Source organism: Cetorhinus maximus, unplaced genomic scaffold (genome assembly GCF_964194155.1).
Source record: "Cetorhinus maximus unplaced genomic scaffold, sCetMax3.hap1.1 HAP1_SCAFFOLD_267, whole genome shotgun sequence".
In the NCBI taxonomy this organism is placed as follows: Eukaryota; Metazoa; Chordata; class Chondrichthyes; order Lamniformes; family Cetorhinidae; genus Cetorhinus; species Cetorhinus maximus.
In genome coordinates this window covers 36,429-108,517 of record NW_027596227.1, presented here as the reverse complement: position 1 = coordinate 108,517, position 72,089 = coordinate 36,429, and the positions used below count along the sequence as shown (strand labels likewise).

The 72,089-nt window shown below is 42.7% G+C and overlaps 1 long non-coding RNA gene and 1 pseudogene across 1 annotated transcript in view; one reads left to right on the top strand and one right to left on the bottom strand.

Annotated features, from left to right (window-relative positions):
* The window catches only part of LOC144673103 (uncharacterized), an 8,135-nt gene extending 3,531 nt beyond the window's left edge, over positions 1-4,604 (top strand). Inside the window, exon 3 of the long non-coding RNA XR_013574258.1 lies at positions 4,158-4,604. This is a non-coding gene — a long non-coding RNA (uncharacterized LOC144673103). The remainder of the gene's footprint in view (positions 1-4,157) is intronic.
* Positions 4,605-40,011: 35,407 nt separating this feature from the next.
* On the bottom strand, positions 40,012-46,143 carry LOC144673102 (putative G-protein coupled receptor 139; annotated as a pseudogene).
* Between the last annotated feature and the right edge of the window lie 25,946 nt (positions 46,144-72,089).

Below are 72,089 nucleotides of genomic sequence, written 5' to 3'. Positions count from 1 at the left end.
TTCTGTCTGTCTCTCTTTTCATTCAGAATTATTACTGCATTATTAAGTCCTTAGATTAAAAACATTCACAGTGGCCCAGCAAGCGGCCTATATATATTAAATCTCCGAACATTAGCTTCCAGAAAACTTATTTCTTTAGAAATCAGCTTCTCTGGACTTCCACAGTGACATTGCCTCCTATCGGATTTGCTGATTCATCCAGAGGATGGTTTACTTTTGTGTTTAACCTCTGCTGCAGACCTGGCTCTCCAGCTAACCAATCATAGGTAATTTTATTTTCTAACATTTCATTTGGATCTAACATGTCAGCTTGGTTACATATGCAGGGTGGTTAGATAATCGATACCTTAGGTGTACTATGCGAGGAAATTTCTTCAATCAAAGGATCATGAATATTTGAAATTATCTACCGTAGAGAGTTGCAGTTGCTCGGCCGTTGAATATGTTCAAAATATAAATTCATCGGTGTTTTGGGCACAAAGGACATTAAGAATGAGGGGAATTTATGAGAAGTGAAGCTGAGGTAAAAAAAAAACATAAATATTTAAATTACGAGCAAAATAAGCTGCAAGGAACAAGTAGCCTTACCCAGCTCCTATTACTGAAGTTCATATGACCACATGTCTGTAAACAGTTTCGCCCTGTTGAGCTTCTCTGCCATTTTAGCTAATTTTTCACAGCATTCATCTCTCTAAATGAAGCTCCCTGGACTGTGTCGTGCCACGCTAAAGCTTAAAGCGTCAGGGCAGCGTTTATGCGGTCAGGATATTATTGATGGAGAATTGGAAACTGGGGAGCAGCAGGGAGGTGTAACAGTTGGGGAATTTTCAACTTCTCAGCCTAGAACTCGTGGAGAGCCGCAGGGATTACTGCTGGCGACTCCGCTAAGCACAACCTGTATTGACCTGAATTGATGGAGAGTAATACATTCACATTTGGGTAAGAGACAAAACAGGGTAAGAATTGTAAACTGTAAGGAGGGCACAAATAGGCTGCAAATAGGTAGACGCATGTTAAATGAGCGGAAACAAGATATTCAAAGTTAGGAATTGATACAGATTGTGAGTAAATATAGGAAACGGGAGATTTTTCAAGTTTTGAATATTGATCTTCACAGAGACTTTGATCTTACTCATACAGGAACAAGGGAAGCAGCAAGATTGCATGGAGCTAAAGAAGGCCACTGGGGAGGCCAACTCCACTTTGGTGTACACTCCAAGGGCATTCTTGCACAAGAATAAGGCAACACATCCACAAATTTACAGGGCTTTGATCAGACCAGGTCTGGAGCAGTGTGCGTAATTTTGGTCTCCTTATCTAAGTAGAAGCGGAATTGCCCAGGGAGTGGGAGAGAAAATCTTCACTAAATTGGCTCCTGGGATGAACGCGTTACCCGATGATGAAAAGTAGTCTCAATTGGGCATCTGCAGTGTATAAGAATGCCCGGTGAACTCAATGAAACATGTACCGTTTTGACTCGAATTAGCAAGATTGAGAAATGACAGTTTCTTCCCATGGCTGGGAAACTAGAGCACAGTCACAGAAAAAGGGATCGATCATTCTAGGCTGAGATGAGTTACAATTTCTGCATTCAGGCGGTTGTGGGTCATTGGAATTCTCGAACGATTAGGTTTCAGAACTCACATCTGCCTACATTATAATGCACTTGTCACAGATTTGTCCATTGAATTCAGCTGACAAAATCTCTTTGAAATGCTATGCTTCTAACAAAAATGCTAGAAATTAAGCCAACATTTACGCCATTTGCAATTTTACATTCGCAGTTTTCTAATCGCCATTTAAGTTATTGATGTCTCGAGTGAATAGTTGAGATCCTTCTGGGCTCCAGTAGTCACAGCCTGCCAATGGTATTAACTGCCGATATCCCTGGTTTATCTGGTTGTTCCCCACTGAGCCCTGACCAAGTGAATAATTTGCATCCAATTACATCAGTGTGATATTTAGCTAATATTCTCTTAAGGCAGGTATTTGTCAGATATACCCTGGATGTTGATACAAATAAAACCCATAGACGTTCCGCAGTCAATTATTTGAGTAAACTCTTCAAAAATTCAATCAATTCGTCAGGCACGGCCTACCCATTAAAAGCCAGTGTTGGCACTCTCTGCTGGGCTGACGCATCCCAAAGGGGTTCACACACGATATTCATCATAGTGACCTTTCTTAATTTCCTCACAACAAAGCATAGTCTAACTGTCCTTTCATTCCGTGGTTTCCTTATGACAAATTTCTTAAATGGCGGAGTGGCATGCAACAATTTCCAAAACAAGAAGCGTTAGCCAACTGTAGCAAACTGCAAGTTTTCTTTTTTGTCAGAGACGTGGAACGTGCCTGACGATATCCTTTAAAATCCTGCAATGAAATGTTGTCATTGTTTAGCTCGATTAATTTCTGCATTAATTTCAACCTGCTAACGTGAACTATGTTGAGCCTTTGTTCCTGATTCACTAATTATTTATTTTGGGCTCCTGGCATGTTGAGCTCTCCCTTCCCTGCAAATACTGACGGAATGTATGTATTCAGCATGACTGCCATCTCCTTATTTCCGTTGACTATGGAGACATAATTCAGATCTATCTTGCCTCACATTGCGTCTGGCTATTCTTTTCCTAGAAACGTGGAAAATCGGAAGGCGTTTAGTTTATTTGGCCCTTCGAAACTGCTCCGTAATTCAATAGCATCATAGCTCATCCTCTGGCTTAACGCTCTGCCCTCGCGCTCTCCACATGCCCCTTCTCGCCGTTAGCTACAGATATATATTTTCCTCTTAAATATATTTATTGACCTGGCTCACATAGCCCCCTGTGGTCGAGAATTCTATATTTCCGCCACCCTGTGAGTGAAGGATTTTCACCTCATCTCAGTCGTAATTACCCTATCACGTGTCCAGAGGCTGTAAACCCTTTTTCTCCACCCCTCAGCCGGAACAAACACAATCACAGCATCAAGTCAGTCCCTGCCTGTCAGAATGCTATACATTCCACTGTAATTCCACCTCACCTACCTAAACACGAATAAATACAAGGCTGAGCTGCCCAATTCCTCCTCATCCGACAATCCTGATATCAGATGAATCATTCTGCTGAACCTCCGTTGCACTCCCTCTCTGTAAATAGAATATTCCTTAGGGGCGTAGATGATAAATGCCAAAAGACTCCAGGTGTGGACTCACCAAGGGCCTGCAATGCTGCAGTAAAACGCCCTTGCTACTCTGCTCAAGCCCTCTCGCAATGAAACCAAAATGTCTTTTGACGTCTTAATTGCTTCCTGCACCTGCTTGCTCGTTTACATTTATTGGTGTACAAGGGCTTCTATATCCTTTTGAACATCAACAATTCCCAATCTTTCATCATTTTTAAAAGTACCATTCTGCTTTCCGGCCACAGTCAATAACTTCACTCGTGCGCGTTATTTTGCATCTTCCATGTATTTCTCACACACTTGACCTGGCTACATCGCCTTGTAACCTCTTATCGCCCTCCTTACCCCGCATATTCTCACGAAGTTTTTTGTCGTCAGCAAACTTCGGAAGTATTAGTTGTGTTTCCCTCAGACAAACTATTGATATATATTGTGAATGGAGAGTACCCAAACACTGATCGCTGTGGTATGACATTAGTAACCGCCAGCCCCTTCAAAACTTACCTGTGTCTTCCTATTATCCCTTTTCTGTCCGCTCACCAATTCTTAATCCATACCACCGTATTACACCCATTGACGTGTTCTTTAATATTGCACACTAATCTCTTCATTGGGAATTTAACAAAAGCCATCTAAAATTCCTAATTCATCACTTCCACTGGTTCTCCCTTATCTATTCTACTAGTTACATATCATTGTAAAAATTTAGATGGTGATTTTGGTATTCATTGCAAGTTCGTGAAATATTAACACTTTGTTATTCTTCCTTTCTTTTCTGTCACCGTATCCTGCTCTTTGGGTCTTTCCCAAGCATCAGGGCCTGAGCTTTCTGCATTTATTTACTTTTTAAAAAAATGTCCTTTCATGTTTTTCTTCACACGTGCTTTTCCATTAATTTCTATTAGCAAGTAGTTGCCTCGCACGTTAGTTTATAAGTTGGGCTCTTTATATATCTTTGGCCAGCCCTAAATGTCCTTTGTCCTTATCATTCACAGCTTTGCCCCCTAGTTGTTTGTCGGAGAGAAAATTATCTCAGACACCCTCAAGAATCTTCACACTTTTCAAACATATGCTGGGCAGCGTATCGCAATCTTCTTGGAAGGTGCATTGACAAAGGTGTACGTAAGGCAAAGATGACGTTATTAGATAGAAAGCAGCTGATGATCAGGGAACGGGAATGGGTCTCAGGAAGGAATGCTAAGAAAAGTAATGAACAGCAAGAGATAGAATGACAACATGTCTTAGTTTATAATGTGAACAACGGACTGCAGAGTAATAAATATCCTGCTAAAAGAACAAGAACTATCTGATCACAATGAAACACGATTGGCCAAATGCACTCCTTTCAACAGAATTTAAACTAAAGAGAAAGGTATCCACCAAGTTGAATGAACAGAAAGTAAAATACAGCAAAAAGGAACAGGAAGTCTTTGGAAATATAAGATGAACTATAAAAATTAATTTTCGCCTAATATAACCAGAAATGGTAAATGCATACCACAGACAACGTAATATCAGCAGCGAATCAGCATTAATTCAGATTCATTAAAGGATGGGCAGGGCAAAGTCAGGTAATGACAGTGAAATGGGAGAAATAACTGATATATATTGTGCCTATATTTTAGCAATCCATCTATCATTACACCATTGTAAACATTCTAAATTTCAATCTCCCTTGTGGATGCTTCAAAGCCTCTCAGCCCAGGTTCCCCTCTCTCTCTGTCTCTGTTATATTCATCTGTATGTTTCGTCTTCATTTGCTACTTGATCGCTGACACTCTCCCTCTGTCTGTGCCAACGCTCTAAATTATGCCTGCTCCTGTATTATTTCTGTACCAATGCAAAAACCTCTTGTTATCTTATTTTTTGATCGGCAGCGCTGCCAAGCCAGCATTTGCTGACCATCCCTAATTGCCCTTGAACTGGGTGGTTTGCTGGGCCTTTTCATTGGGTAATTAATTCCGCCAACTGATTATTTGTGCCCAATACTGAGACTAGTTTCTCAATTCCTGATTATCAGTTCCCTGGTCTTCTCCATTGTGACGTTGTGACTTTACCACAATGCCACCGCCTTCGCAGCCCCCACCCGTTATGACTTTAACTCATTTGATACAGCACACGTTTTGTAAAGACTTGCCATGAATGTGCCAAAGTGCCTTTGAGTCTTGCAAGTTATTTTTGTTAACCTGAGGGAAGTTTATGTTTGGATTTAAATTCTGATGCAGTTCTGCCTACCCCATCACCAAGCACAATTGCAGAAAACATTTTATCCCATTTCAGTTGAAGCGAATACATTCAACCCTTTATCAACAGATGGCGAGTAGAGAATGAGGTCACACCGTTTGAGCATAACTTCATTGCCGAGTGCTGAGGTTTGGAGCAATATCTGCACACAAACGTTTGTCATCTTTGAAATTCTACACCACAAAGGGCTGTGGATGTTCAGTTGCTGTATATGTTTAGGACTGAAATTAATAGCTTTGGGACATTAAGTCACGTAAAGACACTGCAGACCGGTAATGTTAATAATTGACCAAGGGGAAGCAATGGCATAGCGATAGTATAGCTCAGTTAGTAATCCATAAAACATATGTTAATTCTCTGTAGACCCGTCTTCGAAACCCGCGGCGGCAGTTGGCGAGAATAGAATTCAATGAGGGGAAATTAATGTACATTGCTCAATTGCTCTTTTGAAAAATCCAACTGCTTCACCTGTCATCATTAACTGGCGAGGCCTATATGTGACTCCAGACCCACAGCAAAGTATTTGACTCTGAAATGGTCGAGCATGCCGTAAACTGCTCAGTTGTAAAGGAATCAAACCGGACAAATAATCCAGCATCGACGAAGGCAGCAGAAACAAAAAAGGCAATGTCAGCCCTTTTGGCCCTGCAAGGTCCTCCTCACTAATTAATCAGCTCCAATGGCAAAAGTGGGAGAGTTTCCTCACAGATCAGTCAAGCGACAGCCGGACACAGTCATCCTCACGCAATCATACCTTACAGATAATGTCCCACGTCCCAGGCTCCAAAATCACCATCCCTGCCCCACGAGAATTGGCGGTGACACAGAGGTATGCCGGGAGGCAGGGGTGCAGAGTTGCCATGGAGTCCTAAAAATCTACTCCAGATTTCTCAACATCGACTTCGGAGCCCAGGAATACCCCATCGGTCAAAAGTGGATACATCCTGATGATGACCATCTAGAAACTCAAGGCTTGGCTTCCATGGGGAGCTTGGTTCAACAGAAGCAGCAATTGTACTCGAACACAATCTGTAACCTCATGGACTCGCTCTATACATCACTCTACCAGTACCATCAAGGCAGGTGAGAAACTCTGGTTCAATGGAGACTGCAGGGGGTGCATGGCAAGAGCAGTGCCAGGCATACCTAAAAACGAGTTGTGAACCTGGTGAAGCTATAACACAGGACTACTTGTGTGCCAAGTAGTAAGAGCAGCAAGCGATAGACAGAACTAAGCGAAATCACAACAAATGGATCAGGCCTAAGTTCTGCTGTCCTGCCACATGCAGTCGTGAATTGTGGTGGACAATTAAGCAGCTCATTGGAGGAGGTGGCTCCACAAATATCCCTATCTTCAACCATTGGGGAGAAAAATACAACGGTGCAAAAGATAAGGCCAGTAATGCTCAGCAATCTTCAGGCAGAAGTGCCGAGTGGATGATCCATCTCGGCCCCCTCTGGAGATACCCAGTATCATAGATGCCAGTTTTCAGCCAATTCGACTCCCTCCACATGATGTCTAGAAGCGATTGAAGGCATTGGACTTTGCAAAGGTTATGGGCCATGACAACATTATAGCAATGGCAGTGAAGACTTGTGCTCGACAACATCCCACATCCCTAACCAAATTGTTCCATTAGAGCTACAACACTGGCATCTCTCCGGATATTTGGAAAATCTCTCAGGAATGTCCTGTACAGAAATAGCAGTACAAATCCAGCTGGCAAATTGCCGCCCCATCAGTCTACTGTCCATCATCCATAAAGTAATTGAAGGGGTCATCAATGGTGTTATCCAGCGTTACTTCCATAGCAATAAACTGCGCACTGATGCCCAATTTTGGTTTATCCACTGCTACTCAGCTCCTGAACTCGTTAAAGCCTTGGTTCAAACATGGAAAAAAAACCTGTCCTCCCGAGGTGTGTTGAGAGTCAATGCCCTTTACATCAAAGCAGCATTTGACAGAATGTGGAATCAATGAGCCCCAGCAAAATTGGAGTCAATGCGAATCAGGGGCAGAGCTCTCCACCGGCTGGGGTCATACCGAGCTCAAAGGATGATGTCTATCGTTGCTGGATGTCAGTCATCTCAACGCCAGGACATCTCTGCAGTAGTTCCTGAGGGTAGTGTGTTTGGCCCAACCATCCTCAGCTGCTTCATCACTGAGATTCCTTCCATCATAAGATCAGAAGTGGGGATGTTCTGTTATAATTGCACAATGTTCAGCACCATTGGCGGCTCCTCAGATGCTGACGCCGCCCATGTTCAGTGCAGCAAGGCCTGGACAATAACCAGGCTTGTGCTGACAAGTGGAAAGCAACTTTCACGCCACACAATTATCAGGCAATCACCATGTCTAATAAGAGAATTTCCAACCATCGTCCCTTGATTTTCAATGGCATTTTCATTATTGAATCCCCCACTATTAAATTCCTGGGGTTACCATTGACCAGAAACTGAAAGAAACAATCCGTATAAATACTCTGTCTACAAGATCTTGTCAGAGTCTCTGAATCGTGCCATGAGTAACTCGCTCTTTAATCCCCAAAGCCTGTCCAGCATCTACAAGGCACAAGTCAAGAATTTGATAGAAAACTCCTTACTAGACTGGATGAGTGCAGTTCCAACAACACTGAAGAAGCTGGACACCGTCCAGGACAAAGCAGTTCTCTTAATTGGCACCACATCCACAAACATTCACTCCCTGCACTACCGCCGCACTGTAGCAGCAGTGTGCACCATCTACAAGATGCAATGCAGGAATTCACCAAGGCTTAGACAGCACCTTCCAAACCCACGACCACTACCACCTATAAGGACAAGAGCACCAGATTGATGGGAACACCACCATCATGAATGTCCCTTCCAAGCCACTCACCATCCTGACTTGCAGATATATCACAATTCCTTCCATGTCGCTGACCAAAATCCTGGTACTCCCTTCCTAACTGCGTTGTGTGTTTACAAATACCACATGGCTGCAGCCGTTCTAAGGGGAAGCTCAACACCACTTTCTAAAGGGCAACTAGGGATAGGCAATAAATGCTGCATCAACCATCGAAGCCCACACCCTGCGAATGAGTAATAAAGAAATTCAGCATTGTTATATTAATTGGCACTGCAACATTGAAGGGCCGAATGGCATGCAGTTGCTTCTATTCCTGATATTTGAATGCATGCAATGTGCTTCCCTCACTCATCTCGGTTTCTGTTTTTCTTATTTCTGATAGTCTGTCCCTGTAACTGAGGCTGGATTTGCCATCTTCATATTTTAAGTGAAACATTTAGACAGACAATTAGCAATTGCTTCTGATCTGCTGCTCATAAATCGACAGCGAGAACTAATGCCTCGTTGAAGGCTGCATCATAGGCAGTTTAAATAACATGTTTGATTTAGAAACCATAGCAAAGTGGCAGGGGCTTGAAAGCAAACAAGTTGACAACGCTATGGAATAAATTATATTCAAATGATAAATATCATGTTGGATTTCAACTGCAACAATTACCCTGTCAAGCAGAGATTGGGAAAGATACCCAAGTGGCTATTTTATGTACGTTAAAGGACACAACCTTTACTCAGTTAATAGGAGACACAGCAAAATTTTGCTGAAGTAATTGGATTTCGATTATAAGCCACAGGAGAAATGGATAAAGATTTTTGGCGTAAATGGGATCATCATTTGTCAGAAAGTAATCGCTTCTTGTGGCAAGGTTTTGGAAAAAAGAAATAGAAGCAAGAAAATTCCAAAAAAAAGATTGTGGGGAGTAAACCTTATATTCTGGCAATGGGAATTTATTTTGGGTAAATAAAGTGGAATAGAATATTGACGAATTGAACTGAAATATTTTCCAAAGTTTTCTGTAGGAGAATTAATCAGGAGAAATAAATTCAGCTACAATAAACACAAAATAGCCAATAATAAAAGACATTGTTGAATAAATCGAACAGAACAAAACTAAATTTAAGCCTGATGCCTTCAGTAAGTGCTATGACAATAGATGAGAGAGTGAAGAAAAGCAGACCTCTCTCTCTCTCTCTCTCTATCTCTGTCCCTCTCTCTATCTCTTTCTGTTTCTCCGGCCGACCCTCTCGCACATGATTAGTTTTGCAACATTTAACATCACGCAATTCCAGCAAACAGACTGAACACATTTAACAAGAAGACCTCAGCAATTACATCACCGGCAAGTTTTTATTTCTGTCATTTTAGTCGAGGAAAGTTTCATTTTGCTTTGAACCTCTGGCGCAGAACAGACTCACCATTTCACGCACTTCCATTCCTGAGCACGTTTTGTTATATTTCATCTAAAAGTGATATACATGTACTCGCTTATTTATACATCTTTTTTAGGGTAGAGATACGGAACAAGGGTCAGCCTTTTATGAGTAAGATGTGAAGATTTTTTTTTCACTCAAAGCGTTGTGAATGTTTGGATTTTCTGCCACAGAAAGCAACAGATTTCTCGGTCGTTAAGTATAATCAGGGCATGATTTAATCAAAATTTATAACGTTATTGGGATGAAAGGCTATATGGAGTCTGTTAACTTTGAAGAAAAAATGTAATATTAGATGCAACTGAATTGAACGGGGCTGCAATCTGAGATGACAAATTGAACAGCTGCTGCACCTTAGGCACCGATGATTATATGCGTTCAATGTGTTTCAACCGGGTATTCTCCTATGCTTTTCTACTTTATTCTTCACAGTCTGTCTGTGTAACTGAAGCGATTTCGTCAGTTTCCAAATGTGTCTTCAATAAATAAATAATTGACAAGCAATTTGTTCCTGCTGCAAACAGTATTTCCATGTAGGGGACAGACTGTTCGACAAATGGAGGATCACATACATTTTAAATAATGCAATGGTCATTCTAAAGCCCAATTAATGTTTGAGAAAATTTACAGTGAGGTATTTATCGTGTACTACAGGACCCAGTGCTTGCCCCACAGATGGGAAATCTACCAAAGCACTGGTCATGATCCTGGATTTGAAAAAATCACTGAGGCAAATGTAGGGAATCCTTTCAGGTTGAAATAGAGTCACTGCCTATCAGAGAAAAATTAGAAATTTCTGACAAAGATTGAGAAAGTTGTACGGAGAAAAAAAAAACTCTAACACAAAACTAGATAGTAAGGAGCTTGTATTGTGGCAATGAAAATGTAAATTCTGCAGATGAATGGGAATCGAGAGTTGTTGATATATTGAGTGAAGAACACTGGCAAATATGTATTTATAGGAGATTAATGGGCGTCTGGATTAATATGTTCAATTAAAATAAACAAACACAATCTGACAATAACATTTCCTGGATGAATAAAGGGAGGAGAGACAGAAATATGAATTAAGGTGCAAAGCATGCAGTCAGTGCAATAACAATCAAGGAGAAGACGACGAAAAGCAAATCAAGGGTTTAGAGAAGGAAGAAAACAAAAGGAAGACTAAGGAAAACTTGGAGATTAAATCATGAACAAATAAAGACAGGAGTATTAAAATATTCTAAAGGCCCAATTTACGAAGGGTAATTCAGAATAGGAACAGGAATAATAAGGAGGCATGCAGTAAATATAAGCTTGAAAGAAAAGCAAGAGTTATTTTCAATCTCTCTACCTGCCTGTCTGTCTATCTTTCTTTCTCTCTCTCTTTCTCTCTCTCCATGCATCATAAGCTCTCTCTCGCTCATATTCCTGAGGCAATTTTCTTTCACTCCAACATAAATGAATCTATCAACCCATTTATCTACACTTTTTTTTTGCGATGGGCGTGGGGTGGCGACGACTGGTGATGTGGGGGGAAGCAGGGGGTGGGGATGTGTTGCCAGAATGAGGGGACAAACTCTGAGAATCAGAGTGGCTATTTTGGGATAAGATGTGGAGCATTTTCTTATCAAAATAGTTGTGAATCCAACCTCAAAGCTTTAGTAGCTGCGTATATGCAGGGCTAATAAATATTGGCTGTAGTTAATAAATGATTTGCAAATTCAGCAAGAAAGTTGATGAAAGGCATAGATCAGTTATCATCATGTTAAGTAGCAGTGTGATCTCAAATGCCGAATGGCCTTGTGTTAGTTTTATTTTTGATGTCAGAAGCGTGTGTTGCACTTTGTTGTTATGCACATGATATTCATGCATTTCTGGTAGCCAGTCAGTGTAACTGAAATGTTCTCTCATAGTTGGAAATAGACTTTAAATGTTTGAATACGTTATAAGAAATTGCTGCTGTTCGCGGAGCACATTTACATACCAAGAGGAAATGCCCCGGGGGAGGTCGTATCATAGCCGGTTGAACAGCATGAAGAATGACATTTTACATAGCAGAAAAATTAGAAAGGGATTAGAAAAAAATATATTAATTAAAGCAATGAAATGAGTAATATTAATGGACAGCAAGCACATAAATTTCTAACACAGCAATCAGTCAGGGACGGCGGGGTGGGGAAATGGGAAAATGAAATGGGGCCTTTAATGAGCACAGGGCACAATCCTTAGCCAGTGGACAGCATTTCCACCAAAGCAGTGGCTATGGATCTAGACATTGAAACCAAAAAGTGCAGATATGAGAGCATTGATAGTTGAAACTCGAGGCATGATTCTCAACCCAAACATAACTATTTGTTTTGCAATGATATTCAAAGGTATTAGAAAGAGCGAAGATAGGGAGAGAGAGAGAGAGAGAGGCTTTGGGACAAATACGTCCCAATAAAAGAGAAACAAAATAGTCGACAAAAAAACATCCAGATGAATAAAGGAATCAGCAACAATATAACTGAAGGTAAAAATCATTCAGTAAGTAGAATGACGATAAGAGAGAGTGTGGCAAACAGCAGGTCAAGAGGTGAGGGACCATTTTTAAAACATGAGCTGCAGCAGTACATCATGAAGAAGATATCAAATAAATCCCCAAAAAAACTCGTAAAAAAAAACAAATCAAAATAGGTCAGTGACAATAAGGTGCATTGGAAAGAATCAATTGTGACGTCTGGCAGATATATTCTATGTATCTCTCTCTCTCTCCCCACCCTTTCTTTCTCCCGGTCTCTCCTCAGTCAATCTTATTTCTGTACCATCCCGCCCTTAGATAAGCGTGTTTACAGCAACCGAGAAAGCACACAAAGCATATTAAATATAAGGAACTCTGCTTTCCAACCGCATTTTCGAAATCACTTTTTCTGGATGCGTCGGACTGCAACAGTGACATTGATGCCTGTATAATTTTGCGATTGAACAAAAGGAATGTTGGCTGATTGCATTAAACCTCTGCCTCAGATATGCCACCCCATTTAACCAACCATCTTCCCTGAACTCATTATATACAATTTGATCTGGCACGAATGCATCTGCTGACTGGATAATTGACAACTTGTAGTCACGGAATACCTGTTAGCGATTTAGGTGTAATATATGAAGAATTTTCTTCAGTTAAAGGATTGTGAAACTTTGAATTTCTCTGCCGCGGAGAGTGTGAGATCCTCGGCCTTTGAGTAAACTGAACACATAAATTACCAGTTGTTTTGGGCACAAGTTGGGGGAAAGATGTTGGAAATTGTTTAGAAATGGAGCTAAGGTAAAAGATCAGGCACGTTTAAAGCGAGTAGGTAAATACACTACAAGGAACAAGTCACCTTCCCCAGCTCTGACAACTGACTTTCATATGACCGCATGTCTACGAAGCCTCTAGCTATGCTAGCCTCCTCTGTGCTTTTAGTTCATTTTCACACAGACTGTCGCGCTCTCTGTCTGAAATGAAGCTGCCTGGCCTGTGTCGTGCCGCGAAAAAGCGTATCGCGCAGAGGGATGTGGTTAGGGTCTTATTAAAGGAGCAGGGAAATGGAACAGGTGGGGCAATTTCAACTTGTCAGGCTGGGACTCGTGGAGCACCGCACTGCTGGCGACTCCACTATTTACAACCTGTATTAACGATGATCTGTATTCACATTTGGTGCAGACACAAACCACGGTGAGAATTGTAAATTTTAAGGAGTGCACAAATAAGCTGCAAAGAGATAAGCACATATTAATTGAGGAGGAATTAAGAGGCCAGTCGCAGTCTGATATAATTAATTTATAAACGATGTTACTAAATATAGAAAACAGCAGATTTTTCCAGTTTTGAATCTTCAGAAAAATTTCAGTTTACAAACACAGGAACACGGAACGCAGAATGTTTGCATGGTTCTAAAGAAAGCCACTGGGAAGGCAAACAGCATGGGCGTGTAGAGCGAAAAAATAAGACCACCTATCGACTATTATTTGGCGCTTTTACGAGAACAATTCTGGAGACGTTTGTGTGATTTTGATCTCCTTTGTAAGTAGAAGTACAGTTAGATTGGAAGTGCTACAGCAAAGCTTCCCTCGATTGGTTCCAGGGAAGAAACGATTATCTAACAACGAAAAGGTGACTCAATTTGCCCTCTCTGCAGTATAGGGGGTGATCTTAGTGAAACATGCACGGTTTATACAGTGATTATGAAGAGTAGACAGTGAGAGTTTTGCCAGCCTCGATGGGAAACTAGAGCTTTTGGGCACAGTCACAGCATAAGGGATTCATCATTATGGGCTGAGCTGAGTTGAAATTTCTGCATTCAGGCGTTTGTGGATAATGGGAATTCCCGAGGCCAGTAGGTTTTTTCTGCTCCATCGCTCTGCACATTCAAGGGACAGATATAGACGGTCTTTGTTCTTTCAGAGAATCAAGGGGATATGGGGACTGGGTGTGAAATTGAAGTTTAATGTCGTAGATCTGCCATGAATGCACTGAAAGCGGTTGAAGCTCGATGGATTACATGATCCAGCCTAGCTCCTATGGCTTCAGTTCTTGTGGTTAGAGGTCATTGTTGCCGACATTGTAATCCATTTGTCAGAGTTTTTTTTTCCATTCACTTCAATTATGAAATCCTATGCTTTGATTAAAAATGCTTGTAATGATGCCTATATCTATGCCTTTGTCAATGTTATATTCGTGGTCTTCTAATAATCATCTAAGTTATTAATAACTACAGTGAACAATTGAGATCCTTCCGAGCACTGGTAGTCACAGCCTGCCATACGTAATCAAGGCCCATTGCCTCTATACCTCTGGTATGATCCCATTGAAACCTAGCCAAAGCAATATTTGAATTCAATTCTATCAGTATGATATTTAGCTAGCAAACTTTTATGCAGGACTTTATCAGATGTCACATGAATGTCGATACACATGAAGTCCATAGACATTCCACTGTCAAATACTTGAGTTACATTCAATGAATTCAACGAATTCGTCAGTCATAACTGACCATTTAAAAATCAATGGTGGCTTTATCTGATTAGCAGAAACACCTCAATGTGTTCACAAACGCTATATATTAGAGATATCTGTCGTCATTTCCCTTCAACGAAGGGAAACTAGCCCAACTGGCCGATAACTCGGTGGTTTCCTCCTGACATATTTCTTAAATGGCGAAGAGAACAGGCAATAGTTTCCAAAATTAAGGACTGGTGGCCAAGTGTAGAAAACTGTGCAAGTTTCTGTTCAGAGACATCTACAACGGGCCTGACCACTTCCTTAAATATCCTGCAATGCAATAATCTGGTCTTGAAAAATGTTCAGTGTTTAGAGCTATTAATTTCTCCATTACTGTTATCCTGTTTACATTCACTTTGTTTAGTCTTTGCTCTAAGTCAATAATAATTTCCTTGTGATACCTGCCCCTCCTTATTTTCATGAAAAATGGCTCCATTATCAGATAAAACATGCCTCGCATTTCATCGGACTATTGATTTCCTAGAAACATGGAATATCGGAACAGGAGTAGGGCATTTGGCTCTCCAAACCTGTTCCGTCATTTATTGTCATCATGGCTGATCCGCCAAATTAACGCTGCGCTCTCGCGCTCTTCGGACATCACTTCAATGATTTAGCTCCCAGGAATATATCTATTTCCTCCCTAAGTGTATTCAGTTACCTGGCCTGTAAAGAAACCTGCAGTAGAGAATTCCATCTGTCCACCAGCCTCTGAGTGAAGATTATGTTGCCTCGGCTCAGTCCAAAGTGTCCAATCCCGGCTCCTGAGACGGTGGCCTCATTATTTTCGACGCCGCAGCCGGAGGAATCATCATCCCTGCATACAGTCTGTGCATCCCTTTCAGAATGTCATACGTTCCAATGTGATCCCATCTCCTTCATCTAAACTCCAGGAAATTTAGATCTAAGCGGAGAAATTGTACTTCATACAACAAACCTGCTATGAAGGAGTCATTCTGGTGAACCTTCCCTGCACTCCCTCTGTGGCCGTAGATCTTTACTTAGTGACGTCGGCCAAAACTGCACTCGATACTCCCAGCTGTGGTCTCAGCAAGGGCCTATAAAGCCGCACCAAGACATTCTTGCTCCTGTGCTCATGCCCTCTGCCAATGAAGACCAATGTACCATTCGCCTTCTTAACTGGTTCCTGAACCTGCAGTTTTGTTTTCAGCGATAGGTGGACAAGGAAACCCATGTCCTTTTAAAAAAATAAACATTACCAAATCTATCAACATTTTAAAAAATCTCTCCATTCTTTTTTCACTACCAATGTCGATAAATTCACACTTCCTGACGTTATCCTGCTTCTGCCATCAATTTCCCACTCCGTTCACCGGTCTAAAACGTCTTGAAGCCTCTTCACACCCTCCTCACCTTTACTAGACCCAATCACATGTGCTTTAATTTTGCACACTAACCGCTTAGTTGGAGCTTCATCAAAACCTTTCTGAAAATTCAAATGCACCTCTTCCACTGGTTCTCCCTTATCCTTTCTGCTAGTTACATAACATTGTATGGTCGTTTTGATATTAATTGCACGTGTCTTTAAATATTGCTCTGTTTATAATCCTTCATTTCTGTTCTGTCACCATTTGATGCTCTTTGTATATTTCCCATGCACCAGGGACTGTGCTTTCTGCATTTATTTACGTAATTATTTTATTTTCCTTTCATATTTTTTTTTGACACACTGATTGTTCTTTTATGTCATTTTGGACAGTAGGTGTGTTATAGGTTTTGATATAATTTGGGCTCTGTAACCAGTTAAATTACCTTTGAAAATCCTTCCCATATATTTGTCCTTCTCATTCACAGATTTTCCCCTCCGTTGTTTGTCAGAGAGGAATTTGCCTCAGACACATTCAAAGTTCTTGCCAATTTTCTAACATATGCTGGTCTGCTTATCACAAGCTTCATGTAAGTTGCATTGACAAAGATGTAAGTAAGGCAAAGATCAAATGTATAGCTAAAAGCAGCTGATATTCAGGGAACGGCAATGGATCTCAGGAAGGAATGCGAAGGAAAGGAATGAGAGGCAAAAAGATAGATTAACAACTAGAAACATATACATAGAAAATAGTTGCGGGAATAGGCCATTCGGCCCTTCGAGCCTGAGCAGCCATTAATTATGATCATGCTGATCATCCAACTGAAGAGGCTGCTTCCACTCTCTCGCCATTAACCTTTGATCGCTTTAGATCCAAAAGAAAGCTCCAACTTCCTCTTGAAAATATACAATGTCTTGGCCTCAACTACTTTCTGTGGTAGCGACGCCCACATATCTACCATTATCTGGGTGAAGAAATGTCTTCTGATTTCAGTCCTAATTTCTTAAACTCGTACCCTCAGACTGTGACCCCTGGTTGTGGAGTTCCCCACAATCGGGAACATCCTTTCTGCATTTTCCCTGTCTCGTCCTGTTAGAATTTTCCAGGTTTCAAAGAGATTCCCCCTCATTATTCTGAACTTTCGCGAAAATAAACCTCACCGACTCAATTTCTCCTCATATGTGTGTCCCGCCATCCCGGGAATCATTTAGGTAAACATTCGCTGCACTCCCACTACAGGAAGAGGATCCTTCCCCAGATAAGGAGACTAAAACTGCACACAATATTCCAGGTGTGGTCTCATCAGGGCCATGTAAAACTGTAGCATGACATCCCTGCTACTGTACATGGTACCTCTCTCTCTATGATGGACATCATACCATTAGCATTCTTTAGCACCTGATGTACCTGCATGCGCACCTTCAACGGCTGGTGTACGTGGACACCAAGGTCTCGTTCCAACTTTCACCTCTCTCAATTTATAGCAATTCAGATAATAATCTTCCTTCTTGATTTTGCTACCAAAGTGGTTAACCTCACATTTATCCACATTATACTGCATCTGCCATGTATTTGCTGATTCACGCAGCATCTCACTGAAGCATCTTTGCATCCTCCCCAGAGCTCACCCTCCCACTCAGTTTTGTGTCAACTGCAAATTTTGAGATATTTTATTTAGTTCCATCATGAAAATCATGAGTATAAATTGTGACAACTGGGGACCCATCACCGATCCCTGGAGTACCCTACTAGTCACAGCGTGCCATTCGGAAATGAATCCCACTTATTCCTACTCTTTGTTTACTGTTTGCCAACGAGTTTTCTATACAGCTCAATAGATTACCCTCAATCCCATTTGCTTTAATTTTACACGCCAATCTCTGATGTGGCATTTTGTCGAAAGCCTGCTGAATATGAAAATAAACCAGGTCAACTGGCTCTCCCTCATCAACTCTACCAGATACATCCTTGAGAAATTCCAGTAGACTTGTCAAGCATGATTTCCTTTTCGTAAACCCATGCTGAGACTCTCTGATTCTGCCACTTTTCTGCACACTGTTCAACTATCAGATCTTTCATAATTAACTCTGCAAATTTCCCCCCTACGTTCGTCAGGCTGCCTGATCTATAATTCCCTGTTTTCACTCTACCTCCGCTTTTAAATAGTTGGGTTGCATTAGCTAACCGCCATTCTCTTGGTACTGTCCCAGACTCTATAGAATCTTCGAAGATGACCACCAATGCATCCGCTATTTTATTAGGGCTGCTTCCTTAATTACTCTGGGGTGTAGATTGTAAGTCCCTCGGGATTTATTGGACTTCAATCCCATCAATCTCCCAACACAATTTCTCTACTAATACTGATTTCTTTCACTTCCTCGCTCTCACTAAACCCTGTGTTCCCCAACATTTCTGGTATGTCATTTGTGTCCTCATTTGTGAAGACAGAACCAAAATATGTATTTCGTTGTTCAGTTATTTATTTGTTCCCCTTCGTAAATTCCCCTCTTAATCAGTATAAGAGACGTACATTTGTGTTCACCAAACTTCTCCAGTTCACACACCTATAAAACAAAATACAGCCACGTTATGTTTTCCCTGCAAGCTTACACTCGGACACAATTTTCCCCTTCTTATTCAAACCCTTGGTCTTCATTTTCTGAATTATAAACTTTTACTTTGCTCAGGTCTGTTGCTTTTTCCCGTTCAATTTGTATGCCCCTTCCTTGCATCTAATGCTAACCCTAATTGCCCTAGTAAGTCATGATTTGCCCACCTTTCCTGTTTTACAACGTGCATTATTTTCAAATTTGCACACTAACCTTCAGAACGATACATTGCTAAAAAAAAATAAGAATAAGTCGATCACAATAATGCACAATGAGCAAATGGATCAACTTTCAACAGAATTGAAAGAAAAGAGGAACGTACAATGAACAGAAAGAATAATAAAACAAAGAGGAACCAGAAGCCTTTAGAGTCAATGTCGGATCTAAAACATTGGAAGGCAAAGAAGAACAATAAAATTTACTTTTCGCCTAACATAACAAAGTAATGGGAAAACATGCCACAGAGAAGCTGTTATCAAAATGGAATCAGCAATAAGTCAGGTTCATTAAAGGACAGACAAGATAAACTCAGATAATGACATTAAATGGGACAAATAACTGACGTTTATGTTGCCTCATTTCCAGCAGTCAATTATCATCACAGAATTACAGCCGCAACATAAATCTCATTCTCTCTTTTCAACGCTCCAAAACCTCTCAGTCCTGGTGTCCCTATCCCGCTATCTCATTTATGTTCTTCTGTATGTGTCCTCTTCATTTGCTGCTTAATTTCTGCCCCTCTTCCTCTACCTGCGTCAATGCTCTAAATTACGACTGCTCTTGTATAGTTTCTGTGCCAACAAAATAACTTATTGTTTTATCTTAGTTGTTTCTCGGCGCCTTTGGCAAGGTCAGCATTTGATGTCCATCCTTAATTGCCATTGAACTGAGTGGCTTGATTGACTATTTGAGAGGGTAATTAAGGGTCAACCACTTTGTTGTGGATCTGGAGTCACAAGTAGGCCATGCTACGAACGGATGGCAGGTTTGCTTTCCTAAAGGACATGATTGAACCCCATAGAATTTTTGCGACAAACGTTTCATTGTGGCCATTAATGAGAATGGCTTCCCAATTCCTGATTATCACTTGATTTACAAATTCCAACAGCTACCGTGGTAAAATTTGATCCCTTGCCACCTGGATTACTAGGCTAGTGACAATACCGCTATGCCAGCGTCTCCGCGTCCCACGTCCCTGTAAGACCTTAACTCCACTTCTACAGATCCAGTTTTAAAAAGATCGGCCATGGGTGCGCGAAAATGGCTTTGACTCTTGCAAGGTATTCCTGTAAATCTGAGGGATGTTTATGTTTGAATTTAAATTCTGCTGTAGATCTGCCTCTCCCTTCACGCAGAAAAAAAATCCAGCACAATTTCAATCCCATTTTATTTGAATATATTCAACCGTTGATCTACACTTGCTCGCTCGGGAGTCGAGAATGAGGTCACACCGTCTGAGAATAAAACTCCATTACCAAGTGTTAATGTTTGGAGCAATATCTTCAGACAAAGGTTTGTCATCTTTGAAATTCCCCACCACAAAGGGCTGTGGATTTCAGCAATTTTTTGCATATTTAGGACTGAAATTTCTAGGTTTTGGACTATGAATCCTGTAAAGATCCTGCAGGAAGAGAATGTTAAATATATATCAGCATTATTATATTGATTGGCACTGCAACATCGATGGGCCGAATGGCATAACGCTGCTTGTATTTCTGATATTTCTCTTTTAATCTACCTGGTTCATTTTTCCCTTATTTCTGACAGTCTGTCTGTGTAACTGAAGCTGTTTCATCGACTTCAAAATTTGCCTAACATATTTGAATAAACTGTTAGCAATTGCTGCTGATCAACTGCTCATAAATAGATAGAGCGATCTAGTGCTTCGGGGAAGGCAGCATCATAGGCAGGTAAACTAACATGAAACAGGGTTTTCTAGAAACCATCACATAGTGGCAGGGGATTAGAAAGCAACAGGTTAGCAAAGCTATGGAAAGAATAACATTCAAAGGATCATTGTGATGTTGGTTTTCATCTTCAAAAATTAACCTGGCAAGGGGCGGTTGGGAAATGGGGGGAATCTTTGAGTCGATTTTGTGTAAGTTGGAGGGCACAATCCTTACCCAGTTATTATGAAATCTAACAAAATTGTACTGACGGAAATAGACTTTGAACATAAACCACGGGAGAAATGAACAATTGTTTTACTTGTAAATGGGAAGACCATCTTTCAGAAATTAATAACACGTTCTGACAAGTATTCGGGAAAAGTTAGGAGCAAGAAAATCCAAAAGAAAATAATATTCTTTTTGGGGACGTGTTGGGTTGGGGCGGGGGTACTCGTATTCTGGCAACGGGAACGTAATTTGTGTTATTTAACTGTAATGGAATATAAACGAGCAACATTGAAAGTACTTTAAAAGTGATCAGTAGTATTCAGGTAAAAAATGTTGAATTAAATAATTATAAAAATTGTCATTAATGAAACACACTGGATAAATTAATGGAGCAGAACATAACTAATTTTAAAGTATTAAGCCTGCCTTGTACAATGACAATAAAGGAGAGGATGCCAAAAAGCAGATCTCTCTCCCTCTCTCTCTCGCTCTTTCTCTCACTCGCTCTCTTTCTCGCTGTCCCTCTTTCTCCGGGCCGACCTTCTAAGGCAAGATTAATCTTGAATCATTTAACTTCACACAAGCCCAGAAAACACATTGAAAATGGTTCACGCGATGACCTCAGCTTTTACATCTCTGGAAATATATATTTTTTTCTCTCTTTATAATTCGAGGGAAGTTTCCTTTTGCTTTGAACCTCAGCCGTAGATCTGCCTCACCATCTCACCCACTTCCATTCCAGGCACCGTTTTGTTATATTTAATCTTACAGGAACACATATCTGCTTGCTGATGTATACATTTTTGTAGGGTTATCTAAAGCCTGGCGTTATGGGGCAAGGGACAGCCATTTATGATGAAGATGTGAACATTTTTTTTCACTCAAAGCGTTGTGATGTTGTGTACTTTTCTGCAACAGATAGCAGCGGGTTGATCGGTCGTCGAGTCACAACATGGATTGATTTAATAAAACCTTTTGATGTGATTGGGATGAAAGGCTATATGGAGACAATTAGCGTTTGATGAAAAAGTAAAATATTAGATGCAACTGAATTGAATGGGGCTACAAGCTGAGATGACAAAATGAGCTAATCCTGCTTCTATATCATATATCCTGATGATCACATGTGTTCAATGTGTTTCGCTGTGGTCAACTTCTGTGCTTGTTTTCTCCATACTTTTCACAGCATGCTCTGTAACAGAAGCGGTTTCGTCAGTATACAAATTTACCTTCAACATTCAAATATTTGGCATGCAATTTGTTCATGCTGAACACAGCATTTATATGTGGGATTCAGGTTCTTCAACGAAGGGAGAATCAGAGATAGGTTAAACAACGCCAAGTTCATTCTAAAGCCCAGCTAATCTTGGAGGGAATTTACACTGAGTCATTATCTCTGTGTTACAGGGCGAGATGCTTACCCCTTAAGCAAATCTACCAAATCAGTGGTTGTGAACCTAGACTTTGAAAAATCACCGACACAGATATGAGAACCATATTAGGTTGAAACAGAGGCACTGCCAATCAGAAAACAATGAGAAATTTCTGAGAAAGATTGATAAATACACAAGCGGGAACAAAACTCCAAAATATGACTAGCTAGTAATGAGTCGATATTGTAGCAGTGAGAATGGAAATTGTGCAAGTAAACTCGAATAGCGTATTGATGTCATAGAGAGATAATAGCACTAGGAAATAGATGTTTACCAGTGATTAAGAGGCGTCTGGACTAATATGTGACACTAAAACAAGCAATAGACAAAAATAGATAAGAATATAAGTTCCTGGATGAATAAAAGGAGATAGCAAGAAATGAAAAATGAGTGAAAAGCAATGACAAGGAAGAAAAAGACGACAAGAAGCAAATCATGGGTTTCGGGAAGAAAACAAAAATAAAAAGGAAGACAAAGGAAGACTTAGAATTAAATAATGAATGAATAAATTACAGAATCAATAAAATACCCGAAAGACAAAAATTGAAAAGGGCAAATCGGAATAGGAACAGAGATAACAAGAATACATTCACTAAATATACGCTCGTAAGAAATGAAATAGCTATCTTCTCCCCGCTCTCTCTCTATCTCATTCATTCCATCCCCCTCTCTCTCTCCCTGCATCAAAACCTCACTCTCTCGCTCTCATTCTTTAAATCATTTTATGTCACTACAGCATAAGTGACTCTATCCGCCCATTTTTCCACACATTTCTTTGAGGTGGATGGTGGGGGTGTGGTTGTGAGGCTATGTGGTGGGGTGGGTGGGGGATGTATCGCCAGAATGACGGGACACACTCTGAGAATACGTGTGGCTATTCTGGGCTAAGGTGTGGAGCATTTTCTTCTCAAAAAGGTTTGTGAATCATTAGAATTTTCGTCCCGAGAGGTACGTGGCTGAAGGTCTCTGGCTGTTCAGCTGCTGAGTATGTTCAAGGCTGGAATGTAGGGGTTTTGGTAATAAAGGATAGGAAGGTACAGCAGGAAAGTTTATGAACGTGATAGATCAGGAGTCATCATGTGTAAAATGAATGGAATGTCAAAGGGCTAATTGCTTCGTGGTCGTTGAAAAATTTTTTAAGTCATTATGCGTGCAAAGCACTTTGCGCTTATACACATGTTATTCATGTATTTCTGGCAGCCTGTCAGCGTAACTGAAACGTTCTCTCCAAAACGAAAATAGACCTTAAACACTTTGAATAATTTGTAAACAGTTTCTGCTGTTGGAGGAACGCATTTACATAACAGGGACAAGTGCCTCGGGAAGGGCGCATCATGGCCGGTTTGAACAGCATGAATAATCACATTCCAGGTAGCAGAAATATTGGATGGTATTAAATGTAAATGTAAAGGTAAAGGTAAAGATATTAACAAAGCTATGAAATGAACAAAATTCATGGAGAGTAATCACATATACATCAACTAGTGCAATCAGTCAGGGATGGAGTTTTGGGGAAGGGGAAATGCAATGGGGCATTTAGTGCGTACAGGACACACCCTTAACCATTATACAGCGAGTCCACCAAAGTAGTGGTGATGGATTTGAACATTGGATGAAAACCAGGGCAGTTAGGGACAATCATGTTAGCTGAAAATGGACACATCATCACCAACTCAAACCTAGCCATTTGTTTCGGCAACAAAATTGAAAGATACGAGAAGAAAGAAGATAGAGAGAGAGAGGGTGGTGTATTCGGCACAAACTAGTCCCAATAAAATAGAAACAAAATAGCCAACCATAAAACATCCACATGAATAAAGGAATCCGAGCAATAATATAACTGAAGGTAGAAATCGTTCAGAGAGTAGAATGACGATAAAGCAGAGTCGGACGGACCGCATATCAAGAGGTTAGGGACGAATATTGAAGCGGAAGGGAAGCAGAAGCTTGGCAGTAAATCATTAATGAATAAATCAGCTAAAGCCTACAATATCCTACAAAAATAACAAAATGCAAATCAACAGATGTTTAGAGACAATATGGATGAATTAGAAAGAATACACATAGAGGCATGGGCCGAGATATTCCATGTTTATATCTCTCACTGTCTCTCTCTATCTCTCTCTCGCTCACTCTGTCCTCAGTCAGGATTATATCTATATTAGCACGCACTTAGTTAAACACTTTTGCAGGAGCTGAGCACGCACACGAAACATATTTAACATAAGAAAATTAGCTTTTAATCCACTCTTTAATAAACAGCTTCTCTGGATGTGCCGGACTACGACATTGGCATTAGTTCCTAGATGATTTTGCGTTTAATCGGGAGGGATATTGGTTGATTGCGTTTAGCCTTTGCCTCAAACCTGCCACCCCATACAATCAAACATCATTCATAATTTTTTTTAATAAAATGTGATATTGCACAAATACACCTGCTCTCTGGATAGTTGTGATCTTGTAGGGACAGAAGAACCGTCAGCGATTTAGGTGTAATATATAGTGAAATGTCTTCAATCAAAGAATTGAGAATCTTTGACACCCTCTACCGCAGAGAGTTGCAGATGCTCGGCCTTTTAGTTTTTACAAAACAAAATTCAAAGGCGATTTTTGTACAAAGCTGATTAAAGACCTTGGGAAAATTTTAGAAGTGGAGCTAAGGTAAAAGGTCAGGCATGTTTAAAGTGAGTGTGAAAATAAGTTGCAAATAACACGTCGCCTCCACCAGCTACTACAACTGAAGTTCATGTGAGCTCATGTCTGCAGTCATCTTCGGCCTATTAATCTTATCTGTATTTTTCCGTCATTTTTTCACAGCTTGTCTCTCTCTAAATGAAGCTATCTGGATTATGATGTGCCACGCCGAAGTGTAACACGCAATATAAACTTCATATAGTCAGGATATTACTGATGGAGGATTGGTAACAGGGAGGTCGCAGGGAGATGGAACAGGTGGGACATTTTCAACTTGTCAGGCTGGAACTCATGGAGCACCGCAGGGATTACTGCTGGCGACTCCGCTGTTTACAAACTGTGTCAACAGATGGAGAGTAATGCATATACATTTGGTGTACAGGCAAAATACGGTTAGAATTGTAAAGTATAGGGAGGGCAGGAATAGGCTGCAAAGAGATACACACATTTTAAATGAAGGAGGAAGCAAGGAGTCAGACGGTGTCTGATATTGAAATGTAGGAATTTATATACGTTTTTAGAAAAGAGAATAAACAGGAGAATGTTCAAGTTTTGAAACGTCTGAATATTGAGCTTGACTGGTTCGTAAGTATATTATTACAGGAACAAGGAACGAGGTCATTTGCATGGAGCTAAAGAAAGTCATGGGAAGGCAAAGTACATGTGGCTCTACACTGAAAGGGCATTTTTGCACGAAACTTAGACAATATATAAACATTTATGTAGGGCTTTGATGAGACCTGAACTGGAGCAGCGAGTGTAAATTTGGTCACATATAAGGAGAAGCATAATTGCCTTGAAAGTGGTACAGTAAAAGTTCACGCTGTTGGTGTCTGGGATGAAAGGGTTATCCAGTGATGAAAAGCTGATTCAATTGGGCCTCCCTGCAGGGTCGAAGAATAAGGCGTGATCTAATTGAGAAATGCACGGTTTTAATAGGGGTTAACATGAGTAGACACTGAGAGCCCCGTCTCCATGCCTGCGAAAATAGATCACATGTGCACATTCACAGGTCTACGGATCAATCATTTTAGCTTGAGACGAGTTCAAGTTTCTGCATTCAGACTTTGTGGATCTTGTGGATTCCCGACACCAGTGGGCTTTGTCTGTTCCATCGTCCTGTGCAGGCAATGGGCTGAGATGGACAGTTTTTGCTTTTTCAGAGAATCACGGAAGCTCGTGTGAAATTTAACTTGAGACTACAGATGAGCGATGATTGTACTGAATAGCGGTGCAAGCCCAAAATAAAAACGGAAAATGCTGGAAAAACTCAATAGGAAGAACAGCATCCATGGAGAGAATGAAAAACAGAGCTAAAGTTTCGATTCCTATTTTAGTTTTAATTGTTTTGTTTTTATCCACGTATTTTTGTTTCTGTTGGTTTAATTTTATTCATTGCTTTACCCCCACCTTAGATCATGTTTTCATGCTTTTTCCCAAAACAGTCCCCTCCCCCAACCCACCTCTACAAATACCATCTATCACTTGTTCAAATTGTTCTTTCCAGAGTGCCTACCCTTGTCCTACCATTAGCACGTTCTTCTTTCTGATCTGAAAGCCACCATCTGCATCTACTTTTAGCCAGTATCACCATCATTAGCACACCTTTATCATTTTGTCCATGATATCTCTGGCAACCTTTCCTTTGCCTCAACGTAGCACTGGCCTTCTATCTAGTTTCACCTGCTCTACCCCACTTAAACATCAGACAGTTCATTACATTTTTACATCTCTTCAGCTCTGCAGAATTGTCATAAGGACTCCAAGTGTTAACTCTGTTTTCATCTCTCCACAGAAGCTCTAAGACCTGCATAGCTTTTCCAGTATTTTCTGTTTTTGTTTCAGGGTTCAAGCAACCACAGTATTTTGCTTTTACATCAGTGGTGCAAGCTCGGTGAATCATATGATCTACTGTAGCTCCTATTTCTTCAATTCTTACCGTTAGAACTCACAATTGCCTGCATCACAATCCATTTTTTTACAATTTTGTCCATTCACTTCAACTGTCAAAGCCTCGCTGAAATGACAAGCTTCCATTTAACCGATGCCTATATTTATGTCATTGGCAATTATATATTCGTGGTCTTCTAAACTTCATCTAAGTTATTAGTCACTACAGTGGATATGTGAGATCATTGTGGGACACCTGGAGTCACAGCCTGCCAATTGTTATCGTTGTCCATTCCCTCTGTCCTCTGGCTTCTTTCCACTGATCCTTAGCCAAAGTAATATTGCCTTCAATTCCATCATTATGAAACTTAGCTGACAGTCTCTTATGGAGGACTTTATCAGATGTCCCCTCGATGTTGATACACATAAAAATCATAGACATTCGTCTGCAAAACACTTGAGTAAACACTTAAAAACATTAAATGCAATTCTTCAGGCAGAACTTGCCCTTTAAAAACAATGTTGGATTTCTCTGATCAGCTGAAACATTTCAAGATGTTTACACGCGCTTTATATCATAGTGACCTGTCGTAATTCCCCTACAACAAAGCGTACTCCAGCTGAACTCGAATTCCCTGGTTTCTTGATATATTTCTTAAACGGCGGAATGAAATGGAAGAATTTCTAAACTTAAGGAGTGGTAGCCACGTGTATAGAATTGTAAAAGTTTATAGTTAACTACATTTGTAGCGCTTGACTAAATCCCTTAATATCCTGCAATAAAACAATCTGTCCTGAAAATTTGTAAGTGTTTTGTGTCAATAATGTCTCTGATACATTTCTCCTGCTGACGTGAACATTGTTGAGCCTATTCTTTCTGATGAAATTAATTTCCTTGGATGCCTGGAATGATGATCTCTCCCTTCAATTCCAATACTACAGGGATGCAATTATTCAGAATAGAAACAAAAAACTGTTTATTCTGGAAATCCACAACAAAAATAATAATTAAACTACCTGGAAAAATTCAGCAGGTCTTATATAATTATTCAGAATTGTTCAAAATATCTGTCATCTCGTTAATTTCATTGACAATGGCGTCATTATCAGATGCAACTTGCCTCACATCGCTTCTGGCTATTCCAATCTTAGAAACATGGAACATCAGAGAAGGAGTAGTTCATTTAGCCGTTATAAACTGCTCCGCAATTGAGTTCTAGGAGAATGTTAAAAGCTGGATATAAAATTTACTAAGTGGCAGGAAACAAAATAATAATTGTTGACGGGCGCTTTTGTGATCAGAGGGCTGTTTCCATTGTGGTTCCTGTTGACTTAGTAATAGTTCCTTTACTTTGTGTAGCGTCTGTTAATGATTTTAAATGTAAATGCAACATGGAGAACAGAGCTGACCTCCCGAGGTGTGGTGAGAGTGACTGTCCTTTACATCAAAGTAGCCTTTGGCCGCATGTGGAATCAATGAGCGCCAGCTAAACTGGAGTCAATGGGAATCAGGGGCAGAGCTCTCCACCGGCTGGGGTCATACCGAGCTCAAAGGACGATGCCTATGGTTGTTGGATGTCATTCATCTCAACACCAGGACATCACTACAATAGTTCCTGAGGTTAGTGTACTAGGCCCAAGCATCCTCAGCTGCTTCATCAATGACACACCTTCCATCATAAGATCAGAAGTGGGGATGTTCGCTTATGATTGCACAATGTTCAGCACCATTGGCGGCTCCTCAGATGCTGAAGCGGTCCACGTTCAGTGCATCCAGGCTTGTGATGACAAGTTGAAATCAAATTTCGCGCCACACAAGTGTCAGGCAATGACCATCTCTAACAAGTGAAATTCCAACCATCGCCCCTTGATTTGAAATGGCATTTTCATTACTAAATGACCCACTATCAAAATCCAGTGGTTACCATTGACCAGAAACTCTAATGAACTATCCATTCAAATACTGTCTCTACAAGACCTGGTCAGACTCTAGGAATCTTGGCATGAGTAACGCGATATAGACTCCCCAAAGCCTGTCCACGATCTACAAGGCATAAGTCAGGAGTTTGATAGAATAGCCCTTACTTGCCTGGATGAGTGAAGTTCCAACAACACTGAAGAAGCTGGACACCGTCCAGGACAAGCAGTTCGCTAGATTGGCACCACATCCACAAACATTCAATCCCTCCACCACCGCCGCACTGTAGCAGCATTGTGCACCATCTACAAGATGCAATTCAGGAATTCACTAAGACCCCTTAGACAGCACCTTCCAAACCCACGACCACTATCACCTATAAGGACAAGAGCAGCAGATTGATGGGAATAACACCATCTGGACGTTCCCCTCTAAGGCACTCACCATCCTGACTTGGAATTATATCGCAATTCTTTCAATGTCGCTGGGCCAAAATTCTTGTATTCCCCTCCTAACTGCATTGTGTGTGTACCTATACCACATGGGCTGCAGCCGGTCAAGGGGGCAGCTCACCACCACCTTCTCAAGGGCAACTCGGGATAGGCAATAAATGCTGCATCAACCAATGCAGCCCATAATCCGTGAATGAGTAAAAATTAAAATCAGCATTGTCATATCATTTGGCACTGCAATGTTGAAGGGCCGAATGGCATGCAGTTGCTTATATGCCTGATATTTGAATGCCTGCTATGTGCTTTGCTCTTTAAATCATCTCTGTTTCTGTTTCTTTCTTATTTCTGATAGTCTGTCCCTTTAACTGATGCTGGATTTGTAATCATCGTATTTTATGTGAAACATTTAGATAAACTATTAGCAAATTCTTCTGATCTGCTGCTCATAAATCGATATCGAGAATTAATGCCTCGGGGAAGGCTGCATCATAGTCAGGGTAAATAGCATGAATATGTTTGTTTTAGAAACCATAGCATAGTTGCAGGGGCTTGAAAGCAAACAAGTTGACAAAGCTATGGAATAAATTAAATTCAAATGATAATTATCATGTTGGATCTCAACTACAGCAATTACGCTTGCAAGGAGAGGTTGGGAAAGGTACCCAAGTGGCTATTTTATGTACGTTAAAGGACTCAACCATTACTCAGTTAATAGGAGGTGCACCAAAATATCGCTGTAGAATTCGTATTTCGCATATAAGCCACAGGAGAAATGGGTAAAGGTTTTAGGTGTAAATGGGATCGTCATCTGTCAGAAATTAATTGCTTGTTCTGATAAGGTTTTGGAAAAAAATAAATAGAAGCAAGAAAATCATTTTAAAAATATTGTGTGAAAAAACCTTATATTCTGGCAATGGGAATGCAATTTGTGTAACTAAACTGGAATAGAATATTGACGAACAGATCTAAAAATATTTTATAAATTGATCAGTAGGAGAATTAATCAGGAGAAATATAATAAAAACAAAATAGCCAATAATAACATTCACTGGATCAATAAATCGAATAGAACAAAACTAAATTTAAAGCCTGATGCCTGCAGTAAGTACTATGACAATAATTGCGAGGGTGAGGAAAAGCAGGCCTCTCTCGCTCTCTATCTCTCTCTTTCTGTTTCTCCGGCTGACCCTCTCGCACATGTTTAATTTTGCAACATATAACATCACACAATTCCACCAAACAGACTGAACACATTTAACGTGAAGACTTCAACAATTCCATCCCCATCAAGATTATCTTTCTGTCATTTTACTCGAGGAAAGTTTCATTTTGCTTTCAACCTCTGGCGCAGAACAGACTCATCATTTCACCCACTTCCATTCCTCAGCACGGTTTGATATATTTCATCTTAAAGTGATTTACATGTACTCGCTTAGGTATACATGTTTTTAGGGTAGAGATACGGAACAAGGGTCAGACTATTATGAGTAAGATGTGAAGATTTCTTTATCACTCAAAGCGTTGTGAATGTTTGGACTTTTCTGCCACACAAAGCAACAGATTTCTCGGTCGTTAAGTGTAATCAGGGCATGATTTAATCAAACTTTAATGTAATTGGGATGAAAGGCTATATGGAGTTTGTTAGCGTTTGAAGAAATATGTAATATTAGATGCAGTTGAATTGAAAAGGGCTGCAAGCTGAAATGGCAAATTGAACCGTTCCTTCATCTTAGGCACCGATGATTAAATGTGTTCACTGTGGTCATCGCCTATGTTTTTGTCCCTTTATTCTTCACAGTCTCTCTCTGCACCTGCTTGTTACTGATGCCTATATTTGTGTCATTGGCAATTTATATTCGTGGCCTTCTAAACTTCATCTAAGATATTAGTCACTACAGTAAATAGTTGAGATCCTTGTGGGACACCGGAAGTCACAGCCTGCCAATCGTTATCGTTATCCATTGCCTCTGCCCTCTGGCATCTTTCCACTAATCCTTAGCCAAAGTAAAATTGTCTTCAATTACATTAATATGAAACTTAATTTGCACACTCTTATGCACGACTTGATCAGATGTCCCCTGGATGTTGATACACATAGAAATCATAGACGTTCCTCTGTAAAACACTTGAATAATAACTTCAAAACATTACATGCAATTCTTCAGGCAGCACTTGCCCTTTAAAAAACAATGTTGGCTTTCTCTGATCAGCTGAAATATTTCAATATGTTCACATGCACTTTTTATCATAGTGACCTGTCGTAACTTCCCAACCAGAAAACTTGGTCCAGCTGAACTAAAATTCCCTGTTCCCTGCTGATCAATTTCTTAAACGGTTGATCGAAATGCAAGATTTTCTAAACTTAAGGAGTGGTAGCCAAGTGTACAGAATTGTAGAAGTTTCTAGTTAAAAAGACCTGTAGCGTTTGACTATATACTTTAGTATCCGGAAATAAAACAATCTGGTCCTGAAAATTTGTAAGTGCTTTGTACCATTAATTTATCCAATACTATTCTCCTGCTGACGTGAACTTTGTGGAGCCTTTTGTTTCTGATTTACTATTAATTTCCGCAGGATGCCTCGCCTGGTGACCTCTCCCCTCAATTCAAATACGACAGGAATGCAATTATAATGAATAGTAAAAAAAAAGAACTGTTGATGCTGGAAATCCACAACAAAAATAAGAATAAAAATACCTAGAAAAATTCAGCAGGTCTTATAGAATAATTCAAATTTATTCAGATGGCGTCATTGTCAGATGCAACTTTCCTCACATCGCTTCTGGCTATTCCATTCTTAGAAACATGGAACATCAGAGCAGGTGTAGGTCATTTAGCCCGAATACAATGTTCCGCAATTGAATCTCATTATGGTGATGCTTTACCGAAAATCTGTACTCTATTGCTCTCCCCAGGTTTCTTAACACGTTGAACGTCCATAAATCTGCCTATTTCCGTCTTGACTACATTCGGTGATCTGGCCAACACAGCCATATGTAGAATGGATTGCCATATGTCTACCTGAAACTGAGTGAAAAAGATTTTCCTCATTGCAGTCCCAAATGCGTAACCCGTTACCTCAGATTGTGGCCACATTATTTGGAGCCACCAATAAAGGAAACATCATCACTGCATTATGTATGTCCATCCCTGTCAGAATGCTATTCATTCAATGAGACCCCCTCCCATTCACCTAAACTCCAGCAAATACAGGCTTAAGCAGCCCTATTTCTCTTCATGCGGCAATCCTGCCATCCCAGGAACCATTCTGCTGAACATTCTTTGCACTCCCTATGTGGAAATGCATAATTCCCTAGGGAGGGAGAACAAAACTGCGCACAATACTCCACGTGTGGTCTCTCCAAGCGCCACTAATGCTGCAGGAAGCCATCCAAACTCCTCTCATCAAGTCCTCACGCAATGAATTTTAAACCACCAATTCCAAATGTTCTCCCTTAACTCTTCTACTATTTGCAAATCATTATCAAAGCTTTAATGGTTATTCTGGTATTCTGTCCAAGTTTCTTTAAATATTGTCCTTTTGTGATCCTTCCTTTTTGACCTGTCAGCATTTTTTGCTCTTTGTATCGTTCCCATGAAGCTGGATCTGTGCTTATGCATTTATTTACTCATTTATTTTATTTTAATGCCATGGTTTTCTTGACTCCTAGTTGCCCGTGAATGTCTTTTTGGCAAGTGGAAGTATTGCATGTTTGTATATAAGTTGGTCCCAGCACCTAGTTAAATTATCTTTCAGCAACACTTCAATATTGTTTGTCCTCCTCATTCACAGCTTGGTACCCTCATGTTTGCCAGAGAGGAAATATTCTCAAACAAATCAAGAATCTCGCCACTCCTCTTGCATGTGATGGTCTGCGTAACCCATACGTCATGGAGGATGCATTGAAAAATATGTAAGTAAGGCTAATATAAAATTAATAACTAGTACACAATTGGTATCCAGGGTACGGGAATGGATCTCAGGAAGGAATGCTCAGAAAAAAATAATGAAATTTAAAGGGATAAAATAACAACGTGTATTTTTTTAATAACGTGAACAATTGGCTTCAGAATAATACATATTAAGCTGAAAATTAAGAAGAAGCTGATCACAATAAAGCACCATGGCAAAAGGCACCTTTCAACAAAATTGAAAGTAAAGTGAAAGGTAATCACAAAGTGCAATGAAGAGAAAGAAGAATACAACAAAGAGGAACTGGTAGCGTTTAGAATTAAAGTAAGGATTAAAAGTTAGGGAGGCAAAGTGGAACTATGAGAATTAATTTTCGTCTTACATAACAAGAAACACTAAAGCATACCATAGGGAAACTAATATCAAAAAGGATGCAGCATTATAGAAAGGAATGTGATTTAACTGGAGTGGTTGCAGAAGAGATCACCAGGATGTTGCCTAGGATGAAACATTTAAGTTATGAAGGGAGGTTGTAAAGATTCGGTTAGTTTTCTTTGGAGCAGAGAAGGCTGAGGGGCGACCTGATCGAGGTGTACAAGATTATGAGGAGCATGGACAGGGTGGAGAATTAACAGCTTTTCCCCTTATTTGGAGGGCCAGTCACGAGGGAACACAAGTTCAACGTGAGGGGCAGGAGGTTCAGGGGGGATATGAGGAATAAAGTTTTTAGCCGGAGGGTAGAGATGGTCTGGAATGGACGACCTGGGAGGGTGGCGAAGGCCGGTTGTCACACATCCAATCTAAACACCTGAATGAGCACTTGGCACATGAGAACATTCAAGGCTATTACCAAGTGCTGGTAAAGGGGATTAGGTAGGTATGTCAGGTGTTTCTCACATGTTGGTTGCGGACTCGATTAAATTATCGAAGGGCCTCTTATGCGCTGCATGATTCTGTGATTAATTCAGGTTCATTAACCGGCGGACAGTGTATCTCAATTTATGAGCTGAGAAACAACAGATACTTATTTCCCCTAACGTTTAGAAATCAACGTGACAATACACATTTACAATCACAACATTTTCCTCATTCTCCCTTGTGGAGGAGTCAAAACCCCACAGACCAGATATCCCTCTCTTTCTGTCTCATTCATATTGATTGGGGTGTTTCCTTTTTAGTTGCTGCTCTATCTCTGCCCCTCTCACATATATGTGCCAACGTTCCAAATTAAGACGGCTCCTGTAACATTTTTTTTTTGTGCCAGACAATAACTTATTGTGTCATGTTATTCTTTGATCGATGTCACTGGCAAGGTCGGCATTTATTGCCCAACCCTAATCGCCTTTGAACCGAGTGGCATACAAGTCGTTTTCAGTGGGTAATTGAGAGCGAAACATTTTGTAGAAGACCTGAAGTCACATGCAGGCCAGGCCAAGTAAGGATGGCAGGTTTACTTTACTTAAGGGCATTAGTGGACCAGATGGATTTTTACGAAAACCGTATCAATGTCACCGTGGCTGAGACTAGCTCCCCAATTCCTGTTTATCAATTGAATGTAAATTTCACCAGCTGCCGCGGTGCAACTTGAGCCGTGGTCATCTAGATTACTAGGCTTCTGACGTTACCGCTATGCCACCGTGCTCCGCCCCTCCTCCCCCACAACCCTACCCAACCCCCACCCCCCCAAACCCCGCACGCTGCGTGAGCCAGCCTCAGCTGCTGCTTCCACAATTTTAAAACGAACTTTCATGCATGTGTCAAAGTGGCGTTGAGTCTTGCACGATATTGTTTTAAACCTGAGGGAAGTTAATGTTTGGATTATGCTGCAGTTCAGCTTCCCTTCCATGGCTCAGCAGAATTCCAGAACCCATTTCTTCCAATTCAATTTGAAGTGTATATATTCAAAGTTTATCTATACTTGCTAGCTGGGCAATCAAAACTGAGACACATCCACTGAGATTAAGACTATTAACCTAGTGGTAATTTTAGGAAAAATGACTTCACACAAGTTTTGTGAACTTTGGAATCATCCACCGCAAAGAATTGTCCATGTTCAGCCGCTATGCATATTTGGGGCTCATTTTGGTAGGTTTTTGGATAATAAGTCATATGAAGATACTGCAGGAAGTTAGTGTTAATGATATATCAGTATTATCACAATGTTGGGCTTTGCCACATCAGCGAGCCGAATGTCAAACCGCTCCTTCTATTTCTGATGTTTCTATCCCTGCGTTGTGCGTTGGTATTTAAATCTTCTTGGTCTTTTTTCCCTTATTTATAACAGTCTGTCCCGGTAACTGAAGCTGTTTTAGCCAACTTCCAAATTTATCTGAAACATTTGAATAATTTGTATGCAATTGCTGCAGACCTACTAATCAGAATTCCAAATCGAGAACACATTCCTGAGTGAATGCTGCGTCAGTGCCAGGTGAAATAACATGAACAACTCCATTCCAGAAACCATCACAATAATAGGATATTCACCAAAATTGTGCTGACAGGTCTAGATATTGTATAAAATCCACAGGAGGAATGAACTATCACTTTAGCTGGAATTGGGAACTTAACCTGTCAGAAATTAATAGCTTGTTCTGACAAGGATTCGGAAAAACAATATAAGTAAGAAAAGCCCAAAAATAATTGATTGGGGGTTGGGGGAACTAATATTCTGTCAGTGGGAATTTCATTTGAGTAAATGAACTGGAATAGAAAATTGTCGAACAACACAATAAATATTTTAGAAGTTTCAAAGTGATCAGGAGGAAAATATTCCCTAAAATAAAAACAAAATAGGCAGTAATGATACAGCCTGGTTCCAGAAATGAAACAGAACAATATTAAATTTAAAGCAAAATGCCTGCAGTAACTACAGAGACAATAAAGGAGAGAATGACGAAAAGGAAATCTCTCACTTTCTTTCTCTGATTTTCTTTTGTCATATTTATTATAAAGACAGATTTTCCTTTTATCCTCTGACGCAGGCCTGTCTCAAACATCATTCCCGAGCTCGATTTGTAATATTTCATTTGGTGGGACATGCATCTGCTCGGCTATCTATGCATGTTGGGTGGAATGTCTAAGCCCTAGAGAATCGGGACTAGGGACAGCAATTTATAAGTAAGATGTGACCAAATGTATTCACTCAAAGCGTTTTGAATCTTGCAGTTTATATGCCACAAAAAGCAGCAGATTGCTCTGTCGTTTAGTACAATCAGAAATGTTCTAATCAAACATGTTGATGCTTCTGGGATGAAAGGCTATATGGAGAGTTCAGCATTTGAAGACAATAAATTTACGAGATACAATTGAATTGAATAGGGCTGCAAGCTAAGATAACAAAATAAACTAACCTTGTGTCCATGGCTCATGTCCTGATGAACAGATGCGTTCAATATCTTTCTGGTCATCTTCTGTGCTTTCCCTCCCCGTCCAACCACCCTTATTTTCCACAGCCTGTCTCTGGAACTGAAGCGATTTTGTCAGTTTCCAAATTTCCTTCAGCATTTAAATAATTGGCAGCAATTGGTTCTTGCTGCAAACCGCATTTACACCTGGGATACGGGCTGTTCAACGAAGGGCGGATAAGAGACAGTTTAAACAACGCGAAGTGCATTCTTCAGCCCAACTGACATTGGAAGAAATTGGATGAAAATATGTGACCAAAGTCATGAAATGTTTAAATGCCCCACGGAAGGAATGAGTTCAGGCGTAATTTGAAGCAATACCAGCCAGATGTAGGAAGATGAAAATAATAATATTCGCAATATTAATAATAATAAATTATTCAAATAGATTGGGGAAATTGATATTAGCGATTGTGGTTGATTGGAGATGTCTGTACACTCTGGTGTCTCTCAGTCCCCTCTCTCTCTCAGGGAGATATCTGTACACTGATTGGTGTCTCTAAGTCCTCTCTCTCTCAGAGGAGATATCTGTACACTGACTGGTGTCTCTCAGTCCCTCTCTCTCTCAGGGAGATATCTGTACACTGACTGGTATCCCTCAGTCCCCTCTCTCTCTCTCTCTCTCTCTCAGGGAGATATCTCTGAGACTGAGACTGTACACAGTTTTTCACGTTTGCTCCCACCGCTGCTCTGTAAATGCAATCAGAATGAGTTACTACTCTACCCCCAATTGCTTTGCAATAAATGTTTCTCGCTGCTGGTTTGATTTACCTGGATGTTAACTTTCTGTGATTCAGGTACAAGGAGACCCTGTCCCCTCCGAATGCAAAACTTTCCCAGCTTCTCGCCGTGGAAATAGTTATCCTGCATGTTGCGTTTTCCCTGCCAAAGTGGATCGGTTGAGGGTGAAGTTCTCTCACTCTATTTTACCCTCCATTGCCACAGCCCCTCTCTCCCTGTGAATTTTAACAGAACTGGCCTTAAATGTTCCTTTGCAGCCCCCCAACCCCCCCCCACCCCCCCCAAACCCCCCCTCCCCCCTCCTGTGGCCTTCCACCTCACACAGTGAGAAACTCCAACGTTAGAGGTTTCGGCGACCGGCTGATTGTGGGATCTTACTGTGCTTGTGTGCACACTCTGAAGCTGGGTCATTTCGGGGAGATCGGTGAAGGATTTTGTGATGCCCCTGCTCCCTTTCCCCCCCCCACCTCCCACCCCCCTTCCACCTTCATTCCATCCTTGCTATCTGCTGGGTGTAATACTCGGTATTGTTTATTAAACCCCTCACTACGTCGAACCCCGAGTGTTCTCGTATTTCTTTCAAACATTCAACGGACAGTGAATCCTCTTTGCCCAAGAGTAGGGCTGGTGGAAGACCAGAAATATAATTCAAAGTCAGGACCGTGAGTGGCTTGGAGGGGAACTTCCAGGTGGTGGTGTTCCCCATGTGTGTGCTGCCCTTGTCCTTCTAGATGGTAGTGGTCGTGGGTTTGGAAGGTGCTGTCGAAGGAGCTTTGGTGAGTTCCTGTGTTGCATCTTGTAGATGGTACACACACTGTTGCTACTGTGCGTCGGTGGTGGAGGGAGTGAATGTTGAAGGTGGTGGATGGGGACTGAGTATTTACACAACACAAAACCTCAAACACTTGGAAAACACAAAAAAAGAAAGAAAAGTTACTTTCTTGAAACTCTCGCAGGCGGTCTGAAAGGTCCACTTCCACATGATCTGTGTAAACGATTCAGTTTTTAGCACATAGAGCCTCTAAGGGAGACTACTCCTCTCTGGAGCTTGATGCAACGCATCCACGCATGGAAATAAATTTCAATGCTTCTACCGAGAAAAGCTGGCTGGAAAATCAACTCTCCGACAGGCTCCGAACTGTAAGTACAGAGAACAGGCTTTCCAGCTGTCTCATCATTTGCAGAGGTTTCCTCAGAGAGCAGGATTTAAACCTCATGGGCTTTGCCTGTTAACTCGCTTTGCCCTCGCCCCGTCCAGCTTACCTCTGGCTGCTCCCTTTGTTTTGTGATTTTCCAACGTGAAATGAATAATTATTCGACGCCCCTCCCCTCACGTTTTGACAAATTTAAGCAGCACCGCCCTTTGTGTCTGTGTTTGGGGGGGACTGTACCTCCCTAGTGGCACATTCAGTAGATAGAGGGAGAGTCTCTTAGATCAGGCTGTTGAAAATGGAATTCTCTTACACACGTCCGTTCCTGCCTCTTTTTGTTTTTTTCTTCACCCCCACTCTGTTACTCTCTTTTAATTTCTATCTTTCCCTTTCTCCCTCCTGACTCTCTCGTTCTGCTTTTCTTCCTTATCTTTCTCTTTCCCTTAGCCTGGAATATATCTCACCCGTCTCTTCCGGTACAAGTATAATTTTGCGAAAACCAGCTTGTCTGTTTCCAGTTCAACTCTTAACTCTTCCAATCCAGGTTCCTGATTGCCGGCCGCGAGTTTTTAAAAATTTCCCTTACGAATTCTAAATGAGGCTCCTTTCAATGCGGTTCCTTTGCAGGCATTTGTAGGCTTAGAGCTGCTAAGATAATGACATTGCCTCAGCCCTGAACAGACAAACTCCTCTCTGAGATACTCTGCCTCTCCCTTTGAAAGCAAAGTTTGATCGTATCGCCCGTTCCATTGAAATCCACCTATCCTAACATTAAAACCCCTTCCACTGTCCCAATTTTATTAGTAACACAAACACCTTGCTTGGTGTCACCAAGCTAGGTGCAATATTTCACCCCCAATCTGCGAATAGTTCACTCAACAAAATGCAAATGTACACTTTTCCTTACTGTTTACATCACAAAACTCCTGTACATCAAAGCACCCAGACTTGTTGGCTTTAATCCAATTAAAGCACCCACACACTCACAACCACAGACGCAGACCATACTACAAGCCCAATTTAAAATAATTATCCATGACATGATATACGTGAATATATCTTCATGACAAGTCCAAGAGCTACAAAGTTACGCTGACCTCGTATCAGACATTCGTTTAGCTCAGATGGAGAACTGCCTCCATTTCTGGGGGTCAACACTTTAGGAGCAGGTGAAGAGAATGAGGAAAAAGATTCATGAGAATGGGTCCAAAATTTCCCATCTTCAGTGAGGAAGATCGATTGAAGTGTTTAGGAATGTTTTCCTTGGAGAAACGAAGGCTCAGTGCAGATTGGATAAATGTGTTGAAAATGATCAGGGAGTCTCTACAGAAGTAGAGCAGCGAGAAACCGATCGGGGATAATGGGGAACTGATTTGAAGCAATTAGCAAACAATGCAAAATGGAGATGAGGTGTTCGGTAGCCGAGGGGCGAGACACGGGAGAATAAGGCTAATTCCGTGACGATTTCCCCGTAAATTACGACATTGTAGGTTATCCTTCATGTCCCGCAGGGAGGACTCTGACTCTCCTTCTGCTACATTTACATCCGCTCCTCCAGCCATCACCTCTTGCCCGATGGTTCGCTGCTCATTGTCGTGTGACTATTGGGAGTTAGTGGATAAATATTCCATTCATGGACAGGAAACCCTCGGAGATGCCTCTGGGCTGTTCTCAGTTATTGTTTTTTCTTCATGAATTGAATCATTGATATAAGCGGATATTTCACCGCGTTCTTGACCTGCTCCCTGAAAATGGACTGAGTCACCCCGTATATAAATGTGTTTGTGCAACAACTGAAACTCACCAGCATAAACCCGACTTGTCTTACGATGTATTGAACGTTGTTGTAAGCTGCTCCTGTAATGTTGGAATATAAAAATTCTATAACATTGACTAACCACAGAAGTATGAAGCTGCCGGAAATGGTGAAGAGTAATCTGATAGACTTCCTTCTGCTCTCCATCTCTGGGTCACTCTGGCTCTCTCCCTCGCTCTGACCCCTGAGTCTCTTACGGACTTTATTGGCCACTAAAATGTGGCTGACGGTCAGAGCGTTGAACAACAGAATTAAAAAGAATGGGAGGGAGGGGTTGAAAATCGTATAAAACCACTTAAATCCCACCCATCCAATGTCAGTAAAATAGCTGGGCTTTGTAAAACAGCCCCAGGGGACATTGTTAATTATCACTCCAGGTTCATGTGTAAAGTAGAAGGGGGTGTTTATTAAACTTGACAGAATGTCAGTTGTTGCTGGAACCACAGCCGCAGTTTTCCCGGTGCAATATTTAGCTCTCAGCTTCTGTCAACAAATTGCCACAAATCGATCAAAGGAGAAAGTGATGGTGAGCCAGACAGAACAGCTTTTTGCAGCAGTTCTCAGGAGAGAGTTAAAACTACACACAGGGGTGATGTCCAGGAAAGACACTGGGAAATAATGATATTTGATCTGATAGAGAATGACCTCCGTTATAACGACCAGTAGGTCTGCTGTTGCCATAGCCATCAGGTATCGAGTGGTGCAGGTGGAGAGGCCACACTTTCCCCCGGACAGAATAACAATTGCCAGTAAATTAGCTGTAAGTTGGAGAAGGGGAACAAATGCAGAATATTACTGAAAACACGTTTCCCTGTCTGGCCCAGAGAGCAAGGACATGAGTTTAGCATCAGGTAAAACCCCTCGGACTGCACCACCTCCATCCCTGGTTCAGATACTCCCCACAGGATCAGAACACACTGGACAACATTCTCGTCTGGTATTGGACACTACTTGGCTGTGGATATTCCAGGATCAGAACACGTTCCCCCTCTGCCCTGGGACATTGAGAAGCTCTGAGATCCACATGTGCACACTTCCGATATATACCCTACTCTGGGACAAGTTCCACCATTGAGCCGAGGATCAGAGGCTGTCCAAAAAAACTGCCTCTCACCTGAAAGGGAATGGGTGTCTGCCAGGCAGAGCAAAATCACTAGGCAGGCATTGCAGCAGGTCCCCTTGCTCCATCCCCCTCCGAAACCGATTTTCCATTTCGGAAACAGCTGAAGGAGATGGTTTCTCACGGAAATGCACCAAAAGCCAAGTCCCTGGTACCAATCACGGCTCAGCTGAACAGGGGCGGGGGGGGAGATGAAAGATTGGGAGAATAATACTGATAGGGGATTCTGTCTTAAGTGGAACAAATAGACCTTTTTGCAGTTGGTGACTTAACAGCAGGATGGTGTGTCGCCTCCCTGGTGCTAGGGTCCAGGATGTCACTGAGTCTCTGCAGGACATTCAGAAGGGAGAGAGTGAACAGCTAGAGGTCATGGCACACATCACTGCCAATGACATAGGTAAAAAAGAGGGATTCAGCCCTGCAAGCAGAATAAGTGGAGCTAGGAATTAAATAAGAACGCAGGAACCCAATGTTAGCAATCTCAGGATTACTGCCAGTGTCACGTGCTAGCGAGATCAGGAATAGGAGAACACACTGGATGAATGTGTGGCTGGAGAGATGGTGCAGGATGCTTGATTCCTGATGCGTGGTGACCGATTATGGGGAAGTTGGGACTTGGGAACAGCTGCACCCCAGCAGGACCGGGACCAATATCCTCGCAGGTATATTCGCTATGACTGTGGGGGGAGGGTTTAAACTAGAGAGGCTGGGGGATGAGAGGCTGAGGGTGGGCGCAGACACAAGAGAGGGAAACAAAGGCAGGACTGAAAGACAAAAAAGTAATAAAAGCAAAAGCGCAAGGGGAGGAAACAAGGGCAAATAGGGTCAAAGTAAAAAAAAAGGTTTGTAAAAAGACAAGTCTAAAGGCCCTGTATCGAAATGGGTGGAACATTCATGATAAGGTCAATGAATTAACAGTGCAAACAGTTGTAAAGGGGTCCGATGTGATTGTGATTACGGAGACATGGCTGCAGGGTGACCAAGGCTGGGAACTGAATATCCAAGAGTACTGCCTCTTTAGGAATGGCAGGGAAAACCGGAAAAGGAGTTAGCTTGGGCTGGCTTGTTATGGGTGATTTCAGCATGATGGTGAATGAGGATATTGGCTCTGAAAACCCAGAGCTAGAATCTTTCCGGGTGGTGCTAAGCAGAAACAAAGAGCGGAAAAGATCAGTGGGAGTAGTCGATAGGCCTCCAAACAGTAGGGGAAGGGCAGGAGGCAAATAGAGACGCATGTAACAAGGTTGCTGCAGTAACCGTGGGTGAATTTAATTTACATATAGACTGGGCAAAACAAATTAACAATAATACTGCGTGCAAATGAATTCCTGAAGTGTGTACGAGATGTTTTCTTTACACCAATATGCCCAGGAAACAACTGGGGAGCAGGTGTTCCCCGGCTTGGTATTGTACAAAGAGAAGCGGTTGGTCAATCATTATTCTGCGGGTCCTGTAGGGAACAGTGACCATAACTTGATCGAATTCTTCATCGGGATTGGAAGTGAAGTGGACCAATTCGAAACTGGGTTCCTAAATCTGAACAGAGGAAACTAGGAAGGTATGAGGCGTGGGATGCCGAAGGAAGATTGGGGAAGATCTTTAAAGTCATGATGGGCAATTAAGGAGCAAATATATGCATTGCAACAGCTACACATTTCTCCCTGGCACAAAAAAAAACACAGCAGGAAAAGTGGCCAAACCAGTGCATACAAAATGTATTAAGGGTAGTATTAGATCCAAAGAGGAGCCATATAAAGTTGTTAGAAAAAAGTAGCATGCCTGAGGATTGGTAGCAGTTTAAAATACAGAAAAGGAGGACCAAGAGTTTGATTAAGAGAGGAAAAATAGAGTATGAGGGTAAACATGAAAGGAACATAAAAGAGGACTGTAAAAAGCTTCAATAAGTATGTAAGAAGAGAAAAAATTGGTGAAGACAAATGCAGGTCCCTTGCAGTCCGGAACAGGAGGATTTATAACAGAGAACTAGAAAATGGCAGAGCAATGAAACAACTTCCCCAGGAAGACACAAGTATCTTCCCAAAAATACTGGATAACCAAGGGTCTAGTGAGAAGGAGGAATTGAAAGGAATTAGTATGACTAAAGCAAGAGTGCTGGAGAAATGAATGGGAGTGAAAACCAATGAACCTCCAGGGCCTGATAATCTACATCCCACGGTACTTAAAGAGGGTTTCCTTCTCTCACTCCTGCTCTCTCTCTATTTTTCTCTCTTGTCCAGTCTCCTTATTTCTCTTTCCCTCTTGCCCAATCTCTCTCTCTTAGAAGCATAGAACCATAGAAAAGGTACAGCACAGGAGGAGTCCATTTGGCCCATCTTGTCCCTGCCAGCCCGAGGAGACCCAGGTGCTGTTTGTAATCCAACCTTCCTGCACCCGGCCCATAGCCCTGCAGCTTACCGCACTTAAGGTGCAGATCCAGGTACTTTTTAAAAGAGTTTACAGTTTCTGCCTCTGCCACCAACTTGGGCAGTGAATTCCAGATACTCACTACCCTCTGCGTAAAAAAAGCTCTTCCTTATGTTCCCCCTACACATTCTGCCACTTATCTTGAATCTATGTCCCCTGGTTCTAGAATTCTCCACCAAGGGAAACAATGTTATCCTGTCCGCTCTATCTATTCCCCTCATCATTTTGTACACCTCAATCAAGTCACAGTCAAAATGGGTTTATGAAAGGGAAATGATGTTTGACAAACCTACCGGAGTTTTTGAAGGGATAAATAGCAGAATTCATAAGGGATAACCAGTGGATGTGGTGTATTTGGATTTTCACACAGCTTTTGAGAAAGACCCACATAAGAGGATAATGTGCAAAGTTCAAGCACATGGGATGGGGGTAACATATTGAGATGGATTGAGAATTTGCTAGCAGACAGGGACCAGAGAGTAGGAATAATTGGGTCTTTTTCTGAGTGGCAGACAGTGTTCCGTGGGGTACCGCAGGGATCAATATTTGGGCCCCAGCTACTCACAATATTTATTAATTATTTGGTTGAGGGAGCCAAATGTGATCATTCCAAGTTTGCTGATATCACCAAACTAGGTGGGAACATGAGCGGTGAGGGGGATTTTAAAAGGATGCAAGGCAATTTAGACAAGTTGAGTGAGGGTAAATACATGGCCGGGGCTGCATAATGTCTTTAACAAAGCAGCCGCTACGATTTTACCTCTTCCTGCTACAAAAATAATTTCCAAGTGATGCGGCTGTAACACGAAACTCCAGTCAAATCGTCTCAGATTTTTGGGATGAAATATTAATAAAGAGGGTTAGAGGATTATTCGTCGGTATCAATAATAGTCTCTGCAGAGTTGTGAGATATGTAGATTTCAAAATGTTGTAGAGCCAACATCGAAGTCAATGTCTTTATTCCCACAGTTGGGAACATTTGCTGGCGAGGGTTCAGTCTCCAAGAATAGTAACTAACTGGCCCATTGTTCCCCATCTCATATCCCTGTCATAAAACTGCACCGACACCCACCTCACTTGCATCAACAGGCGATTTCAATGCCTTCCCCTAATTCAGCTCTGCTAAAACCGTTACAGTGCTCAGTCCAACCTCCACACTGTCAAAGGCTCCTTGACAACCCTTTGTCTGCACAATTTTCTGTACACTCTTTAACAAGCGAATCTGGGGATCCACTACAGTGCAGAGAACTGGAGCTAACTCCTGTTAGAATCCATTAATGTGTTTCGACTGCAAAATCTCTCCATCTGTTGAGCAACTGGTAAATAACTTTCTAATCATTGCCCCTTGATGTTCAATGGCATTACCATCACTGAATCCCCCACTATCAACATCCTGGGGGTTACCATTGACCAGAAACTGAACTGGACCAGCCATATAAATACTGTGGCTACAAGAGCAGGTCAGAGGCTAGGAATCCTGCAGAGACTAACTCACCTCCTGACTCCCTAAAGCCTGTCCACCATCTACAAGAAACCAGTCAGGAGTGTGATGGAATACTCCCCACTTGCCTGGATGTGTGCAGCTCCCTCAACACTCAAGAAGCTCGACACCGTCCAGGGCAGAGCTTCCCGCTTGATCGGCACCCCATCCACAAACGTCCACTCCCTCCACCACCGACACACAGTGGTAGCGGTGTGTGTACCAGCTACAAGATGCACTGCAGGAGCTCACCAAGCCTCCTCAGACAGCACCTTCCAAACCCACGACCACTACCATCTAGAAGGACAAGGGCAGCAGACACATGGGAACACCACCAACTGAAAGTTCCCTCCCAAGTCACTCACCATCCTGACTTGGAAATATATCAGCCATTCCTTCCCTGTCGCTGGGTCAAAATCCTGGAACTCCCTCCCTAACCGCACTGTGGGTGTACCTACACCACAAGGACTGTAGCGGTTCAAGAAGGCAGCTCACCCCCACCTTCTCAGGGCCAATGTGGAATGTTGATATATGATGGCCCTGCCAGCGATGCTCAGATCCCATGAATCAATAAAAACCCAGACTCCCTCGAATCCCTTCCTTCATAGAGTTTACCCTCACTGAGGTCTGATTAAACGTGAGGTGATATTCCACTGAATGCGAGAACGTGTTTATTCTGAAAGCCTGTGGATTGTAAACAGAGGTTTACTGACAGTTGAGGAAATTGAATCAAACTGCAGAGATAATATAAGACATTTCACTTAAGGTAATGCGGCCATTGACCGGCTATGTAGATAAAGGTGACCACTCGATCAGCAGGTAACGTGATCTGTCACTGATTGAAACCAGAGAGCAGCTCCCACACAGATTGACACGACTGCAAATGTCCTAGTCACTTACCTGGGACACTGACGATAGCGAGACTCACATAGAATGTTTTATCGAAAACGTCAAATGCTCCAAGCATTTTAACTTAGCAGTGATCTGTCCCTGAAAGCTGCAGGCAACCTCTGCACTAAACTCTGAAGTGACACATTCACAAAGCCCTTATTTATACCTTCTGGAATGTCTCCTTGGAGATAGTGAGATTGCAACACCCTTCTACTTAGTTTACTGAATACCTGGAAACAAACATATTAGAGCACCGAGTTAATTCCAGGTAGGAATAGAACATGTTTATCTCGGAGATTCTGTTATTAAAATCAAAATATAATCGTGAGTTTATCAGCCCTGTTCCACTGCACTGGTGGTTGTAGCTGCTCTCTTTAAACGTGGACATTCAGTTAAGTGATTAAATTATTAAAGTTGGCAATTTGTGGATATTTGTTGCTGAAGCCGAATAATCAAGTATCTGAAATCTTCCAAGTGTGCACATTGATACAAAAACACAAGGATACATGAAAAGATTGCACCACTTCAAACCAATCGAGACACTCCAGTTGATGCAGACCTTCCAAACAATATGGACCTTCAAACAGATGCAATCCTCTCACAATATGGACCTTCAAAACAATATGGACCTTCGAACAGATACAATCTTCTCACAATATGGACCTTCAAAACAACATGGACCTTCAAACAGATACATTCGTCTCACAGTATGGAACTTCAAAACAATATGGACCTTCAAACAGATACAATCGTCTCACAATATGGAACTTCAAAACAATATGGACCTTCAAACAGATACAATCGTCTCACAATATGGACCTTCAAAACAATATGGACCTTCAAACAAATACAATCTTCTCACAATGTGGACCTTCAAAACAATATGGACCTTCTAACAGATACAAACTTCTCATAATATGGACCTTCATCACAATATGGACCTTCAAAACAATATGGACCTTCAAACAGATACAATCTTCTCACAATATGGACCTTCAAAACAATATGGACCTTCTAACAGACACAGTCCCTCCAACCAGTATAGACTCACCAAACAATGCTGACCCTGCAAAGGGTACAGACTCTGCAATGCATTCAGAATCTACAACCCTTACAGACCCAGCAACTGATACAGGCCTTCCCAAAAATATTGACTTTTGTATTTTTAAAATCTATTCTTTGATGGGATGTGGGCCTTGCTGGTAAGGTCAGTATTTATTACCATAATTCTTTAACCTTTGCAAAAGAATAGCTCGCCAAGCGATTCCCGAGGGGCATTTCAGAGTTAAGCACGTTGACCTGGGTAAGGAGTCACGTGAAGGCCAGACCGTAGGACCGCAGTTTTACTTCCCGATAGGACATTTGTAAACTAGATGGGTTTTTACCACAATCAATGGTAGTTTCATGGTCACCATTACTGAGGCCAGATTTCAATTCCACAACATTTATAGATCGATTTACTGTGATTAACTGAATTCGTACACCAGTGGCTGCCATTTGAAACCGTGTCCCTAGAACATTACCCTGTCCGCCTGGATCACTAATCCAGTGACATGACCACTAGGCCAATGTCACCCCTTGCTGGATTTTTAGAGTTAGGAGCAACAGGCAGCCATTTTCTCCCTGGAGTTTGTTCTGTCATTCAGTATGTTCAGGGCTAATCTTGTACCTCAAATACATTTTGCCGCCCTATCCTCGTATTGTCTAATTCTCTTAGTGTCCAAATATCTATCGATGTCATCTCTGAACAAACTCAAGGATTGGCCATCCACATCTCTGGGGTAGAGAATTCCATAAATTCCCGGCCCTCTGAGTGAAGGCACTCACAGGATCACAGAACTGCTCCGGTTCAGAATGAGGCCATTCAGCCTCTCATGTCTGCACCAGCCCTCTGGCCATTTTAACTTAGTGCCAATCCCCGGCCTTTTCCCGTTGCGCTGCACATTGTTTCTGTTTAGATAATCATCCAATGCCCTCCTGAATGCCTCAATTGAACCTGCCTCCACCACACTTCCAGGCAGTGCATTCCCATCCCTAACCACTCGCTGGGTGAAAAAGTGTTTTTCTCACCTCACATGTGCTTATTTTGGGAAACACTTTAAACCTGGGCCCTCTGGTTCTCAATCAATTTCCAAGTGGGAACAGTTTCTCCCTATCTATTCTGCCCAGACACCTCATGATTTGGAAAACTTCTATCAAGTCTCCTCTTAGCCTTCTCCTCTCCAAGGAGAACAGTCCCAACTTCTCCGATCTTTCTTCATAACCAATCGGGCAATAATTGTTTGGGTTGGGGTTGTCCTGCTTTAAGTGTACAGGACATCCCTGGGAATGTTTTCCCATTGCCGGGTAGATGCCAGTGTTGCAGCTGTACTGGAACAGCTTGGCCAGAGGCGCAGAATGTTCTGGAGCTCAGGTCTTCAGCACAATTCTCAAAATATCGTCACAGTCCATAAGCTTTTCAGCATCCAGTCCCTGCAGCCTTGTCTTGATATCACGTGGCATGAATCAAATGGTCTGAAGTCTGGTCACCTGTGATGCTGGAGAATTCAGGGGGAGGCCCAGATGGATCAGTCACTCAGAACATTCAGCTCAAGGGTTTTGGAAATGTTTCATCCTTGCATTCTGCACTGATGTGCACAGCTCCTGCATCATTGAGGATGGGGACATTTCCTGAACCTCCTCAATCAGTGAGTTGGTTAATTTTTGAACCGTTATTCACCACTTGATATGGCAGGACTGAAGATCCTAGATCTGAGCCGTTGTTTCATGTGGAATTGCACAGCCCTGTCTATCACTTAGCGCTCGTGCTGTTTGATACGCAAGTGGTCCTGTGTTAGAGATTGACCAGGTTTGCACCTTATTTTTGGATATGTCTGTTGCTGCTCCTGGCATGCCCTCCTGCACTCTTCATTGAACCAAAATTGAACCCCTGGTGTTGGGATAATGGTAGAGTGAGGGATATGCCGGGCCATGAGGTGGTATTCGAGTCCAATTCTGCTGCTACTGATGGCCCACAGCACCTCATGGATGCCCCGTGTTGAGTTGCCAATGCTGTGGAAAATCCATACCGTTACGATGGTGGTAGCGCCACACAACAGGATGCAGGGTATCCTCAATGTGAAGACGGGACTTCTCCTGCTCAATGACTGTGAGGTGATCACTCCAACCAATACTGTCATGTGCAGATGTATCTGCGGCAGGCAGGTTGGAGACGATCAGGTCAAGTATGTTTTCCCCTCCCTATTGGTTCCCTCACCACCTGCCGCAGACCTTGTCTTTAGGACTCGGCCAGCTTGGTCTGTAATGGTGTTTCTGAGCCACTCTTGGTGATGGACATTGAAGTCCCCCCACCCAGAGAGCATTCTGCACCCTTACCACCCTCAGTGCTTCTTCCAAGTGATGTTCAACATGGAGGAAGTATTGATTCATCAGCTGAGGGAGGTTGGTACGTGGTCATCAGCAGGAGGTTTCCCTGTCAATGTTTGGCCTGAAGCCATGAGACTTCATGGGGTCCGGAGTCGATGTTGAGGATTCCCAGGGTAACTCCCTCCCGACTGTATCCCACTGTGTCACCAGCTCTACTGGGTCTGTCCTGCTGGTGGGACAGGACACACCCAGTTATAGTGATGGTGGAGTCAGGGACATTATCTGTAAGGCATAGTTGAAAAAGGATGACTATGTTGGGCTGGTGCTTCACTGGTCTGTGAGACAGCTCTCCCACTTAGCCCCCAGATGTTACTAGGGAGGACTATAAGGACTGGATTTGCTTTTATCATTTCCGATGCCTGGGTCGATGCATGGTGGTCTCTCCAGTTTCATTCCTTGTAGAATTTTTCATGGTTTTAAACAACTTAGTGCCGTTGCTGTGGCTCAGGGATCAGATAATGTCCCTCAGATACGGGCGTCAGGTTTCTTTACATAGACGGGATTAGTAAACAAGATGTCTGTTTATAAAAAATCGCCCTTGATTTCATGGTCATCTTTAAACTTTTATTTCCAGGTTTTTGATTAATTTAGTTTCCTTTCGAATTTGGGAGGAATCTGAACACGGGCATTACCCTGGCCTCTGGGTTACTGGTCCAGGGACAACCCCACTAAACCATTGCCTCAACAACCCCACCAGCCTCCGCACTCAAAGGATCACCCTCTGCCATTTCCACCAACTCCAGCATGATGACCACCACCAAACCCATCTTCCCTTCACCCCCATCCCCCAACCTGTCGACATTCCATAGGGACCGATCCCTCTGGGATACCCTGGTCCACTCCTCCATCACCTCCAACTCCTCATCCTCTTCCCAAAGCACCTTCCCATGCAAACAGGGAAGGTGCAACCCCTGCCCGTTTATCTCCTCCCTCCTCACCGTCCAAGGGCCCAAACACTCCTTTCAGCTGAAGCAGAATTTCATTTGCACCATCTTCAACTTGGTCCACTGCATTCGCTGCTCACACTGTGGTCTCCTCTACATTGGAGAGACCAAATGCAGACTGGGTGACCACTCTGAAGCAAACCTTCGGTCTGCCCTCAAACATGACCCAGACCTCCCTGTCGCTTGCCATTTTAACACTCCACCCTGCTCTCATGCCCACATGTCTGTCCTTGGCCTGCTGTATTGTTCCAGTGAAGCTCAACGCAAACTGGAAGAACAGCACCTCATCTTCCGACTAGGCACTTTACAGCCTTCCGGACTGATTATGGAATTCAACAACTTCAGATCATGAACTCTCGCCTCTATCCTCACACTTTTGAAAGCACATATTTCAACATTCATTCTTTAAAAATATTTTTAACCGCTTATTTCTATATATTTTTATTTTTATTCATTGTTTTATCCATGTTTTTAATACCCCTTCAATCCTCTTTTCAACCCTCGTCTAATTGAAAGATGAAAAATTTGATTATTTCAATCTGTGGTCCTTAGTGAGACATTCGACAGTTTTATTGGAGAACTGCAGATAAAGATTGCAGTCGTGTCACTGATAGTGAAAGACAGAGGGAGAGAGGGAGAGAGAGTGAGAGAGAGAGGGAGAGAGAGAGAGAGAGAGCGGGAGTGAGAGGGTGAGAGACAGAGAAAGAAACGGAGAGAGAGGGAGGTAGGCAGAGAGACAAGGAGAGCAATGAGGTTGATAAAAGGAGAGATAGAGAAAGAGAGAGGCAAGGAGAGAGAGAGAGACAGTGGCTGCGAGAGAGACAGAGTGAGAGAGTGAGTGAGAAATAGATACAGTGAGAGAGAGGGAGAGAGTGAGAGAGACAGGGAGGCACAGGGACAAGGCGAGCAGTGAGGTTGAGATGAGGAGAAAGAGAGACAGAGGGAAGGAGAATAGGAGAGAGAGTGAGTGAGACAAGGAGAAAGAGAGTGAGAGAGAGGGAGGCAGAGACAGAGAGAAAGGAGAGAGTGAGAGTGAGTCAAGGAGAGAGAGAGAGAGAAACAGAGAGAGAGAGAAAGATAGAGACAGAGAGTGAGAGAGGGAGAGAGAGGGAGAGACAGGCAGGCATAGAGACAAGGAAAGCTGTGCGGGTGAGACAAGGAGAGAGATATGGAGAGAGAGTTGGTAAGACAAGGAGAGAGAGAGAGAGAGATTGAGAGAGAGAGACAGAGTGAGATAAAGAGAAAGAAAATCAGACAGGCACAGAGACAAGGAGAGCAGTGAGGTTGAGACAAGGAGAGAGAGAGAAGGAGAGAGTGAGAGTGAGACAAGGAGAAAGAGAGAGACAGACAGAGAGAGAGAGAGAGAGAGGAGAAAGATAAACAGACAGCGAGTGAGATAGAGAGGCAGACAGAGAGAGAGAGAATCAGACAGAGAGAGAGAGAGAAACAGACAGAGAGAAAGAGAGAAACAGAGAGAGAGAGAGATAAACAGACAGAGAGAGAGAGATAAACAGACAGAGAGAGAGAGAGAAACAGAGAGAGAGAGAGAGAGAGAGAGAGAGAGAGAGAAACAGACAGACAGATAGCGAGAGAGCCTTAATTCTTTGCAATTCAATTCGTGAATGACCAGAGCATGTGGATCAGCATTTAGGAAGCGATTGGAGATGTTGTTTTTGAACTTTTTTTGAGGGAACATAATCAATGCTGGGCGATGAAACTTCATTAATTTTGTCAGCTAATTGATGTGATCAGAATTGCCCAGTGGAATCTCAGTGCTAAATATAAACCATCACAAGCGAAATTAGCTCACATTCAGAGTCTGCTTGTTCAAGTTAAAAAAAATAAACTGCAACTTTCAATTCCCGGAGGTGATCCCACAGGGTATAAATTAAAGACTTTGTGAATGTATCTCCCGCAGTTTAATACAGAGAGATTGTCACTGTTCTAAGGGACAGACACTTCACTGGGAATATGATTGAAACGTTTAATAGTTTCAAGGAAATATATTACCTGATCCTGGCAATCATTGGTGTCGCCGGTAAGTGAACAGAAGCTTTGAATATCTGTGAAGCTGGGTGTGAGCTGGTTTGTTATTTTATTCTGCTGCTCATAATGTTACCAACAGAGCTCTTGGTGGATTTATAAAAACACCCGATCAATGGGAGCATTTTCTACCGTCACATAACCACAATCGTCTCCAGTGAAATATTCTACAGCCACAACTGAATTTCAACCTCTGCTTATAATTCGTATACGCTGTGAAATATCAAGTTCTATTTTCCAGAGGAATATCTGGTTCCGTTATCTGTAGGTGTAGAATTGTACTTAGTGCAGGTTACAAACTTGGGTTGAGTACATGATCACAGTGACCGTGTGTTACTGGGAGAATCTGTCAGTGTACAATTGTACTGAGTGTGGGTGAGAACCGGAGAGCAGCACCAGATCACAGTGACCGTGTGTTACTGGGAGATTCTCTCAGTGTACAAATATACTGAGTGTGGGTGAGGGACCAGAGTACAGCACCAGATCACAGTGACCGTGGATTACTAGGAGATTCTCTCAGTGTACAATTATACTGAGTGTGGATCACTAACCGGAGAGCAGCACCAGATCACAGTGACCGTGTGTTACTGGGAGATTCTCTCAGTGTACAATTATACTGAGTGTGGATCACTAACCGGAGAGCAGCACCAGATCACTGTGACCGTGTGTTACTGGGAGATTCTCACAGTGTACAATTGTACTGATTGTGGGTCACTAACCGGAGAGCAGAACCAGATCACAGTGTCCGTGGATTACTGGGAGATTCTCTTAGTGTAGAATTGTACTGAGTGTTGGTGAGGGACCGGAGTGCAGTACCAGATCACAGTGACCGTGTGTTACTGGGAGATTCTCTCAGTGTACAATTGTACTGAGTGTGAGTGAAGGACCGGAGTGCAGCACCAGATCACAGTGATCGTGTGTTACTGGGAGATTCTCTCAGTGTACAATTGTACTGAGTGTGGGTGAGGGACCGGAGAGCAGCACCAGATCACAGTGACCGTGTGTTACTGGGAGATTCTCTCAGTGCACAAATATACTGAGTGTGGGTGAGGGACCAGAGTACAGCACCAGATCACAGTGACCTTGTGTTACTGGGAGATTCTCTCAGTGTACAATTATACTGAGTGTGGGTGAAGGACCAGAGTACAGCACCAGATCACAGTGACCGTGGATTACTGGGAGATTCTCTCAGTGTACAATTATACTGAGTGTGGGTGAAGGACCAGAGTACAGCACCAGATCACAGTGACCGTGGATTACTGGGAGATTCTCTCAGTGTACAATTATACTGAGTGTGGATCACTAACCGGAGAGCAGCTCCAGATCACAGTGACCATGTGTTACTGGGAGATTCTCTCAGTGTACAATTATACTGAGTGAGGATCACTAACCGGAGAGCAGCACCAGATCACTGTGACCGTGTGTTACTGGGAGATTCTCTCAGTGTACAATTGTACTGAGTGTGGGTCACTAACCGGAGAGCAGCACCAGATCACAGTGTCCGAGGATTACTGGGAGATTCTCTTAGTGTAGAATTGTACTGAGTGTGGGTGAGGGACCGGAGTGCAGCACCAGATCACAGTGGCCGTGTGTTACTGGGAGATTCTCTCAGTGTACAATTAAACTGAGTGTGGGTGAAGTACCAGAGTGCAGCACCAGATCACAGTGATCGTGTGTTACTGGGAGATTCTCTCAGTGTACAATTGTACTGAGTGTGGGTCACTAACCGGAGAGCAGCACCAGATCGCAGTGACCGTGTTTTACTTGGAGATTCTCTCAGTGTACAAATGTACTGAGTGTGGGTGAGGGACCGGAGTGAAGCACCAGATCACAGTGACCGTGTGTTACTGGGAGATTCTCTCAGTGTACAAATATACTGAGTGAGGATCACTAACCGGAGAGCAGCACCAGATCACAGTGACCGTGTGTTACTGGGAGATTCTCTCAGTGTACAATTGTACTGAGTGTGGGTCACTAACCGGAGAGCAGCACCAGATCACAGTGACCGTGTGTTACTGGGAGATTCTCTCAGCGTACAATTGTACTGAGTATGGGTAAGGGACCGGAGAGCAGCACCAGATCACAGTGACGGTGTGTTACTGGGAGATTCTCTCAGTGTACAATTGTACTGAGTGTGGGTCACTAACGGGAGAGCAGCACCAGATCGCAGTGACCGTGGATTACTGGGAGATTCTCTTAGTGTAGAATTGTACTGAGTGTGGGCGAGGGACCGGAGAGCAGCACCAGATAACAGTGGCCGTGTGTTACTGGGAGATTCTCTCAGTGTACAATTATACTGAGTGTGGGTGAGGGACCGGAGTGCAGCACCAGATCACAGTGGCCGTCTGTTACTGGGAGATTCTCTCAGTGTACAATTATACTGAGTGTGGGTGAAGGACCGGAGTGCAGCACCAGATCACAGTGATCGTGTGTTACTGGGAAATTCTCTCAGTGTACAATTGTACTGAGTGTGGGTCACTAACCGGAGAGCAGCACCAGATCGCAGTGACCGTGTGTTACTTGGAGATTCTCTCAGTGTACAAATGTACGGATTGTGGGTGAGGGACCGGGGTGAAGCACCAGATCACAGTGACCGTGTGTTACTGGGAGATTCTCTCAGTGTACAATTATACTGAGTGTGGGTGAAGGACCAGAGTACAGCACCAGATCACAGTGACCGTGGATTACTGGGAGATTCTCTCAGTGTACAATTATACTGAGTGTGGGTGAAGGACCAGAGTACAGCACCAGATCACAGTGACCGTGGATTACTGGGAGATTCTCTCAGTGTACAATTATACTGAGTGTGGATCACTAACCGGAGAGCAGCACCAGATCACTGTGACCGTGTGTTACTGGGAGATTCTCTCAGTGTACAATTGTACTGGGTGTGGGTCACTAACCGGAGAGCAGCACCAGATCACAGTATCCGTGGATTACTGGGAGATTCTCTTAGTGTAGAATTGTATTGAGTGTGGGTGAGGGACCGGAGTGCAGCACCAGATCACAGTGGCAGTGTGTTACCGGGAGATTCTCTCAGTGTACAATTGTACTGAGTGTGGGTGAAGGACCGGAGTGCAGCACCAGATCACAGTGATCGTGTTTTACTGGGAGATTCTCTCAGTGTCCAATTGTACTGAGTGTGGGTCACTAACCGGAGAGCAGCACCAGATCGCAGTGACCGTGTGTTACTTGGAGATTCTCTCAGTGTACAAATGTACTGAGTTTGGGTGAGGGACCGGAGTGAAGCACCAGATCACAGTGACCGTGTGTTACTGGGAGATTCTCTCATTGTACAAATATACTGAGTGAGGATCACTAACCGGAAAGCAGCACCAGATCACAGTGACCGTGTGTTACTGGGAGATTCTCTCAGTGTACAATTGTACTGAGTGTGGGTCACTAACCGGAGAGCAGCACCAGATCACAGTGACCGTGTGTTACTGGGAGATTCTCTCAGTGTACAATTGTACTGAGTGTGGGTGAAGGACCGGAGTGCAGCACCAGATCACGGTGATCGTGTGTTACTGGGAAATTCTCTCAGTGTACAATTGTACTGAGTGTGGGTCACTAACCGGAGAGCAGCACCAGATCGCAGTGACCGTGTGTTACTTGGAGATTCTCTCACTGTACAATTATACTGAGTGTGGGTGAAGGACCAGAGTACAGCACCAGATCACTGTGACCGTGTGTTACTGGGAGATTCTCTCAGTGTACAATTATACTGAGTGTGGATTACTAACCTGAGAGCAGCACCAGATCACAGTGTCCGTGGATTACTGGGAGATTCTCTTAGTGTAGAATTGTACTGAGTGTGGGTGAGGGACCGCAGTGCAGCACCAGATCACAGTGGCCGTGTGTTACTGGGAGATTCTCTCAGTGTACAATTGTACTGGGTGTGGGTCACTAACCGGAGAGCAGCACCAGATCACAGTATCCGTGGATTACTGGGAGATTCTCTTAGTGTAGAATTGTACTGAGTGTGGGTGAGGGACCGGAGTGCAGCACCAGATCACAGTGGCAGCGTGTTACTGGGAGATTCTCTCAGTGTACAATTGTACTGAGTGTGGGTGAAGGACCGGAGTGCAGCACCAGATCACAGTGATCGTGTATACTGGGAGATCCTCTCAGTGTCCAATTGTACTGAGTGTGGGTCACTAACCGGAGAGCAGCACCAGATCGCAGTGACCGTGTCTTACTTGAAGATTCTCTCAGTGTACAAATTTACTGAGTTTGCGTGAGGGACCGGAGTGAAGCACCAGATCACAGTGACGGTGTGTTACTGGGAGATTCTCTCATTGTACAAATATACTGAGTGAGGATCACTAACCGGAAAGCAGCACCAGATCACAGTGACCGTGTGTTACTGGGAGATTCTCTCAGTGTACAATTGTACTGAGTGTGGGTCACTAACCGGAGAGCAGCACCAAATCACAGTGACCGTGTGTTACTGGGAGATTCTCTCAGTGTACAATTGTACTGAGTGTGGGTGAAGGACCGGAGTGCAGCACCAGATCACAGTGACCGTGTGTTACTGGGAGATTCTCTCAGTGTACAATTGTACTGAGTGTGGGTGAGGGACCGGAGAGCAGCACCAGATCACAGTGACCGTGTGTTACTGGGAGATTCTCTTAGTGTACAAATATACTGAGTGTGCGTGAGGGACCAGAGTACAGCACCAGATCACAGTGACCTTGTGTTACTGGGAGATTCTCTCAGTGTACAATTATACTGAGTGTGGGTGAAGGACCAGAGTACAGCACCAGATCACAGTGACCGTGGATTACTGGGAGATTCTCTCAGTGTACAATTATACTGAGTGTGGATCACTAACCGGAGAGCAGCACCAGATCACTGTGACCGTGTGTTACTGGGAGATTCTCTCAGTGTACAATTATACTGAGTGTGGATCACTAACCTGAGAGCAGCACCAGATCACAGTGTCCGTGGATTACTGGGAGATTCTCTTAGTGTAGAATTGTACTGAGTGTGGGTGAGGGACCGCAGTGCAGCACCAGATCACAGTGGCCGTGTGTTACTGGGAGATTCTTTCAGTGTACAATTGTTTGAGTGTGGGTGAAGGACCGGAGTGCAGCATCAGATCACAGTGATCGTGTGTTACTGGGAGATTCTCTCAGTGTACAATTGTACTGAGTGTGGGTCACTAACCGGAGAGCAGCACCAGATCACAGTGACCGTGGATTACTGGGAGATTCTCTTAGCGTAGAATTGTACTGAGTGTGGGCGAGGGACCGGAGAGCAGCATCAGATAACAGTGGCCGTGTGTTACTGGGAGATTCTCTCAGTGTACAATTGTACTGAGTGTGGGTCACTAACCGGAGAGCAGCACCAGATCACAGTGACCGTGGATTACTGGGAGATTCTCTTAGCGTAGAATTGTACTGAGTGTGGGCGAGGGACCGGAGAGCAGCACCAGATAACAGTGGCCGTGTGTTACTGGGAGATTCTCTCAGTGTACAATTATACTGAGTGTGGGTGAGGGACCAGAGTGCAGCACCAGATCAAAGTGGCCGTGTGTTACTGGGAGATTCTCTCAGTGTACAATTAAACTGAGTGTGGGTCACTAACCGGAGAGCAGCACCAGATCGCAGTGACCGTGTGTTACTTGGAGATTCTCTCAGTGTACAAATGTACTGATTGTGGGTGAGGGACCGGGGTGAAGCACCAGATCACAGTGACCGTGTGTTACTGGGAGATTCTCTCAGTGTATAATTTTACTGAGTGAGGATCACTAACCGGAGAGCAGCACCAGATCACAGTGACTGTGTGTTACTGGGAGATTCTCTCAGTGTACAATTTTACTGAGTGAGGATCACTAACCGGAGAGCAGCACCAGATCACAGTGACTGTGTGTTACTGGGAGATTCTCTCAATGTTCAATTATACTGAGTGTTGATCAGTAACCGGAGAGCAGCACCAGATCACAGTGACCGTCTGTTACTGGGAGATTCTGTCAGTGTACAATTGTACTGAGTGTGGGTGAGGGACCGGAGAGCAGCACCAGATCACAGTGACCGTGTGTTACTGGGAGATTCTCTCAGTTTACAATTATACTGAGTGTGGATCACTAACCGGAGAGCAGCACCAGATCACTGTGACCGTGTGTTACTGGGAGATTCTCTCAGTGTACAATTGTACTGAGTGTGGGTCACTAACCGGAGAGCAGCACCAGATCACAGTGACTGTGTGTTACTGGGAGATTCTCTCAGTGTACAATTGTACTGAGTGTGGGTGAGGAACCAGAGTGCAGCACCAGATCACAGTGACCGTGGATTACTGGGAGAATGTGTCACTGAAGAATTTAGTTACTGTGGGTCACTCATCTGGAGAGGTAGCGGCTGGGGAAGGTTAACTGACCCCAGTGACCATGTGTATCTGGGAGTATCTGTTACGGTAGACTTGCACTGTTTTTGGGTCAATAATTGGAATGAAACAAAGCGGATTGATTCTGAATGGCTGTTTTAGGTGGTGGATCTCTCCATTCCATGTTACTGCCTCTCTTTTTTAGGGATGTTGTCTTTAAAAGATGGGTAGATTATTTCTGTTGTATGTTTCTAAGTGACGGCACTGAAAATGATTGATTTTGGCCTGTCTCCTGTTGGACTGATCCAACAGGAACAGATATTTACTTTAAGGTAAACAGGGGATCAACATAGACTAATGAATAGGTCAGAAAATGTGGAGCAATGGGACAAGTGGCCGAATGGATCCCTCGCTCTCTACGAGACAGGAAGCAGACAGAGGGAGGAAAGGGTCGTCATTCAGAGAGGGAGAGGGTGGGAAGTGGTGTTACAGAAGGTTCAGTGCCGGGATCGCTGTTCTTGACAATGCATTAGTAATCTGCAGATTTGAATCAGAATCACAATTTCTACATGTAGAGATGACACCAGCTTGAGTCGGGGTGTGGTCAATACTGCAGAGGACTGGAAAAGTAGAACAGATATAATAAACTTCTATCAAAATTCTCAGAGCGCATACATAATTCTGGATAGAGTTCTGATCAGATAATGTAGATAAAAATTAGATACACAGTCTCTGCCTCGAGTGGAGAGAGGATTTGTATGTGTGATGTCAGATACACGTGGGTATAAATATCAGGATCGGATTGACGGGCTGTGCCCTTATCTCTTGAAAAAGGAAGGGTGATGGGTGAGCTAATTAGAATTGTAACATGATGGCAGGTTTTGATAGGGCGGGCACAGAGAGAATATTTATTCTGGTGGGGAGGGTGGAACTGGAGCCTATCAATGTGAGAGAGTTACCTGGAAAGCCCATCAGGAGTTCATAGGGAGCTGTTTAACCCATAGAGCAGTGAGAATGTGCAACTCACTACCACACAGAGTGTGTGATGTGAATAGTTTAGATTCATTCATGGGAAGAGGGATAAGAATATGAGGGATAAAGGAATAGTGGATTACGATGTCAGATTTAACTGTTGAAATCTGAGTGGAGATGGGAATGGATCTTCGACATTGAAATGAGCTGCTTAGGGTGAATGGCCTTTATCTGTTCTGTATATCCGAACCCATCATATTTAATGCTTCCCCGTCTCAATATCGTCACCTGGAATTTCGCAGGTTGGTGGCGGGTTGGAGTGCGATGTGGATTTTAATTTCAAATTTTAGCCTCTGACACGGCCAAAAATAACACCTTTTGCTGCTTAAATCTCGGTCTTACTTTCCGTGCCAGACACAGGGACTATTTGATCAGTTAATTTCCAGTCACTTTTCCCTTCTCTCTCCTACAGTTAATTTGCTGGCGATTGTTATCCTAACCCGGGGAAAGTGTGGTCTCTCCACCTGCACCACTCGCTACCTGGTGGCCATGGCAACGGCGGACCTACTGAGCATTATCACAGAGGTCATACTCTGGAGGGTCGTTTATTATTATTTCGGACAGAGTTTCCTGAACATCACCCCTCTGTGTAGTGTTCTCACTGTCCTGATTCGTGCATCCACAGACTGTTCAGTCTGGTTCACCGTCACTCTCTCCTTTGACCGATTTGTGGCCATTTGTTGGCAGAAGCTGAGAACAAAATATTGCACCGGGAAAAGTGCGGCCGTGGTCCTAGTGACCACAGGCATTCTGAACTATTTAAAAAACATCCCACACTACTTTACAAAAGAACCCGGAGTGATAATCGACAACGTACCATGGTTCTGTAATGTAAAGAGAAGCTGTTACACTGACCCCGGGTGGGTGGGATTTGACTGGTTTGACACGGTTTTAACGCCACTGCTCCCATTCGCTTTAATCTTGTCGCTCAACGCTCTGACTGTCAGACACATTCTAGTGGCCAGTCGGGTCCGGAAGGGACTGAGGGGTCAGAGCCAGGGGGAGGAACACAGTGACCCAGAGATGGAGAGCAGGAGAAAGTCTATGATTTTACTCTTCACCATCTCGGGCAGCTTCATCCTCCTGTGGTCGGTGAATGTTATTGATTGTTTATACTATACTATTACAGGAACAGATCCCAATGAGTACACCGAGTCTGAATACATATTTCAACAAGTCGCATTGATTCTGCTGAATTTCAGTTGCTGCACAAACACTTTTATTTACGGGGTCACTCAGTCCAGGTTCAGGGAGCACGTCAAGAACGCGGTGAAATGTCCGCTCACATCAATTAGACAATTAATTAAGAAAGAAAACTATTGAGGGAAACAAACCCTCTTACATCCACAGCCAATGAGCCGCTGGGCGACAGCTGCCTCAACCAATCACAAAAGCTCATCGCCCATTGGGCAGCACCACTCAATGGCCCCATGCCCACTCAGCCAATGAGGGTACTCCTCCCGCCGACTCACAGGGACTCTAGCCAATCAGTGGGTTCTGCCTTTTTTTCTTGCCGGCAACCCACCCGGCCCTGGTAGCAGGCGAATATAACTTCTCCGAACTGTGTCTAAAACGTTGACATCCATCCTTAAAATCAGGGAGCATCACTGCACCTATCAGTCTAAACGGGGTTTCACCAGTGCCCTGGACCAATGAAGCATTACCTCCCTGCTTTTGTATTCAAATCCCCTCACAATAAACCATAACATCCCATTAGTTTTCCTAATTACCTGCTGGACATGCACGCTAGTCTTTTGTTAAATGTGCACTAGGACACCCAGATCCCTCTGCATCTCAGAGCTCTGCAATCTCTCGCCATTTCGAGAATGAGCTTCTTTTTTATTCCATCTGCAAAATTGGGCAATTTCACATTTTCCCACATGGTGTTACATTTTCCCAACCATTGCCCACTCACTTATCCTATCTCTTCCCCTTAGTAGCCTCGTTATGTTCTCCTCACAATTCGCTTCCCTACCTAAATTGTAGCCATCAAGTCATTTCACAACCAGACATTCGGTCCCTCAATCCAAGTCTGATACATGAATTATAATAAGTTGAGATTGCAGCATTGACCCCCTCGTCATATTCTGTCAATCAGAGAAAGCACCATTTTTCCTATTCTGTTTCCTATTATCCAGCCAATCTTCAACCCATGCCAATAGGTTACCCCCTGCATCACGAGCGTTTATGTGGTGCAATAACCTTTCATGTGGCGCTTAATCAAATGCCTTCTGGAAATCTAAGGACATTACATCAACCAGTTCCCCTTTATCCACAGCAGATGTGACTCTCTCAAAGAACTCCAAAAAATTGCTTAAACATGTTTACCTTTCGCAATATCATGTTGACTCTCCCTGATTGTCTTTAATTTATCTAAGCGCCCTGCCACAACAATTTCAATAATACATTTTAACATTTTCACGATGATAGCTGTTAAGCTAACTGGCCTGAAGTTTCCTCCTCTCCATCCCCCTTCATTTTTGAAAAAGGGAGTTATATTGGCTAATTTCCAATCAAATGGAATGTATCCCAAATCGGAGAAGTTGTGTTAAATTGAAACCAACGCACCAGCTAAACCCATTACCCACATCTTTCATGGCACTAGGATGAAGTCCTTCAGTACCTGAGGACTTGTTAGCCTGCATGTCCAATAAGCTTGCTCAGTAGCACCTCCCTGGTCAATGTGAATAACCTGAGTTCCCCTCTCTCTCTCTCTTCCCTTTCCCGATTTACAGTTACTTCTGAAAGGTTCGTTGTGTGCTGTATGGTGACGACTGGTGCAAAATAGGAGTTCAATTCACCTGCCATCTCTTTATTTCCCACGATTAATTCCACAGGATCAATAGCAAGAGGTCAAACGCTCACTTTGTTAACTGTTTTCTTATTTAAAGATTTTTAGAAACTCTTACTACCCGTCTTGATATTTCCAACTAGCTCTCACTAGTACCCTAATATTCTCTATTTTTAAAATCGTTTCGGCATTCTTTGCTGAGGAGGGGGGAGAGAGGGAGGGGGTTGGGGGGGGGTGGCGGGAGGGAGGGGGGAGAGAGGGAGGGGGGAGAGAGGGATGGGGGAGAGAGGGAGGGAGAGAGAGAGAGAATGCCAGCGAGAGAGAGACAGACAGAGAAAGAGATACAGAGTGACAGAGAGAGAGAGACAGAGATAGAGAGAGAGAAACAGACAGAGAGAGATACAGTGTGACAGAGAGTGAGAGCGGGGGAGAGAGAGAGAGAGATACAGAGAGATAAAGAGAGCGAGATAGTGTGACAGAGAGAGAGAGACAGACAGAGACACTGAGAGCGAGAGGGAGGGGGGAGTGAGAGAGAGCCAGCAAGAGAGAGAGAGAGAGAGTGTGACACAGAGAAAGAGAGAGACAGAGGGAGATAGAGAGAGACAGAGAGAGAGAGAGACAGAGAGAGAGAGACAGGGAGAGTGAGAGACAGAGAGAGAGAGACAGACAGAGAGAGAGAGAGAGAGAGTGAGAGAGAGAGACAGACAGACAGAGAGATAGACAGAAAGAGAGTGAGACAGAGAGAGAGACAGAGAGAGAGACAAAGAGAGACACTGGGAGAGAGGGAGGGGAGAGAGAGGGAGGTGGAGAGAGGGAGGGGGAGAGAGGGAGGGGGGAGAGAGGGAGGGGGGAGAGAGGGAGGGGGTGAGAGGGAGGGAGTAGAGAGGGAGGGGGGAGAGAGGGGGGTGGGGGGAGAGAGAGATAGCCAGCGAGAGAGAGACAGACAGAGAGAGAGAAAGAGAGTGACAGAGAGAGAGAGAAAGAGAGACAGAGATAGAGAGAGACAGACAGAGAGAGATACAGTGTGACAGAGAGTGAGAGCGGGGGAGAGAGTGAGAGAGAGAGAGATACAGAGAGAGATAGAGAAAGATAGACTGTGACAGAGAGAGAGAGAGAGACAGTGAGAGAGCCGTTGAGAAATGGAGAGAGATAGAGCCGGCGAGAGTTAGAGATAGGGTGTGGCAAGGAGAGAGAGACAGAAAGACGGAGTGAGAGGGAGGGAGAGGGAGCAGGGGTGAGGGATGGGGATGGGGTGAGAGGGAGGGAGAGGGAGCAGGGGTGAGGGATGGGGATGTGGTGAGAGGGAGGGAGAGGGAGCAGGACTGAGGGATGGGGATGGGGTGAGAGGGAGGGAGAGGGAGCAGGGGTGAGGGATGGGGACGGGGTGAGAGGGAGAGGGAGAGGGAGAGGGAGAGAGGGACAGTGAGAGAGAGAGAGAGAGATACAGGCGTGAGAGGTACAGAGTGAGACAGAGGGAGAACGACAGAGACATGGGGACGGAGGGAGAGGGATGGAGAGCGACAGAGAGTTGGAGTGAGAGAGAGAGAGAGATAGGGATTGTGGGAGAGGATGAGAGATAGGGAGAGAGGGACAGTGAGAGAGAGAGAGAGAGGGAGAGAGGCAGGCATAAGAGACACAGGGTGAGACAGAGGAAGAGCGGCAGAGACATGGGGCCGGAGGCAGAGGGACGAAGAGGGACGGAGAGTTGGAGTGAGAGAGAGAGAGAGGTGTGTGTGTGTGAGAGAGAGAGAGAGAGAGAGAGAGAGAGAGACAGACAGAGAGAGATTGGTGAGAGAGAGAGGGATAGAAAGAATCCATCATGTGAAAGAAAAAGTGATGGATGAGAGTGAGAGAGAGAGAAATGGAGGGATATTCCCTCTCCATCTGAAAAATGGAGGGAGATCCCTTCTCCATATTTTAAATGGAGGGAGATCCCTTCCTAAAATTGTGATGTGGAAGTGCTATAACCCACAATGGAGGAAAGAATAAAACTTATTCAAGACTGAATAGTTAACCTGTTTGTGTATCACAGAACAGTTACAACAGAGGAGGAGGCCATTCAGCCCATCGAGCTGCTATCGACCATCTGCAAGAAAGGTTTCGCTGGTCTCACTCATCTGCCCTTTCCCTGTAACTCTGGAAATATTTTCCCTTCTGCTTCACATCCAATTTTGGCTCAAAAGATACTCGGCGAGAGGGAGAGCCAGAGAGAGACAGGGCGAGAGAGAGAAAGACTGAGATAGCGACGACAGGAGAGGGAGACAGAGAGAGGGAGGGAGAGGGGGACAGTGAGAAAGAGAGAAAGAGAGAGATTGGGACAGTGGGAGAGGGAGTTAGAGAGAGAGGCAGAAAGTCTAAACTGTTTTAAAAAGTACCTGGATCTTCACCTTAAGTGCTGTAAGCTGCAGGGCTGTGGGCCGGGTGCAGGAAGGTGGGTCCAACATGGCCAATTACCGCCCTATTGGTCTACTGTCCATCACCAGTAAAGTAATGGAAGGGGTCATCAATAGTGCTATCAAGCGGAACTTCCTTAGCAATAACCTGCTCACTGATGCCCAATTTTGCTTACGACAGTGCCACCCTGCTCCTGAGCGCCTTACAGCCTTGGTTTAAACATGGAAAACAGCTGACATCACGAAGTGTTGTGACAGTGACTGCCCTTAAGGTCAAGGCAGCATTTGACCGAGTGTGGCATCAATGAGCCCCAGCAAAACTGGAGTCAATGGGAATCAGGGGCAGAGCTCTCCACCGGCTGGGGTCATACCGAGCTCAAAGGATGATGCCTATGGTTGTTGGATGTCAGTCATCGAAACACTAGGACATCACTGCAGTAGTTCCTCAGGGTACTGTCCTAAGCAAAAACATACTTAGCTGCTTCATCAATGACTTTCCTTCCATCACAAGATCCGAAGTGGGGATGTTCACTTATGTTTGCACAATGTTCAGCAACATTGGAGGCTCCTCAGATGCTGAAGCCGTCCATGTTCAGTGCAGAAAGTTCAGGACGACCTCCAGGCGTGTGCTGACAAGTGTAAAGCAACTCTTGCGCCAAACAAGTGTCAAGGAATGAACATCTGTAACAAGAGAAAATCCAACCATCGCCCCTTGATTTTCAATGGTATTTTCATTACTGATTCCCCCACTATCAAAATCCTGGGGTTACCATTGTCCAGAAACTGAACTGATTTATCCATATAAATGGTATGTCTACAAGCCCTGGTCAGGGTCCAGGTATCGTGCCATAATAACTCGCTCTTGGCTCACCAAAGCCTGTCCACCATCTACAAGGCACAAGTCAGGAGGGTGATAGAATATTCCTTGCTTGCCTGGATGAGTGTTGTTCCAACAACAATGAAGAAGCTGGACACCGTCCTGGACAAAGCAGTTCGCTTGATTGGCACCACATCCACAAACATTCACTCCCTCCACTACCGTCGCACTGTAGCAGCAGTGTGCACCATTTAAAAGATGCAATGCAGGAATCTCTAAGGCTCCTTAGACAGCACCTTCCGAAACCACGACCACTAACACCTATAAGGGAAAGAGCAGCAGATTGATGGGCGCACCACCATCAGCAAGTTCTCCCTTAGCCACTCACGATCCTGACGTGGAGATACATCGCAATTCCTTCAATGTCGCTGTGCCAATATCCTGGCACTCCCTTCCTAAATGCATTGTGTGTGTGCCTATTCCACATGGGCTGCAGCCGTTCAAGGGGGAGGTTTACACAACACGTTCTCAAGGACAACTAGGGATAGGCAATAAGTGCTGCCTCAGCCAGCGAAGCCCACGCCCCATGAATGAGTAAAAGTTAAAATCAGCATTGTCATAGTAATTGGCACTGCAACATTGAAGGGCCAAAATGCATGCAGTTGCTTCTGTTCCTGATATTCGAATGTCTGCGATGTGCTTTGCTCTTCAAATCATCACGGTTTCTGTATCCTTTTATTTCTGATAGTCTGTTTCTTTAACTGATGCTGGATTTGTCATCATCATATTTCATGTCAAACATTTAGATTAAATATTAGCAATTCCTTCTGATCTGCTGCTCATCAATCGATATCGAGAACTAATGCCTTGGGGAAGGCTGCATTATAGACAGGTTAATAAAATGAACATGTTTATTTTCGAAACCGTAGCAAATATGGAATGGGCTCGAAAGTAAACAAGTTGACAAAGCTATGGAATAAATTATATTCAAATGATAATTATTATGTTGGATTTCAACTTCAACAATTACTCTGCCAAATTCAAATTGGGAAAAGTACCCAAGTGGCTATTTTATGTACGTTAAAGGACACAAACGTTACTCAGTTAATAGGAGACCCACCAAAATGTTGTTCAAGAACTTTCATTTCGAATATAAGCCACAGGAGAAATAGATATAGATTTTAGATTTAAATGGGAACATCATCTATCAGAAATTTATCGCTTGTTGTAAAAAGTTTTCGGAAAAAAAGAAAGAGAAGCAAGAAAATTCAAAAAAAGAAAGATTGGGGGGGAAAAACTTATATTCTGGTAATGGGAAAGTAATTTGGGTAAATAAAGTGGAACAGAATACTCACGAACAGAACTGAAAACATTTTAAAAAGTGATCAGTAGGAGAATTAATCAGGAGAAATAAATTCAATTACAATAAAAACAAACTAGCCAATAATAAAATACATTGACGACTAAATCGAACAGAACAAAACTAAATTTAAGGCCTGATGCCTGCAGTTAGTACTATGACAATACATGAGAAAGTGGCGTAAAACAGGCCTCTCTCTCTCTCTCTCTCTTTCTTTTTCTACTGCCGAGCCTCTCGCACATGATTAATTTTGCAACAAATATCATCACACAATTCCAGCAAAAAGACTGAACAGATTTAACGCAAATGCCTCAGCAATTACATCCCCGGCAAAATTATTTTTTCTGTCATTTTAGACGAGGAAAGTTTCATTTTGCTTTGAACCTCTGGCGCAGATCAGACTCAACATTTCACCCACTTCCATTCCTGAGCTCGTCTTGTTATAATTCCTCTTAAAGTGATATACATGTACTCGCTTATTTATAAATGTTTTTAGGGTAGAGATACGGAACAAGGGTCAGCCTTTTATGAGTAAGATGCAAAGATTTTTTTTTCACTCAAAGCGTTGTGAATGTTTCGACTTTTCTGCCGCAGAAAACAACAGATTTCTCAGTCTTTATGTATAATCAGGGCATGATTTAATCAAACATTTTAACGTGATTGGTATGAAAGGCTGTATGGAGATTGTTAATGTTTGAAGAACAACGAAATATTTGATGCAACTGAATTGAACGGGGGCTTCAAGCTGAGATGACAAATTGACCATCTCCTGCACTGTCGGCCCCGATGATTATATGCGTTCAATGTGTTTCACTCTGGTTATCTCCTATGCTTTTGCCCATTTATTCTTCACAGTCTGTCTCTGTAACTGAAGCGATTTCGTCAGTTTACAAATTTGCCTGCAACATATAAATAATTGGCAAGAAATTCGTTCCTGCTGCAAACAGTATAACCACGTAGGGGACAGACTGTTCGACGAATGGAGGATTAAAGACAGTTTAAATAATGCAATGGTCATTCTAAAGACCAATTAATTTTTTGAGTAAATTTACAGTGTGGTATTTATCTTGTACTACAGGAAGCAGTGCTTGCCCCGCACATGGGAATCTACCAAAGCAGTGGTCGTGAACCGAAATTTAAAAAATTCACTGAGGCAAATGTTAGAAATTCTTTCAGGTTGAAATAGAGGCTCTGCCAATCCGATAAAAATTGGAAATTTCTGGCAAAGGTTGAGAAAGATGTAAGGGAAAAAAAAAACCCTAAAACAAAACTAGATATTAAGGAGCTTATATTGTGGCAATGAAAATGCAAATTGTGCAGATAAACTGGAATGGAGTGTTAGTGATATATAGAGAGAATAACACTTGTAATTATGTATTTATTAAACATTATTAGGCGTCTGGATTAATATGTTCAATTACAATTAAACAAAAACAAATCTGACAATAACTTTTAATGGATGAATAAAGGGAGCAGAGCCAGAAATTGAAATCAAAGAGAAAAATATGCAGTAACTGCAATGTCAATCAAGGAGAAGACGACGAAAAGCAAATCAAGGCTTTTGAGATGAAATAAATCAAAAGGAATACAAAGGAAATCTGGAGATTAAATCATGAACAAATACAAGACAGAAGTATTAATATATTCTAAAGGCCAAATTAACAATGGGTAATTGAGAATATGAACAGGAATAATAAGGATGCATGCAGTAACTATAAGCCCGAAAGAAATGCAAGAGTTATTTTCAATCTCTCTATCTGCCTATCTTTCTCTCTCTTTCTTTCCCTCTCTCCCTCTTTCTCTCCCTGAATCACAAGCTCCCTCTCTCATATTCCGGAGGCAATTTTATTTCACTCCAACTTAAATAAATCTATCAAGCCATTTATGTACACACGTTTTTTGCTAAGGGAGGGTGTTGGCGACGGATTGTGGTGAGGGGGTTGGGGGGGGCGGGGTGGGGGTGGGTGGGGCGGGGGGTGTGGGGAGTGTGGGACTGTGTTTGGCGGTGTGTTCGCAGAATGGGGGGACAAATTCTGATAATCAAAGTTGCCATTTTGGGATTAGATATGGAGCATTTTCTTCTCAAAATAGTGGCGATTCCTACCTCAAACCTTCAGCTGCTGCGTATATCTAGGGCTAAAATTATTGGCTTTAGCTAATTAATGATTGCAAAATTCAGAAAGATAGTTGATAAAAGTCATAGATCAGTTATCATTATGTTAAGAAACAGTGTAATATCAAATGCCGAATGGCCTTGTGTTCGTTTTATTTCTTATGTCATTTGCGTGTGTGGCACTTTGTTCTTATACACATGTTATTCATGCATTTCTGGTAGCCAGTCAGTGGAACTGAAACATTATCTCAGAATTGCAAATATACTTTAAATATTTGAATAAGTTGTAAGCATTTGCTGCTGTTCATGAAGCGCATTTACATACCAGGAAGAAATGCTTCGGGGGAGGTCGTACCATAGCCGGTTGAACAGCATCAAGAATGACATTTTACATTTCCAAATTTGCCTTCAACTTATAAGTAATTGGCAAGCAATTCGTTCCTGCTGCAAACAGTATTACCATGTAGGGGACAGACTGTTCGACGAATGGAGGATCAAAGACAGTTTAATTAATGCAATGGTCCTTTCAAAGCCCAATTAATGTTGGACGAAATTTAAAGTGAGGTATTTAATGTATACTACAGCACCCAATGCTTGTCCCGCAGATGGGAAATCCAACAAAGCAGTGGTCGTGAACCTAGATTTAGGAAATCACTGAGGAAAATATAAGAAATCCTTTCAGGTTGAAATACAGGCACTGCCAATCCGATAAAAATTAGAAAGATGTAAGGAAAAAAAAAAACTCTAAAACAAAACTCGATGGTAAGGAGCTTATATTGTCAATGAAAATGCCAAGTTTGCAGATAAACTGGAATGGAATGTTGGTGATATATAGAGAGATTAACACTTGCAAATGTCTATTTATAACACATTAATAGGCGTCTGGATTAATATGTTCTATTAAAATAAACAAAACAAAGATGGCAATTACATTTCATGGATGAATAAAGGGAGGAGAGCCAGAAATAGAAATTAAGGTGAACAACATGCATAAAGTGCAATAACAATCAAGGAGAAGACGACGAAAAGCAAATCAAGGGTTTAGAGAAGAAGGAAAACAAAAAGAAGACAAAGTAAACCTTGGAGATTAAATCATGAACAAATACAAGACAGGAGTGTTAAAATATTCTAAAGGCCAAATTGACAAAGGGTAATTGAGAATAGGAGCTGTAATAATAAGGATGCATGCAGTAAATATAAGCTCGAAAGCAATGCAAGAGTTATTTTCAATCTCTCTATCTGCCTATGTGTCTGTCTCTTCATTTCTCTCTCTCTCCCTCTCTGTCTCCCTGCATCACAAGATTTCTCTATCTCTCTCTCTCCCATTCCGAACACCACTGTTTACTGATTATAACAGATTTACCCAGGTTCAGTGTTTACTGATTAACGTTGACTAATGCATTGAAAGTGATTCATTATTTACTGATGATTCGTGAATTAAAATGGTGCAAAGGTAAGGTTAGATGAACTGAATGCAATTGTTTAAATGTTATTTAATATTCTTAATACAAATATAAGTAAGTTAAACTTTATTTTACTAAATATTATATTTAACAGCTAAGTGCATGTTTAAGTGGCATATGGTTTTTAAATCACGTAATTAATACATTGCAGAGAGAGGACAGATGGCAAATCAACGAGGAATATAAATATATAAGAGAGAGAGCGAGAGAGAGCAACCCAGTGTGAAAATCGAGTAATTTAATGAACAAATTAATGAGAGACAGAGAGAGAGCAATCCAGAGTGCCAATAGAGGAGGAATGTAATAAATAAATTAGAGAGAAAGAGAGCAGGCCAGTATGCAAGTGGAAGAGGAATGAAACTAATTAATTAGAGAGTGGGTAAACCAGTGTGCAAATAGAGGAGGAGTATGATTACTAAATTAGAGGGGGATAGTGCAACACAGTGTGCACAAAGAGGAGAAATGTAATTAATAAATGAGAGACAGAGCAACCCAGTGTTCAAATAGATGAGAAATGTAATTAATAATTGAGAGAGAAAAAAAAAAGTGTGCAAATAGCGGATGAATGTAATTAATACGTATAGAGAGTGAGTGAGAGAGAGAGAGAGAGAGAGAGAGAGAAATCCAGTTTGCAGAAAGAGGAGGAATACACTTAAAGAATTATGGAGAGAGAGCAAGCCAAATGTGCAAATAATGCAGGAATGGAATTCAATAAAATTATATAGAGAGAGCAACCCAGTGCAAAAATAGAACAGGAGAAGAGTTAGTAAATTAGAGACGGAGAAACAGGGAAACCCAGCGTGCAAATAGAGGAGCAAACTAATTAATCAATTAGATAGAGTCCAGTCTGCAAATAGAGTATGAATGGAATCGTTTAAAGATAGATTAGACAACCCAGTCTGCCAATAGAGAAGGAATGTAATTAATACATTAGAGAGAGAGAGAGCAACCCAGTGGGTAAATAGAGGAGCAATGTATTTAATGAATTAGATGGAGCAACCCAGATTCTGAATAGAGGAGGAATGCAATTAACAAATTAGAGAAAGGGAGCAACTGGCGGCGAAAATAGAAGAGGGGTGTCACTAATAATTTGGAGTGATAGAGAAACCCAGTGTGCAAAGAGAGGAGGAAGGCAATTCATATATGACAGAGAGTGAGGGCAACCCAGTGTGCAAATACAGGAGGAATTCAGTTCATAAATGAATGGGAGAGGGGTCGAGAGCAAGCATGTTAACGAAGGGAGGATTCATAGAGTCATAGAGGTCTTCAGCACAGAAAAGGGCCATTCAGCCCATCGAGCTCGCTCCGGTCAAACA